This window comes from Diceros bicornis, chromosome 40 (assembly GCF_020826845.1).
Source record: "Diceros bicornis minor isolate mBicDic1 chromosome 40, mDicBic1.mat.cur, whole genome shotgun sequence".
Taxonomy (NCBI): Eukaryota; Metazoa; Chordata; class Mammalia; order Perissodactyla; family Rhinocerotidae; genus Diceros; species Diceros bicornis.
The window spans coordinates 5610219-5679854 of NC_080779.1; the positions used below are offsets into that span (position 1 = coordinate 5610219).

The 69636-nt window shown below is 41.1% G+C and overlaps 1 protein-coding gene across 1 annotated transcript; it reads right to left on the reverse strand.

Moving 5' to 3' along the window:
* Window positions 1–1594: 1594 nt before the first annotated feature.
* Window positions 1595–27526, reverse strand: LOC131399990 (sulfotransferase 1C2). Its single transcript, XM_058534653.1, has 7 exons — window positions 27376–27526; window positions 26773–26898; window positions 14968–15065; window positions 5269–5395; window positions 4664–4758; window positions 4358–4538; window positions 1595–1923 (listed from the first exon to the last, which is right to left on the reverse strand). The coding sequence occupies exons 1-7, from the start codon at window positions 27524–27526 to the stop codon at window positions 1811–1813; spliced, it is 891 nt and encodes a 296-aa protein (XP_058390636.1). The 3' UTR covers window positions 1595–1810.
* Window positions 27527–69636: the final 42110 nt, after the last annotated feature.

Here is a 69636-nt window from a genome sequence, read left to right on the forward strand (position 1 = left end):
TAAAAAAAGATATTATTCAAAATCAGTAAACTATTTCCTATATGAGCAAAACTTTGCACTTAATAAACAAAGATTTTATAGCTCACAGTTCACACTTTTAAGTTTCACTATTTTAAATTCTGAATACAAACAAAAACTCCAAGGAGTTATATAGAATGACAGAATCGATGAAACTCAAGTTCTGGTTCTTTGTCTTTACGATCTCGGTGCCATCAATTGTTTATTCTGACTCCACCACTGTTTGAACACAGGAATAGTCATATAAGAGGGGCACAAGTGTACCTGAAGTGAGCTTGAAGGATTCCGGACTGCTATGAACTTGCCCTGCTAAAGAAGCAAGCGTAACTGCACACGTGTCTGTCCGAGTTCTAGGGCAGCTGTATGCCTGGGGTTCTCTGAATTAACTTCCGTAGGAAGGTGAATAAGACATAGAACCAAACAGCAAAAAATTTACACTCTAAAATTACAACCTGTGGGGAATACAGACAACTTTTTTACATAATAAAAAGGTGCTAATTTGACGCTTTCATATATATGATTAAAACTTAGTAGTAACCAAGCAATTGTTTAGAATCTAAGCCAATAGAAGGTTCCTTTTTTTTCCCCCTGGGAGGAATATTTTATCACTGACATTGTTTAGAATTTTCAGAGGAAGGTGATAATAAAAATCAGTCAGAATTTTAGTTGGCTTAATGCACCCTCTTATTGCCTTTCCCCAGGTGAACTGCTCCTGCTGCCCTGAGCTTTGGAATGCCGCTAGTTGGGATTAAAAGTTGGGAATTTGTGATGTGAAATGTGCCTGCCTTCCTGAAGTCATTCATCATGCATTTACTTGCTCATTCAACAAGTAGTTACTGGACATATTATGTGCCAGGCACTGCACTAGGTACTGGGAGTAAACGGTTGAATAAGACATGGAACTGAACACAAAAGAATTTACCATCTAGAGGGGAAATAGACAAGTAAATTGACATATAAATATGGAGCAACAGGGCTACAGCTGGGGATAATGCAGGAAGACAGTAAAAAGGGCGCCAGCTTGGTTATGGGGGATCCCTGGAGGGCACGGACTTGAAGGAGAGACTCAGTTATCTCCAAGCCTGACAACCACACCTGCACTGACTTGTTGATGCTGCTCCCCTGTCTGCTATTTTCTGCTTTTACCAGGATACAACTTGTACTCCCAAAAGGCCACCCTTGAGTTTTCTGTTTCCTATACAACCTAGCACCATGACTCCTTGAATTAGGTTTTGGTCTTCTGGCATCTCCCTTCTGTGCCCTTCCCTTTTATCCTCCGCCACTAGGCAAGGCCCTCAGAACACGTGTCCTTGGGGCTGGCTGCACCAGAACTGCCCTCAAAGCATCCTGTCCTGTAATGGTCAGGACCTAGCACAGCTGGGGTTCCTTGAATGGCCAGGACAGACGTCAGAAATTTCATATTATTAATATAGATATAATCTAATATTTGCAAACTTATACTCAAGGTATTATTATATTACAGACTAGAAAACTAGGATGCACTTTCTAGAATAATAGAGGTTTAAAAAATCCTTGCAGTATTCGTCTTGTATTTTACTTAGTTTATTAATCCATCTTATTTCTTACTTTGGAAAGAATGATTGAGAAAATAAACATTAAACATGATCCTTTTTAAAAGTGAAGTTGGTACATACTGTTAATAATCACAGAGACAGTTGGAACCATAATCATACACATTTACAATATGCTCTCGGTGATTCTTTTGGCTGGGGCTGAAGGACTGAAGATAGCATCTGCATTCTTGTCATCCACATTTTTATCTACATTTTACTCAGAGTTCCATGCAGAAGTTTATTGAGGTTCCTTCCATCTTTTGTCTATAGATTTCATCAAATCTCTCATTCTGTGCCACAGTGAAGTGATTTTTCCAATCCCCCACAGTTCCTAGAAGAGGAAAGCCCAGACAGGAGTGTCACGCTCTGATTGAGAATTTTGGTGGCCTGAGTAAAGAATGGGGGTGACTGTCAACATGCCTGCCTTTACCCAACTTCCTCTTCAATGGATACCCATCCACCTGCAGCTCTGTGCTCTGAGAAGCAGCTGTATGGTGCTGTATGCAGGTGGATGGGCTCCTAAATTGGGTGGACAATTGATTCAAAGGAGCTGGTGACCTGGCCCCATCTGTGGTATAGTCACATGATGGACTGCTACACAGAAATGAAAAAGGATGAACTACTGACACACAGCCACATGGAGGAATCTCAAAACATTACATTGAACAAAAGACACCAGACACAAGAAAGTACATACTATATGATTTCATTTATATGAAGTCTAAGAACAGGCAAAATCAATCTATAGTGATAGAAATTAGAACAGTGGTTGTCTCTAGGGGTAGAGATTGACTGGAAAGGGGTATGAGAGGGAAGTTTCTGGGGTGATTAAAATTTTTGGTATCTTGATTGGGGTGCTGGTTATATGGGTGTATACATTTATCAAAACTTGAACTATACATTTAAGAGCTGTGCATTTTTGTATGTAAATGACATCCAAATAAAAAAGCCTTTTGGGAAAAATATGAATGAGATACCATTTTTTACCAAGTAGTATCTATTAAAATAATTTTAGAGCCAGCCCTGACGGCCTAGTGGTTAAAGTTTGGCGCTCACCGCTTTGGCAGCCCTGGTTTGCTTCCTGGTTGTGGAACCACTCCACCTGTCTGTCAGTTGCCATGCTGTGGTGGCAGCTCACATAGAAGAACTAGAACGACTTACAACTAGGATATACAACCATGTACTGGGGCTTTGGGGAGGGAAAAAAAATGAGGAAGATTGGCAACAGATATTAGCTCAGGGCAAATCTTCCTCTAAAAAAGAAAAAAAAAATTTTAAAAAGGGGAAATATTCTTTTTCCCGCCAATGCTTATTCCGGAAAATTGTGCAACAGAAATAAAAGCATCAGGACATAAGAACATATGCCCAAAGATGTTTACTGTAGCATTATTCATGAAGCCAAAAAAAATTGAAAACAACAATAAGTGTAATGTCTGTCACTAGGGGAATAGTTGAATAAATTATGATGTATCCATACTTTGGTACAACGTGAGACCACTAAAAATAGTGAGCTACATATCCGGCCCTGGAGGGATGTCTGATATTCTGGTGAGCAAAGGTATATAGTACGACCACATTTTGGGTTTTAGGGAGCTAGCTTTCGTCATAGTATATATCTTTGTTTGTTATGTGTAAGCTTGAGGGAAGGAGAGTGTACAGAAAGATGAGTATGTATGGTTCTGAAGAAGGGCTACTTGCCAAATCATTGCTATCAATTATCTGAAGAGAAAAGAAGTGGACTTGTTCGCTTTGTTTCAACAGTGTGGGATGCTGTTGTAGATTGGAAAATGCAACAATATAAATTCAATCACGTGTTAAAAAGAAGAAAAGCAGTTGCAAAGCAGTATGTACCCCATGGTTCCACTGTCGTGAAAAAGAAAAGTATGTGTTTGTAAAACAGAGAGGGAGGTGACTTCTGTACCATTGGTGGTTACTTCTGGGGAGCAGGGTTTTGGTGAAGACAACTTCTTTTATGCATAATTCTATATTGATCTAATTTTTTACAATGACATGTGTTACTTTTTAAACTAAAAAGTGATAAAGCTTTTTTTTTTTCCCTTAAAAAAATATTGGCTGGGCCAATTAGAATTCCTCTTTTGGGAATTGGAACTAAGAAATATTGAGAGAATGAGGCAGTTCTCAGCAGTAGTTGTAGTTAAAAACCATGATGTAGTGCAGGTGTGGGCCGTGATCAAGACCAAGTTATGAGCGGAAACTGAGTCAGTAGAAGCTATAAAGTAGGAAAAATGTATAATGGGGCAGAGAGACAGGAAGCTTGTCAGTGTAGAAAGGCACTTGTAGTAGATATGTGGAGAGCAGCTGAGTGCTGCCAGTGGAAGAGCCTTAGAGTCGAGAGCCGCAACCTCCTGCTGTTGAGGCCCTGACCCCTAGATCCAGGGATCCTCTGAGGTCTGGACCAATAATAGCTCCTGCTCTTAACTGTCTATGAGCCTACATTTCCCTTGCTTCTCCACGTGCATCCTCATAACAAGCCCCTTGTATTGGGGCTAGCTAGAGGGACTCTCTGCTCCTTGCAACCAAATACCCCAGAGAGCTCTCTTCTATAACAAGATTAAATCCCCAACCTTACTAGCAGCAGATACTATGAATAAATATTTATTATGACTAAATATTATGTCTAAATGTGTTGTCTTGAAATTGATAAAACCTAACATCTTCTTGCTAAGAGGCAGACAGTATGTTACTAGACAAACTGAATATTTGATTTAGACTTATGTTTATATAGTATTTGAGGCCCCACAAACCTTTTCTCATGAAAGGGGAAATGGACTGGTCCAGAATAGATTTGGGAACTGTAGAACGATTTGTCATGGGATTTTCTTTCATTTTCTCAAATGACGTCTCCTGGACAATTTTATGTAGCACTGTTTCACCCAAATTCTTTCCCATGAACTGCATCACCTTCTGAATTTCATGCTTTGGGTCCTGTGGTGAAGGTAACATTACATTGGACTAGAAGAAGGTATCAGAAGGACACACTTAAATTCTTCAGGATATCCTTCCCAGAAGCACAGCCCTGAAAGTGGTTCTTCTGAAGGGCTTTTACTCACCCTCTTTATGTCTTCGTAGAAGAGGAAGAGAATCTGGTATCTGTCTTTTATCTCCCACCATCCTTTCACATGATCATACCAGGAACCCCAAGCCACTGTAACAGAGACAGGAAACAGGATAGTCTATATAGGGATCATACAAAATCTTCCGATAGTCAGGAATTTTATTTACCTGAAGTGCGTTGGAGAGAAAGAAAAACAAATTCTGGATAAGGTATAACCTAAGAGTCCTGATCTGTTTGATTTGGAGGGTAATGTGGAATGAGACAGCGTTGGGATAATTTATCCTAAATGCTACCTAAAGTGGCTTCATATTAATTATGCAGAATCACATATGCCCTCTTGTTGGGACAGGGATACTCTTTGGAATGAGGGTGACTCTACAGGTCAGGTGATTGAGAATAAAGGCTTTCAAATCAGGTGAGAGATGTTTGCTAGGGCTGTGGGTATTCACTGTGAGAGTAACCAGACTGCTCCTCCCTGTCGCAGTCTGTGGTAAGACACACCTTAGCAGGCACACAACATTCTAGGGAGTCAAAATGTTATGTGTGATGGGTGAGCGTAGCTAGAGTGGGAATGCAAAAGTGTGAAGGATTATCCTTTACCTTTTCCATTGATGAAGGTTTCAAAATACTCTTCCCAAGTACCAGGGTCAGGAAGCATTTGATTCATCCTTTGGAAATGGTAGTAGGAAACCATACAGTCTTTGGCATTTCGAGCTACATAAAGGAACTTTGGGGTAAGAAGAGAGGTGGGTGAAAGATGGTATAAAAAGTGGACTCGCACACAATTCACTTAGGTTGGGCCATCCTGAGGGTGACTGCATACACCCAGCTCAGCTCTCCTGTGCAGGCAATTCCACTTGGCCTTGTGACCTCTCTCTCTTCTGGCTGTCCCTGCGTCTCTGCCAATTATGCTGTGTATTCCTAACTCACTCCTATGAAGTAGCCTGACTCGTTGCCCCCATGGTGTCAGAGTCCCATATTTTTCTAGAAACTATGACTTACCATCAGACTAAGAAACTTCACATGCCTGCTAATGATCCTCCTAACACCTTCCTCTTAGTTTCCTGGAGAAGCAGGACAGCTTCATGATTGAGAGTTTGGGCCATGGAGAGAGAAAATAGCTATTTTTTTTTCCTGGCCTCATCAACTCTGTTATTTTCATCTCTAATCACTTCAACTCTTCCCCTACAAAGCATCCTGTTTGGTTTCATTTTGACGACAACCCTGTATCCTTCTACCCTCCCAGTCTTTCACTGTAACCAAATTTGACCTTTTATCTCATTGTGACTTCTAGGTACTCAGCTCACATTCGAACAGCATCAATCTCAAAGTGGCCTCATTGAGAAGTCATCTTAGATCCACGAGTAGCTATTTTAATGTTGTGCTGATTTTTTACCCTAAAATGGTGCTTCTCAGTTGGGAATGATTTTGCCCACTAAGGGACAGACATTTGGTAACGTCTGGAGATATTTTTGGTTGTCACAATTGGGGGTGACAGTGCTACTGGCATCTGATAAGTAGAGGCCAGGGATGCTGCTCAACATTCTACAATGCACAGGGCAGTCCCCCACCCCATCCCCAAGAAAGAATTATCTGGCTCAAAATGTCAATAGTGCTCTATTAACCATGTCTTTTATTTTCTGTATTCTGATCCTTTGACATCTTGGGATCTTTTTGACGCTGGATGGACTGCCCCTCCTAGGGTTAGCCAATTCCTAGAGAGAGTAAACAACTCACCCTGAAGCTCACTTTTCACATGCAAACCAATCAATCCAGAGCCCACACCTCAAACACGACCCTTACTGGGCTCTCACACTCTGGGCCACTATCTACCTGCTCTAATCACTCCAGGGCCAGGACCAGATGACAATCTCGATGCCCCAGAACCCACTGAAGTCATTCAAACTACCCAATCCTAAACCTGCTTACCTGCCTCAACCATTCTTTCCCTCAAAATCCACAATAAAGGCTCTTGCCCACGTTTTACCCTTGCTCCCTCTGCCCGACCCTGGTGCTTCCCCCGTGGGGATTTAAAAAAATCCACCTGAATTCTTAAGTTTTTTAACTTCTGGTTGGCTTTCATTTCATTGCTGCTTGATAATCATTTTATTAATCTCTTCTTTGCTTCCTCTCATATATCTCATTTCCAACCACAAGACTCTCTTCTTCCTCCCCCCCCCTTTTTTTTAATTGGGGTAACATTGGTTTATAACACTGTATAAATTTCAGGTGTACATCATTATACTTCTATTTCTGCATAGATTACATTGTGTTCACCACCCAAATACTAATTACAACCCATCACCACACACATGTGCCTAATCATCCCCTGTCGCCCCTTCCCCTCTGGTAACCACCAATCCAATCTCTGTCTCTATGCGTTTGTTTGTTGTTTTTATCTTCTACTTGTGAGTGAGATCATATGGTATTTGACCTTCTCCCTCTGACTTATTTCTCTTAGCATAATACCCTCAATGTCCATCCACGTTGTCACAAATGGCTGGATTTCATCATTTCTTATGGCTGAGTAGTATTCCCTTGTGTATATATACCACATCTTCTTTATCCATTCATCCCTTGATGGGCAGTTAGGTTAATTCTAAGTCTTGGCTATTGTGAATAATGCTGCAATGAACTCAGGGGTGCTTGTATCTTTACGCATTTGTGTTTTCGTGGACTTAGATAAATACCCAGCAGTGGAATAGCTGGACCATCTGAATTTTTTGAGGAATCTCCATATTGTTTTCCATAGTGGCTGCACCAGTTTGCACTCCCACCAGCACTGTATGAGAGTTCCTTTCTCTCCACATCCTCTCCAACACTTGTTGTCTCCTGTGTTGTTAATTATAGCCATTCTGAGGGGAGTGAGGTGATATCTCATTGTAGTTTTGATTTGCATTTCCCTGATTGTTAATGATATTGAACACTTCATGTGCCTGTTGGCCATCTGTATATTTTCTTTAGAGAAATGTGTGTTCAGATCTTTTGCCTATTTTTTAATTGGGTTGTTAGTTTTTTTGTTATTGAAATGGATGAGTTCTTTATATATTTTGGATATTAATCCCTTATCAGATATATGGTTGCAAATATCTTCTCCCAATTTTTAGGTTGTCTTTTCGTTTTGTTGATGGTTTCCTTTGCTGTGCAGAAGCTTTTTAGTTTGATGTAGAGCCCCATTTGTTTACTTTTTCTATTGTTTCTCTTGCTGGGTCAGACATGGTGCTTGAAAATATGCAGCTAAGACCAATGTCAAAAAGCATACTGCCTATGTTTTCTTCTAGAAGTTGTATGGTTTCAGGTCTCACATTCAAGTCCTTAATCTGTTTTGAGTTAATTTTTGTGTGTGGTGTAAGGTAATGGTCTACTTTCATTCTTTTGCATGTGGCTGTCCAGTTTTCCCAACATCATTTGTTGAAGAGACTTTCTCCATTGTATCTTCTTGGCTCCCTTGTCGAAAATTAGCTGTCCATAGATGTGTGGGTTTATTTCTGGGCTTTTGATTCTGTTCCATTGATCTGAGTGTCTCTTTTTGTGCCAATACTATGCTGTTTTGGTAACTATAGCTTTGCAGTATATTTTGAAATCGGGGAGTGTGATACCTCTAGCTTTGTTCTTTTTTCTCAGAATTCCTTTTTCTATTTGGGGCCTTTTTTTGTTCCATATAAATTTTAGGATTCTTTGCCCTGTTTCTGTGAAAAATGTTGTTGGAACTTTGATAGGGATTGCATCGAATCTATAGATTGCTTTAGGAAGTTTGGACATTTTAACTGTGATAATACTTCCAATCCAAGAGCACAGAATATTTTTCCATTTCTTGGTGTTTTCTTCAATATCTTTCAATGATGTTTTATAGTTTTCAGTGTACAGAGCTTTCACCTCTTTGGTTAAGTTTATTCCTAGGTATTTTATTTTGTTTTTTGCAATTGTGAATGGGATTGTATTCTTAATTTCTCTTTCTGCTACTTCATTGTTTGTATACAAAAACACAACTCATTTTTGTATGTTGATTTTGTATCCTGCAACTTGACCATATCCGTTTATTATTTCTAAAAGTATTTTGGTGGATTCTTTAGGGTTTTCTATATATAAAATCATGTCATCGGCAAATATAGACAGTTTCACTTCTTCCTTTCCAGTTTGGATCCCTTTTATTTATCATTCTTGCCTGATGGCTCTGGCTAGGACTTTCCATACTATGTTAAATAGGAGTGGTGAGAGTGGGCATCCTTGTCTGGTTCCTGTTCTTAGAGGGATAGCTTTCAGTTTTTCACCATTGGGGATGATATTAGCTGTGCGTTTGTCATATATGGCCTTTATTATGTTGAGGTACTTTCCTTCCATACCCACTTATTCAGATTTTTTATCATAAATGGATACTGTACCTTGTCAAATGCTTTCTCGGCATCTATTGAGATGATCATGTGATTTTTAGTCTTCGTTTTGTTAATGTGGTGTATCACATTGATTGATTTGCAGATGTTGAACCATCCTTGCATCCCTGGAATAAATCCCACTTGATCATGGTGTATGATCTTTTTAATGTATTGTATTCAATTTGCTAGTATTTTGTTGAGGATTTTTGCATCAATGTTCATCAGTGATATTGGCCTGTAATTTTCTTTTTTTGTGTTGTCCTTGTCTGGTTTTGGTATCAGACAAGGCTTCGGAGAATGAGTTAGGAAGCTTCCCCTCCTCTTCAATTTTTTGGAAGAGTTTGAGAAGGATAGGTATTAAGTCTTCTTTGAATGTTTGGTCGAATTCACCAGGGAAGCCATCTGGTCCTGGACTTTAATTTTTTGGGGAGGTTTTTGATTATTGTTTCAATATCCTTACCAGTGATTGGTCTATTCAAATTCTCTATTTCTTCTTGATTCAGTTTTGGAAGGTTGTATGATTCTAAGAATTTATCCATTTCTTCCAGATTGTCCAATTTGTTGGCATATAGCTTTTCATAGTATTCTCTTAGAATCTTTTGTATTTCTGAGGTGTCCATTGTAATTTCTCCTCCTTCATTTCTGATTGTATTCATTTGAGCCTTTTCTCTTTTTTCTTCGTGAGTCCAGCTAAAGGTTTGTCAATTTTGTTTATTTTTCAAAGAACCAGCTCTTTGTTTCATTGATATTTCTATTAGTCGCTATTTCATTTATTTCTGCTCTGATTTTTATTTCCTCCTTCTACTGATTTTGGGCTTTGTTTCTCCTTCTTTTTTTAGTTCCTTTAGGTACACTGTTAGATTGTTTATTTGGTATTTTTGTTGTTTGTTGAGGTAGGCCTGTATTGCTGTAAACTTCCTTCTTAGAACTGCTTTTGCTGTATCCCATAAATTTCGGCATGTCATATTTTCATTTTGATTTGTCTCCAGGTACTTTTTGATTTCTCCTTTGATTTTTTCATTAACTCAATCATTGTTCAGTAGCATTTTGTTTAATCTCCACCTATTTGTGGCTTTTCTGATTTTCTTCCTATAGTTGATTTCTAGTTTCATACCATTGTAGTCAGAAAAGATGCTTGGTATTATTTCAGTCTTCTTAAATTTATAGAGACTTGTTTTGTGGCCTAATATGTGGTCAATCCTGTAGAATGTTCCATGTGCATTTGAAAAGAATGTGTATTGTTTGGTTTTTGGATGGAATGTTCTGTATATATCTATTAAGTCCATCATTTAATGTGTCACTTTAAGGCCAATGCCTCCTTATCGATCTTCTGTTTGGATCATCTATCCATTGATGTAAGTCCCCTGTTATTATTGTGTTACTGTCTATTTCTCCTTTTATGTCTATTAATAATTGCTTCATATATTTAAGTGCTTCTATGTTGGGTTCGTGGATATTTACAAGTGTTGTATCCTCTTGTTGGATTGTTCCCTTTGCCCCTCTTTGTCAATTGTTACAGTTTTTGTTTTAAAGTCTATTTTGTCTGATATGAGTATTGCTACCCCAGCTTTCTTTTCATTGCCATTTGTATGGAGTATCTTTTTCCATTCCTTCACTTTCAGTTTGTGAGTGTCTTTATGTCTGAAGTGTGTCTCTTGTATGCAGCATGTATATGGGTCTTGTTCTTTTTTATCTGATCAACCACTGTATGTCTTTTGATTGTAGCATTTAGTCCACTGACTTTTAAAGTAGCTATTGATAAGTATGTGCTTATTGCCATTCTTTTCCTTTTTTCCTGGGTGTTCTAGTGGGTCTTCTCTCTTCCTTTCTTCTTCTCTGGCTCTCCTCCCTTGTGGTTTGATGGCTTTCTTTAGTATTATGTTTGGGTTCCCTTCTCTTAATTTTTTTTGTGTATTTATTATCGGTTTCTGGTTTGTGATTACCATGACGTTCATATATAATCACTTATGTATATAGCAATCTATAACAAGTTGATGGTCTCTTAATTTTAACCTCTTGCTAAAAGCTCTACTCATTTATTCCCCTCTTCCCACATTTTATGTTTTTGATATCATATTTAACCTCTTTTATTTTTGTGTATCCCTTAACCTCTTATTATGGAAATAGATAATTTTAGTACTTTTGTCTTTTGACCTGCATACTAGCTTTATAGGTGGTTGATCCACTACATTTACTGTGTATTTGCCTTTACCAGTGATATTTTTTCTTTGATAATTTTTCATTCCTATTTGTGATGTTTTCTTTTCCACTTAAAGAAGTCCCTTTAACATTTTTTGTAAGGCCTCTTTAGTGGTAATAAACTCCTTTAGTTTTCACTTGTCTGGGAAAATCTTTATCTCTCCTTCCATTCTGAATGATAACATTTCGAGTAGAGTATTCTTGGCTGCAGGTTTTTTCCTTTCAGCGCTTTGAATATATCATGCCACTCCCTTCTAGCCTGTAAGGTTTCTGCTGAGAAGTTAGCTGATAGCCTTATGGGATTTCCTTTGTGTGTAGCTTGTTGCCTTTCTCTTGCAGCTTTTAGGATTCTCTCTTTATCTTTAATTCTTGACATTTTAATTATAATGTGTCTTAGTGTGGGCCTCTTTGGGGTCATCTTTTTTGGTGCTCTCTGTGTTTCCCGTACTTGGATGTCTGATTCCTTCCTTAGGTTAGGAAAATTTTCAGCTATTATTTCTTCAAATAGGTTCTCTGCCCCTTTGTCTCTCTCTTCTCCTTCTGGGACACCTATAACACAGATGTTAGTGAGCTGATGTTGTCCCAGAGGTCCCTTAGACTGTACTTGTTCTCTTTAATTCTTTTTTCTTTTAACTGTTCAGCTTGGGTGATTTCCTCTAGTCTTTCGTCCAGGTCACTGAACCATTCTTCTGTATCATCTACACTGCTTTTAAGTCCCTCTAGTAAATTTTTTGTTTCCATTATTGTATTCTTCATTTCTGATTGGTCGTTTTTTGTATTTCCCAATTCTTTGTTAAAGTTCTCACTGAGTTCACCATTCTTCTCCCAAGATCAGTGAGCATCCTTATGACTGTTAATTTGTACTCTATCAGGTAGATTGTTTATCCTGTTTCATTTAGTTCTTTTTCTGAGGATTTGTCCTGTTCCCTTATTTGGAACATATTCCTCTGTCTCCTCATTTTGCTTCTTTCTCTGTGCTTATGTCTATGTATTAGGTAGATCAGCTACGTGTCCCGGTCTTGGAAAGGTGGCCTTATGTAAGTGATGCCTTATGAGGCCCAGCAGTGTGCTTCCCTCTCTGTCACCAGTTCCAAATGTTCCAGGAGTGTCCCTTCTGTGGGATACATATGTCCTTTTCTTGTGGCAGGGTTGCTCTTGCTGCAGGTGCCCAGGGAGGCTAGGCTGTCCTCCTGGCTGGCTGGTTGTAATGCTTGACTGTGTGTGGCTGCTATGGTCCCTTCAGTCACTTTATTGGGTATAGGGAGCCCCAGTACTGTTGGCTTCAATGTCTAATAGCACATTCCTGCTGCAGTTTCTGTTACATGAATAGGACCTCAGCATGGCTGGTTGGTAGGCTCAGGGGCTCCCAATTGCTGTGGGCCTCCAGCCTGCAAGGCTGTTGTTGGCTCTTTCAGGAGTGCAGCTGGCTGGGGCCAGCCTCAGGTGTGGCAGCACACAATTGTTTCAGGCATTGGAAGGTGGGGCCAATCCCCTCTGTGGCTGTTTGAGGAGCACGAGTCTGTCTCAGCTGACAAGTCCCACTGCCCCCAGGGCCACACACACATTCAACACAGTCCTGCCCCGTGCGCATGCCATGATCCACTGAAGTGGACCCACTAGCCCTGCTGCCAAGGCCCCGCACACTCTGCCAACACAGGCCTGCCCCTTGCGCATGCCCTGCCCCACAGAAGCGGACCCACTCACCCTGCTCCAGAGGTCCCACATACTCCACCTATGCAGTCCCACAAGTTGCCAGAGGGCTTGTTCTTGGGTGGGGCCATTCCCTAGTGCAGGCTGCCTGCCCTGGCTGAGCTGGATTAAATTGGTGCTCTAGTGGGTGGGGCAGACTCCTGTGCTAACAGACGAGGGGAAGGACTCCAATGGTGTCTGTCAGTGTCTGTGTTAGCACACCAGTACTAGGTCACAATGGCTGCTGCCAATGTCTCAGTCCCTTGGGACGTGGTCCCAGTCTGGGGAGACCTCTCACCAAGGTGTGCCCAGAGCCTGTCAAGTGAGTCTCTTTTCACCAAGAGACCATGCACCTTTCTTTCTGGTGATTTTAGGTTGCTTTCTGAAATGGCTGAATTTGTGTGTCGGCCCTTTAAGAGCTGGCTTCTTTCCCTTGTGTCCAATAGTCTTTCCGGAGGTATTCCTTGCTGTTGTTAATAGCCAGTGAGGCCAGATATTATGACACTTGTTCTGGTTGTGCTGAGTCCAAAAGCTGCTTATTGTGACAAATCTCTCTTGCTCAGATCCCCCACTCCTCCAGGGAATGCTTCATACCTTAGGATTGCTCCTGGCTAGCCGTGAGGCACCATGGCTAGACCGTGGCTTTTTACTCTCCAGAAAGGAATTTCTGCCTCTTTCACCTCAGTCAGCACTGTCCCTTGCGGTGGGAGTTCTTTTTATCCAGTTTTCAGTTCTCTCTCAGGAGTAATTGTTCCAGGAGTAGTTGTAAATTTGTTGTGTCCATGGGAGGAGGTGTGTTCAGAGTCCTCCTACACTGCCATCTTCACAGCAATCCCCCATGGCTACACATTCTTAAGGGTGCTGAGAGCTCAGATCAAGACAGAGAGATTTCTTTGGTCTGCTATGGCATCTTCCACCCACTAATTGAAGATGAAGCCCTTGAGCAGTCCCAGCTTCAACTTCTCACTTTTCTGGTTCCTTCTGCTCTAGACATTGACCCTGCCCCAGTGCAGCCATTAAAACTCAACTTGCTGCATTATCCAGGTCATCATATCGCCCCAGGACAACTACAGACTCAATTCACCTCTCTGAGGTTCAGTTCTCTCTTCATTTTTGAACTTAGGAATTTTCCTTACTTTATCTTGATCTCAGTTATGCATTTAAAAGGAAACTTGTTATATCATATGCAGCTTTCCTAGGTGTTTTATACAAGAGAATTTCAATATATCTAGTCTGTCATAATCCTGGATATAGAAGTTCTTGTTCCGTTATCCAGCTTTACTGAAAGGATTCATGTCATTGATGTCAGTCCTCTTAACTGTGCTACTGTCTCCCAGAAATACATCTTTCTTAGCCCATCTTTCCCTTCATTCCCACCTCTGAGAAAATAGTGCCCCACTTTCTTACAAGCCTGGCTGACAGCTCAGTTTGTACCCTTGACTGCACTCACTCCACAGCCACTCTTTCATTGTTCATTCAGCAAGCATGTTTTTAATATCTTCTATGTGCCAGGAACTGATTGATTAGGCACTGGGGTGCAGAATAAATAAAGTCTCAGAATAAATAAAACTCGGAGCCTAGAGTCTACTACAGGCTGAGGCCAAGTGCCCTCCTCAAGAACACTGGTCCATCTATTTACCATTTTAAATAATCTTCAGGGTTTTTTCTCTCACTCTTCCCTCCTTGCTCTATTATATGAGTCTTCCCACTGCCAACAACCTTAAGTCACCACTCTCTCCCCTTCTTTCACAGCCAGACTTACTGAAATAGCAGTGGACACTCATTGCCTCCCCCATGTCTCTAGTTCTCTCCAAAAATTCAACATGGCTTTTGCTTTCATGTCTTGTCTGAAACCGTTCAGGTGTATATCCTGCTGAGTGTAGAACTTTACATTTGTCTCCCATTGCTGATAAACTCTCAATACTTCAGAAAGAATGGAGATGTAAAAACGATGATGGGTGTTCTGAGTTGGGACCTGGAAGGTTGCTCTCAGGAGACTTACTCTCCCTCCTGTCCCAGGAAGGTGTTGCTGACTCACCTTGCAGTTGTTTTCCCAGAAAGATGGAGGCAACAGCTGAGTGGGAAGGTGAGTCCTCAGTATCCGTGGAGAGGGCATTATGTTGGCTTTTTCCACACCTTTAAAGTAAGTCAGGAGGAAATGTCCGCGTAATACAAGTATTGCATGGGGAACATATATTCCAGGCTGTGTCCAGAATGTTCCATCACCTACCTATTTTCTCTTTGTCTCTTGATTTTCTTTTGTGATTTCCTAATGGGATTATAGCTATTACTTTCACTTTTGTAGACTCATACAGCTTGAGAGCTTGGAAGGGAACTGAGAGTTAATTTCCTCTATCACTTTAAGGATCAGGTGAGGGACATGAGAATAGACAAGTGAGGTCTTATTGAGGCAGAGCCAGACAGGACCAGAGCACAGACCTCTCTCATCTGCCATCCAGTGCCCATTCATCTGTGCCTGCAGCAGGCTGCCTATGTACCTGGCCTGCATGCCAGTCACTGGTTTCATCTTTAAAAACATATATACTTGATGGCATGTGAGTCATGATTTCTCCTCTCTCCTTAAAAACATTTGCTGGGCACTTGCTCTGTGCAATCATTGTGTTAAACTGAGCTTAGGGAAAAAGGTAACAAAGATAAAGAAGACACAGTCCTTCTTTCTAAGAAGTTTCCATTCTAGTGTAGGAATCAGAGGCTTATGCAAATAACTCCAGGGAGTGACAGAATTAGTGCTGAGAAATAAAATAGCTCCAAGGTCTGGAATGAATTGATGCTGTTAGGTGACACTGTTGAATTCCTCTGCATGAAGGATCAGGAAGGCTGGCTAAATGGAGGAGGTTATTTCTAAAAACTGGAAAAAAACTGACAATAAAGTAGCATTTTATTTTAAATGTGCATCAACCGGTTATGCTCTGAAGCAAGCTTCCACCTCTCTGGTCCTCTGAGCACCAAGCTGAGTTTACCGAGGGGCTGGGCCCTCTCTAGTTAGTGCCTGGTTTTCCAAAGATGAGGGTGGAGTAGAAAGGGACCTGTGGAGAAGATGCCTCTCCATACCCCTGCCAGTCATTCTGGGTGTACCGTTGCCATATGTGACTTTTAAAGAGCTGGATCCCAGGGAATGTTACCCGGAGTGCAAACTGCCCTCTCTCTGCTGTAAATTGTGCTTGTGGTCTATCTGAAGATTGTGGGATTGGTTATTTTTCTGGGCCTGCAGAGGAGGAAGAATCTCTGCCAGATCCCAGTAAAGAAGATGAAGACAAAGCCCTTCACCCTGGGAAAGACTAAGTCTGGAGCTGAAGTTCTCATTACTGTTAAAAACAAGACAACAGGCCCCAAATGGAGTCACTTATGCTAAGCCCCACATGACCAAACTGAGGCTTAATATTTAAGTTAATTACAGTTTGGCTGTCTCAGAAATGGAATCTCAAACTAGTCAATCAGCAATTACCTGGTCAGCACCAGTGAGGTCATCTGCCTGATAGACCTGCCATCCCCTAAAGGGCAATGACCTAGCCACAACCAATCCACTTTTTGCTAGTATAGCTTCCTTGTCTCCACTCCCTTCTGCCTATTAAAGTCTTTCATTTTGTACAGCTCCTCAGAGCTCCTTTCTATATGCTAGATGGGAAGCTGCCTGACTCATGACTTGTTGAATAAAGCCAATAAGATCTTCAAAATTTATGAGGTCGAATTTTGTTTCTTAATAATTATGGTGGCAGTGATGGGATTCAAGGGAAACTTCTGGTGGCTTTAGGAACAACAAGAAACACAGGCACGGGTACCTTCACACCCTTTGAGTTCTCTGTCTTTCTTGTTGTTTCCAAGGGCCATGGGTAAATTCCTCCTGGTTCTGAGCTCTACTCTCTTTGCATCTAGCTCCCAATCTAATTGGCCTTCTAGTCCAGGGCAGGGCAGCTTGAGCTAGCAGATGGTTCCACCTGGAACCCAAGACCCTCGGTTCAGTCTGCAATTCCCCATTTGATTGAAAACTCCAGCCCTTGGTTCAGTCTCCATATTCCACATGGGAACTTCTAGTGGTTTACTCTGCAGTTCCTCACTTGACTGGGATTCTAGTCTGCAGTCTCCTTTTGTTGGGATCTGCTGTTTCAGTCCTTTCCCCAGTCCTCACTTCCACATTGGGAATTCCTGGTGGTGTGCACGAGGCCTTGTCTTGGTCAGAAACTGTTGGTTTCTGTTAATGTGCACATGAAGTAAAGGCTATTGCTAATGGGAATCTCTGAAGCCACAGCCATAAAATTGGTAAGCACGAGTTGAGCACTTAGAAGCTATTAGAGCGCGTACCACCTAACTCTATGACTCCTGTGTTAGGATAAGTTGGTCACAGAACAGGTTAGATTGACACAGGGTCACCTGCCAACCTCAAGAAAATTTCCATGCAATGAAGTATGCCATAAAACACCACACAATCCCCAACCCAGAGGCACATCCTTTTAGGTATTAATTTGGCTCTGAGAGACCCAAGGCTTAGCTAAAGATATCAGATCCTTAAGTACCAAAGAATTGAGCACACCACCTTCCAGCACACTTGCTTATTTTATGTCTAAGAACTGTGGTCCTAGAAGCCGTACGTATCTTAAAAATGGCAAAATCTTATTAAGATAACCTAGATTACAATGGCCATTATGGGGAATGTTCCAATTAGACAAGATCGTTCACTTAAGAAGTGCACTTGAAAACAAGGGTTCCCAAATCAAAGAAACAGAATGAGATACCTATTTTAATAGGTATACAGAAGCTTCCAAAAAGCTTTAAGATTGCAAAACAGCCTCATTGAAAGATTTGTTGCAAAAGGCTAATGAAAAATTAAAGACACAAGAAGTACCTACAACAAAAGACAATAAGACTGACGTGACTCCTACTTCTCCCCTCTCTCCTTCTACTAATCCTCTATCTGAATTACTTTTCTACTCTGAAGAGACTATTAAACAGTTACCTTGTAAAAGAAGACCACTGAGGCTGCAGGCAATCCTCTTCAGGTATCTTTCACTTCTTGGTCAAAGACCAAACTAAGGGCCATAGTTAAAGGATTTCCTAAACCGCGGGAGGATCCTCATAGTTTTCTGAAGAATTTAGAGTCCTTATTGGAGCCTATGACTCCAGGCTGCCAGATCTTTCTCAGCTCATGCACATGCTGGTAGGACCTGGTGAAGCCTCAAAATGGATGCAGGAAGCTGAATGACGTAATCCTGAGGATGCTATTTGAGATCCTCAATCTTCAACATAGTTCCCTTATGGACCAGAAAAATCTCACAAAACAGTAACCAATCTTTTAAAGTTATTCCTAGAGTCTTCCTCGCCCACACTGATTGCTCTATTATTCAAGCACACAAACAACACGAAGATGACTCTGTGGCAGACTGTAAAGCTCTCTGGAAGCCCTCTTCCTGTGGTATTGCGGGCTCCACGCAATGAATGATATTACCCCACTTGCTCCAGCGGCCTTATTTGCAAATGACTTATCTCCTGAGATTAGTGGGTTAATTAAGAAGCAGAAAATAGGATGGGAGGCCAGGAGTTTGAACTTGTGACCATAGCGGAGCACTTTGAAAGGACGTTGGAACAAAACCATAAACAAAAGTCTGCCAGTTATTGGCCTACAGCTGCAACAGCTCCAAGGCCAGAGACATAAAACAACACTGGGCCTCCCCACCCCACCCTCCTAGGGGTCCATCATCAAAACACTGTCTCATTTGTAAACAACTAGGACACCAGAAAAAAGATTGTCCTCAAAGGTTTTGTGCAAATCCTTCAATATCGACTCGAGTGCCCCATACCTACCTTCAAAGGAGAGCCCGCATATGGGCCCCGCCCAGGGTTGACAGGACTCTGAGAGATTTTCTGGTAAACTGCTACCAGTTATTCCCTCAAATTGCCAAAGGGAAACTAAAATTAAAATTAATGGAAAACTTTGACAAATTCTGGTAGATACCAGAGGTACACTCTCCACTTTAAACCCCACTCAGAGTCTGCAGATGGGATCCTGGAAAAACTGGCAGAAGCCAGCTAAGGGTGATAATTATTACCAGAGTCAGCTCTCCCAGATCTCTGTCTGTAGTACTCAGTAGAGAGAGGAAAATAAAATTTCATGTTGTCCCTTCCTTTCCAAATCCAAGCCAATTGGTTATTGAACCTTTCTCTCCTAGGAATAGCTATTGCCTTCTTGCTCATTCCATTTTATGTCCTGAGAGCTTGACTTGGACATCTGCCTGCCGGAAGCATGCAGGTTTTTGGTTCTTGCACGTGCAGGCAGCACAACTGTCAGGTTGGGGGCACAAAAATATGCAGGACAGAAATGAGGGTTGCACCCCACTTGTGGCTAGGTGAAGCTGGACAGAAGTAAGGGTTGCACCCCATTTGTGGCTGGGTCCTACCATTGCCAGCTCTCAGGGAAACTGTCTAAGTCTTTCTTTCTTTATTTTAGCTAGCTTTGGGAGTGGACCTGGACCTTGGGAGGGTAGTATCCTTTGCACCCCCCTTGGGGATGCCTCTTGTATCCAAAGGGGGTTGTTCAGTACTGCCAGAAATATTTACTGTTTGTCCTGGTTGAAATTTAACAAGATATTTGAATGGAATTTTTAAGTAGCTCTGTGGTCAGAAGTTGGCCATAGTGGAAGCTGATATTCAGAACCTGATAGGAACTTTTTTAAGGCCTTCTCTAAGCTAAATGTACCCAGAGGGAAAGAAAAACATTCCAAAGACAAAGCTCTAAACGTAGAACATAGGAATCCTTTTGATTTCTACCTTAGTTGAAGATCTTCTCCCTGACATAAAGAAGCAAATTGAGGCTAATGTAGTTGGATGGGCAGTTCAGCTCCTTGATATCATTTAGGCTGCAACCCAATTCTTTGAGGAATTAAAAGCAACTGTCCTTGTCTTACAAATCTTTGCAAAATCAGAAATTCAGCTCTAGAAACAATTCAAAGCCCACCTATCCTTTTTACCAATCCCAGAACCTCACCTATTCATCTCAAAAGTCTTGTAGGTATTGTGAAAATTCCGGCTTTAGGAAACAAGAGTCCTTCCTGGAGAAAATTGTATTCTTTCCCTGTGCCTTTGAGATGTAAATGTCCTACCTGGTCTTCTCCAGGAACTCTCATTTAGGCCTTCGAAATGCAAATATCAGGGAGGTATTTCCCATCAGGAGGCTAAAAAAGAGGAAAACTATTTTGGAAACTAGGTGAATAAAAAAAAAATCTTAAGTGTCTTCTCCACAAATATTAGCAAAAGCTTTAGCCATATAAGCAGGTAACTTTAACTTATTCCACCTGCTGGAAACACAATTTGGATCCAACTTCTTTTCTAACTAGTGAGTTTTGTATTATTGTACCTGGTTCATGGCTAAAATTTTAGATGGACGCTATAAGGTCTCTGTGTCTGCATGTTTATGTGTCTATACATGTATATTGTAGAATTTTCTACCTCTGGATGGTATTGCCAAAATTAATTTGTAAAAGAGCTCTATTGGGTTGGTTTGAAGACAAATGCTTATATGGATTGGGTATCCAAAACTCTCAGAAATGTAGAAACTAACCCAAATATTTTTTCCAAGTTCATATGATCTAGGATTAATCTTTAGTAAATAAAAGCTAGTTTAAGTTTGTTGGTTTAACTAAAATAGTTGTGTCATTAGAGTTATCAGCATTAAATATAATACTTTTAGTCTACCTAGTCTTACTGAAGGTCAAATAAGTTCATGTTACCTCTTGAAATATTTGTTAGCAAGAAAAATAGCTTGGGATGATGGCTGACTTTGTCTAATGTCTCATGAAGTTTTCATGTGTAGTCTAAACATAATTGTTAAGAACAAGTGATTTAAATAGATGTAAGTGAGATAAGAGTTTGTAGGTGGACTTTTCAGCAATAGTTATGTTTTATGGTATGTCTACTTAAAAAATGGTTTCCAAAATCTTTTTGGCTACTTGAAACTTTAGAATTTTGGTAAGTTAAATGATGGATAGTCTGGTTAGGAATGACTATGAATGAGGCTATGATAGGAACTTCTCCTTAACTCTTGAAGATATTGCAGAATCCACTACTAAAGCAATAGCTGCCTAACAAAATTCCTTGACTCTCTGGCTGAAATTGTTCTTGATAACAGGATAGCCCTCGATCATCTTTTAGCAGAGCAAGGAGGTGTGCGTGCAACGGCCAACGCCACTTGCTCCACCTGGATTAACACTTCTGGGGAAGTCAAAACTCAGCTACATAAAATCACTGAACAAGCCTCTTGGCTTAAGAAAGTGACTCCTTCCGTGGGATCTTTCTTTGACTTATATGATTTCGATTGGTTTGGGTCTTTGGGAGTATGGCTCCAAAGTACACTTCAGATGTTGTGAATCATCCTGCTTATAATAATCATAGTAGTCTCCCTGGTGCACTGTATTCTCTCAAAGCTTTAAGTGCATATTCACAGCTGCTAATCACCAAGCAAATGATCTCCCTAAAACTAGAATGTCAGAGAAGGGATGAAGAGGACGACCAACTTAAAGAAGGTGAACCCAAAGTCGTAACCTGTGAATACCATAGGGATTCAGCAGAAAACATTATGACCTGTGAATACCACACAGAGGATCAGCAGAAACTGTGAGAACTTCAGAGCAGTAGCTGGGAGAAGCGCTAATGCCTTAAATTTTGATCACATCTCTCACTTAGGCTGAAAGTCTGATCAAAAGGGAGGAATTGTTAAAAGACAAGACAACAGGCTCAAAATGGAGGCACTTATGCTAATCAGAAATTACCTGGTCAGTGCTAAGAGGTCATCTGCCTGCTAGACCTGCCATCCCCTAAAGGAAAGTGACCTTACTGCAACCAATCCACTTTTTCCTAGTATAGCTTCCTTGTCTCCACTCCCTTCTGCCTATTAAAGTCTTTCATTTTGTACAGCTCCTCAGAGTCTCTTTCTATCTGCTAGATGATACGCTGCCCGATACATGAATTGTTGAATAAAGCCAATAGGATCTTTAAAACTTACTTAGCTGAATTTTGTTTTTTAACATTACCAAAACCTTGAAATATAAGTGTCCCCAGTGCCTTCAAATTGTTGCTGCTTTTGAGCAGCTCAGATCATGTGGCTTTTCTGCTTGGAAGCCACGGATCATCTCTAATACTTGCAGCAGCTTTTCACACTGCTCCTCAAGCTGTGTGTGTGCATGTGGGGGGCGGGGGTGGTTGTATGTGTGGGAAGGTGGTAGTGAGGCAATACGCTTCATTCTGTTCATCTTTGATTTTATATGTTGGGAATCTCCAATAATTTTTTAGAATTGTGGTAAAATACACATAACATAAAATTTGCCATCTTAACCCTTTTTACGTGTACAGTTCAGTAGTGTTAAGTACTTTCACATTGTTTTACAACCAATCTCCAGATTCTTTTTATCTTTTCAAAACTGAACTCTGTCTTGTTAAACACTAACTTCCCATTCCTACCTACCCCCATCCCCAGCAACCACCACTCTACTTTCTGTTTCTATGAATTTGACAACTCTAGATACCTCATTTAAGGGAATCATACAGTCTTTGTCTTTCTGTGACTGACTTATTTCACTCAGCATAATGTCCTCAAGGTTCTTCCATGTTGTAGCATGTGTCAGAATTTCCTTCCTTTTTAAGACTGGATGATATTCCACTGTTTGTATAAAGCACCTTTTACTTATCCGTTCATTCATTCATGAATATTTGTGTTGCTTTCACCTTTTGGCTGTTGTGAATAATGCTGCTATGAACATGGGTGTACAAACATCTCATTGAGTCCCTGTTTTTAATTCTTTGGGGTATACTCAGAGGTGGAATTGCTGGATCATATGGCCCCAAGAATTTTTTTTAATGAAAAAGCATCCTGCCACTGAAAAGAAAAATTGGAAACCCATTGACCTATAAAGTCCATATTCCTTAGCAAGACCTGTAAAACTGTCCTGCCTCTAATCCCTTTCCTGAGCTTCCACTTCATCTCCCACTCACACTTTGTCCTTCAGAACTATGTACACTCATCCTGATGCTCCAGGCCCCTTGTCCTTCCTCTTTTCTACATCTCTATGCACCTGGTTTGTCCCACTCACTCTTTAAGAGTCTATCCAGACACTTCGACTGTGGCGATATGGTGGCCTGGACATTATGAAGATCTTTCCTGTTATAAAACACCTGCAAATTCTGATTAAAACACCACAAACATCAATATATAACTGGGCTTACAAGAAAATAAGGGGACTCTTGGGGTCCAAAATGAAGAGGTAGCTGCAAGATAGAGAGGTGAGAAGAGGAAAGAAGAAGAGAGAAGAGAAAAGAAAGGCTGTTATGACAGCTGCCTTGAGCATGTTTGCTCACCTGGGAAGCCCAGTTGTCAGGTTCAATGACCCCTATGTAGGAAGGAGGCTGGTAGGCTTAGGCTTTCCTCCTCCTGAATGCAGCCCTCCTGGAAGGCTTGGCCCAGCTACAACTTCAAACTTCTCTGCCAAAGAACCCTTACAGTAAAGAGAGGTTCTGTGGATTTGGAGCTTTACATAAAGCATTCCATCAGTGTATTCTTTTACAAATTCAGGTAAATTATACATTTTCTCCTTCTCTCTCTCTCTGTCTCCCATCAGTGCTCCAGAAAAGCTAGTTGGATTGTCTCATTCCTCTGGCACACTGCCACAATTGCTCAGCCTCTGGGTTGAGAGGCACAGGGTGAGAATGTCCATGCTCAGGCTGCAAAGTCCATTCCCAAACCCATGCTGCAGAAGAAGGGGGCAATTGGAGTCACTTTTGGCTTTCATCACCTGCACAAGGAGCTTGTGGTCTGGCAGGAGAATTGGAAAGATACTCAACAACAATAATAGCAGCCTATCATTTCAGGTATCACCTTTTCCAGAAATTGGTCTTTGGTCACATTCGTCTCACCCTGCCAACAGCATCCCATGCTAACCTCTACCCAACATAGTCACTTCTTGTCATTATGTGGTCTGCATTTGTCTCTTCCGTGGGACCATGCATTTATTGAGGGCAAGTGGAGGTGTGCTGTCTTATGTGCAGCACAGGGCCTATAGTATAAAGGTTAAACTAAGGGAGTCATTCTTAGGTTTTACCCATATATGGTTCATACACACTCACACACACACACATGGGTCTTTTCAAATTCTTCCCAGTCCTATTCTCATTAGGTCCCAGATGCAATGCCTTTGTCATTGAACAGCTCTATAGCTAGGAATTGATGGGAAGGTGGAAGGTGGCCTGGGAGGGAGACTGACCATGCAGGGCACAAGCTCCTATAGCATCCAGCAGTGTCTGCTCACTCCAGAACTCTCTGAGGGTGGTTGGTATACTTGACCAACACCCATAAATCTATTTCAGCAACCACTTTCCTCTCCTAATGGTACTCCTTACCTCTGCTGACGGGGATTATCTACTCTGAAATAAAACCACCGCACAGCTGAGTCTCTACCTAACATCTCTCCATGACTGGAAAGACCATAAAGCCAATAACTGTTTGTTACCTCTTTGGACACAGGGCACCTTGCTTCATGAAGAACTGTCCTCGTTTCTATATGACATGACATTCTTGGCTATTGATTGGCATCCTTTCTTGAAGTTCTACAGCTGCTGGCATTGACTTGAGAGAAGCTCTATCCTGCTTCTTATGCTGACTTAGTGATTGGACACTCTGCTTCCCACTGCCAAGAATACCTAATTAGAAATCATGCTTAGGCTTTTTTTCTTCTCCTTAATCTCCTAAATGGTCAGAGGTAAGACAATAGTGGCAGAAGGAGAATGTAGAAGTGAGATAAAAAACTGGGCTTGGATGACCCAGGGAACACATGGGATTGTGGGGCAAGGGATTCAGCCTGAGGAGGTGGTCAGGAATACCTGACCACTTAAATGGCATCTACTCTGTGCCAGGTACTGTTGTAAGATTTTTACAGATGTTAACTCATTTAATCCTCACAATAACTCTTTGAGGTAGGCACTAATTATACTGACATTTTGCAGCTGAGGAAACCGTAATACAGAAAGGGTAAGTAACTTGCTAAAGGTCATGGAGTGAGTGGTGGCATCAGGATTTAAACCCTGGTCATCCTTAACCATTGTACCATTCTGCTGCTCCAAGGATCAGAAGACCAGACACAAACAAAAATGGAAGGCCCTGATGACACATGGAGTATAACCACAGTTGGGCAAGCAGAGGGTAGCCTGTGTGTGAGGTCAGAGCCCCACAGATAGTTCAGAGCAAGGGCCAGACCAGGCACTGGATTGCAAAGCTAGCGGTCAACCAAATAGACAGGAACTGAGGGCCAGAGGAGCCAGAGGGACTGGGCAGATAGGACTATAGGAAAATCAAGATGCCCCAAGGATATTCTAACACACTCTTGTGCAGGTTATAGGTGTCTTATGTGCATCAAATCAGGAACTTTTCTATCTCAAGGTATTTGCAGAGATGTAACAGATCTCTGTAAACAATTATTCCCAGTTCAGTCTTCAATACTAAAGTTGCATTGACTATGTTTTTATAGCTCTAGCTACCTGTGTTTTCAATTTTCTGTTACACTGATCTATGCAATGCTGAAACTTAGGGAAGAAGGCCTTCCTCCTATCCTTGTTTGGCAAAATACTTCCAGTAGCTCCCAGGTACCTGGAATGGCTTCCTTTGTCTTCTGGTTGTCTTTCTGAGCTTCATTTTTGTGTGTGTGTGAAGAGAAAAATTTCTAGGTTGAGTATTATCCAAAAAAAAAGACTTCTCTACTGAACTGAAGTAGTTGGCTCCGAATGCATTGTTTGGTCAATTATCAGGCACTCCCCTGGCTACACCTGGCTTTTATAGGAGTGGTGTAAGGAGAGAAGAAGGTGTGAATTGTGCATAAACAGTTTTCTGCCTTCTCTGTGTGTTCTACAGTAGCAATGGCCAGAAGGGAAGAATCCTTCTTACTTGGTGACTCACTTTTGGCAAGTACTTTTAGATAATATGTACAAAGAAGAGGAGAGGAAGAAAAGAAGATGAAACATATGGTGTTAGAAATGAGAGAGAGAGAGAGAGAAAGGAAGAGAGTGAGAGAGAGAAAAAAGAAAGATGAGAAAGGAGAGAGAAAAAGAAAAGAGATGAAGAAACAGAAGAGAGAGTAGAAGACAGAGGCAGGACAGAGAGAGGCAGAAAAAGACAGGAGAGCAACCAAGATGTTCTTTAGTAGGTGGATGGATAAATAAACTGTGTACATCCAGACAATAGAATAGAGTTCAGTGCCAAAAAGATGTGAGCTATCAAACCATGAAAAGACATGGAGGAACTTTAAATACATATGACTAAAGTGAAAGAAGCCAATCTGAAAAGACTACCTACTATTTGATTCCAACTATACGACATTACGGAAAAGGCACAACTATGGAGACAGTAAAAAGATCAGTGGTTGCTAGGGAGTGAGGGCAAGGGGAAAGATGAATAGGCAGAGCACAGAGAGTTTTTAGGGCAGTGAAAATACTCTATATGATACTGTAATGATGGATACATGTCATTATACATTTGTCCAAACCCATAGAATGTATAACACCAAGAGTGAACCCTAATGTAAACTACAGACTTTGGGTGATGATGATCTGTCAAGAGTAGGCTCATCAATTGTAACAAGTGTACCACTCTGGGAAGGGAGGATATTGATAATGGGGGATGCTATGCATGTGTGGGGGCAGGGAAATCTCTGTACCTCCCTCTCAATTTTGTTGTAAACCTAACTCTTCTCTAAAAAAATAAGGTCTAAAGAAAGAAAGAAAGAAAGAAAGAAAGAAAGAAAGAAAAAGAAAGAAAGAAAGAAAGGAGACAGGGCAGTGAGGGAGGAGCCCTTACCAGAGGTTTGGGATGGCCGAGCCCACTCAATGAAAGGATGGCGATGTTGAATGATGGCTCGCTGACATTTCTCCACATCCCCATTCTGTTCAATCATGTCCACAATTTCCTGAATCCACGTTGTCCCTGAGGCCCGGATGGAAAGGGTGAGAAGCAGACACTGGTTAGACAATCTGCCCTAAGTGTCCTGGGTAAATGAAGGGGACATGGAGACTGACTGGTGTTTGGTTCAACCTCCCCTCAGGTCAGAATCCTATTAGCCATGACAGATGGACGTCTGTGTGGGAGAGAGCCACTGAATCTCTGTGGAGAGAGGAGCAGCACAGGCAAAGCCTCATGATGCTCTCACCCTAGAGCGGTCCACAGCAGAGCACAGCATGCTGATCCTCTAAAGCCATGAAGATTGACCCCCAGTTAACTCAGGATACTGGGTTTAAACTTAGGATACTGCACATCCTGAGAGCAAGTACTGTCAGAACAATACGAAGGAGAAGATTTCCTTGATAAGAGCAACATCCTATCAAGGGGAATTCTAACTGATGTGAGCAGCCCCTGCTGACTCAGCAGGCTGAGGTCTTGCTGTCCCCCTTCCCCTACAATCACCTGATTTAGGGTAGGTACAGATGAGGAGATCATCTGGCTTGGCCTCAAAGTTCTGGATCTCGCTCCAGTTGTCCACAGTTGCAGCCTGTAGGAGGAGCCCCTCCACCTCTCTCAGTTGTAGCTGTCTCCCCAACTCCATGGTCAGGGCCATACTGTCTTGGGATGGGAGAGAGAATCACTATGGGCAGAGAATAGAGGAGATTTTATTTTACTTGTGATAAAATACACATAACATAACCACATAATGGTTACCATTTTAACCATTTTTAAGTACACAGTTCAGTGGCCATAAGTATATTCTCATTGTTTTTCTACCACCAGGACCACCATCCATCTCCAGAATTTTTTATCATCACAAATTGAAACTGTACGCATTAAATACTAACTCCCCATTTCCCTCTTCCCTCATCCCCTGGCAACCATTCTACTTTCTGTCTCTGTAAATTTGACTACTCTAGGTCTGTCACATAGATGGAATCATACATTTGTCCTTTTGTGACTGGCTTATTTTACTTAGCATAATATCTTCAAGGTTCATCCATGTTGTAGCATGTAGCAGAATTTCATTCCTTTTTGAGGCTGAATAATATTCCACTTAGCATGTACATAACACATTTTACTTATCCATTCATCCATGCATGGAGATTTGGGTTGCTTCCAACTTTTGGCTTTTGTGAATAATGCTGCTATGGACATGGGTGTACAAATATCTCTTTGAGACTTTGCTATCAATTCTTTTGGGTATATACCCAGAATTGGAATTGCTGGATCATATGGTAATTCTATGGTTAATTTTTTGAGGAATTGGTATACCGTTTTCCACAGCAGCTGCACCTTTTTGCATTCCCACCAGCAAGGCAGAAATGTTCCACTTCCTCCACATCTTCACCAGTGCTTGTTATTTTCTGTTCTTTTTTATTTTTAATTTTTATAATAGTGATCCTAATGGGTGTGAGGTGATAGTTCAGTGGTTTTGCTTTTTATTTCCCTAACGATTAGTGATGCTGAGCATCTTTTCATGTGCTCATTTGTCATTCATAGATCTCCTTTGGAGAAATATCTATTTAAAGCCTTTGCCCATTTTCAAATCAGGTTTTTTTTTGTTGTTCTTTTGAGAGAAACTTTTTAAATGCACAAATTGCGGAAGCCAGAAGAAGTGGGTCACTATTACTCCAGACTAATTGGCTACTGGGATTCTAGACAACATTTACTGCTACTGCTGATAATGATAATGAGAAGAGTTGAAAGCTAACATTTATTGAATACTTCAGTTTGCATGTGCTGGATCGAGTGTCCTATATACGTTAACTCATTTTGACTCTTGCATAAAACGAGTGTTAGAACTTTAGAGCTGAAAAAGTCCTTATAGAAAATGTAACAGTAAGTGATTGTTGGAAACTGAATAAAGGAAACTGGCCCAGCCTTCGTCTGGAATGGGAGAGAGGACTGGTGTCCACCTAGTGAAGCCCCTTTTCATGGTAGCTTCTACTCTCAGAGCGAGTTGAGTCCTTTAGGATGGAGACTATATTTTCAGAAAATGAAAGACTATTTATGAAAAAATTTCAAGTATAAGAAGCAGCTGTGTTTATAATGTGTCAAAGAAGGTAGATTTTGGACAATACTCTTGAAATTATGGTGTAATCAACTTCAGGAAGAGGAGGGAAGAAAACTAACATTGTTAACAGGACTTCTATGTTAGATCTTTTACAAACTTTTCTTTTCTTTTTTAATTCATAACACAATTTCATTAGGAAGGAATAATTAACACTTAAAAAATGTATGTATATCTACATATCGCAGAAAATTTAGAACAAGCCCAAATGTACAAGGAAAAAAATCCATCACATAGGAGTTGTTATTATTTTGATGTATTTCTATCTTTTTCAAATATATATTGTGGTAGGCAGAATAACAGCCCCCAAAGATGTCTTAATCACCAATATGCTACGTTACATGGCAAAGGGACTTTGCAGATGAAATTAAGGTTAAGGACTTGAAGCCAATGAGATTGTCCTGGATTATCTGGGTGGGCCTAATGTAACCACAAGGACACTGAAAAGCGGGTGAGGCAGGTGAAAGAACCAGTTGGAGTGATGCAGCAGAAGAAGAGGCCAGAGAGAATCAAAGCATGAGAAGGACTCATCCCACCACTGCTGGCTTGAAGATGAAGTGGCACATGAGCTAAGGCATGGCCCCTAGAAGCTGAGAACAAACCTAAGCTGACAGCCAACAAAGAAACAGGACCTTAGTCCTACAGCCACATGGAACTGAATTCTGCCAACAAACAGAATGAGCTTGGAAGTGGCTTTTCTCCAGAACCAGAAAGGAACACAGCCCTGCCAACATTTTGGTTTTACTCAGAGACACCTGTTTCAGACTTCTGACTTACAGAGTGTGAGATAATACATTTATGTTGTTTTAACCTGCTAAATTTGTGGTAATCTGTTACAGCAGGAATAGAAAACTATATATATAGTACAAAACACTCATGGATACTATCATGGACTGAATTGTGTCTCTCTAAAGATCATATGTTGAAGTCCTAACCTCTAGGACCTCAGAATGTGATGGTATTTGGAGACAGGGTCTTTAAAGAGGTGAATAAGTTAAAATGAGGCCATTAGAGTGGGTCCTAATCCAATCTGATTGGTGTCCTTATAAGAAGAGGAGATTAGGACACATAAAAAACACCAGGGATGTGTATGCACAGAGGAAAGACTACGTGAGGACACAGCAAGAAGGTGGCAGTCTGCAAACCAAGGAGAGAAGCCTCAGGAGAAACCAAACCCGACAACACCTTGATCATGGACTTCCAGACTCCAGAATTGTGAGAAAATAAATTTCTGTTGTTTAAACCATTTAGTCTGTGGTCTTTTGTTATGGAAGCCCTGGCAGACTAATATAGATGCTTTTGACTAAATTTCAGAAACTAACTGTTTATTTTGAAAACTGGTAAATAAAAGGAAAGAATAAATCATTTGTCTTGACTTTCCTATATTAATTGTACCACTGCATAACCAAATAGTAGACAAAGAGGTTTCTCTTTATAGAATTATTCCAACAATAAATAAATCATAGAATTGTAATGTCTTTTGCAGTCCTTAATAACAAAAGAATCTAGGCATTTAACATTTCTAACATCATGAAAAGAAAGACAACCAGACACTGTGTCCCTCTTGATGAGGAACACATTACCTGTGAAGTGGTCCTGCCCAAAACATTGAACCTGAATCTGATTAAACCTCTAAATTCAAGTACTAAGTTACAGAAAATGCAGGGAATAGTGGAACATATTAAACTAGACCATGGTGAGGCAATCAACAAAATCTAGATCTTATGAAAGTCTACAGAACAAGAACACACTTTCTTCAAATAAATTGCACAGGAATTAAAAAAAAAAAGATGGAGAGGAACCTATAGATTTAAAAAAATGTGGCAGTGAGGACTGAGAGAAGTAAGTAGATTTAAGAGACCTTTGGGAGGTCAAATCATAGCACTTACTGATTGGTAGAAAGAAACAACAAACTCCAAATGGAGTCACTTGAGCTAAGTCCCACTAATACTTAATACCTAACTGAAGTGCAATTTCAGCATCTCTCAAGAGTGGAAATTATACCAATCAGTCTGGAATTTTCTGGTCAGCACTAGTCAGGTGATCTGCCTGGTAAGACTCTCTGCCTTCCCCTAAGAGAAGGTGACCTCGGCTGAAATAACACACTCTTTGCACTTCCTGTCTCACCCTCTTTCTTCCTATAAAAACTCCATTTTGTACACCTCCTTGCAGCTCCTCTCTACTTACTGGATGGGATGCTGCCCGATTCATGACTGTTTAATAAAGCCAATCAGATATTCAAATTTGCTCGGTTGAATTTTGTTTTTTAACTTGAACAATCTTATGTGAAGTGGTGGAACAGTGAGGGAAAGTCAAAGATCATGTCTGGATTTCTGGCTTGGGTAACTGCGTAGAAGGAGATGTCATTTACTGAGAATGGGAGCACTGGAGGGTGAGCAGTTCCTGCATGGGGTGGGTGTGAGGGGATGGCAAGTTCAATTTGAGGGGTCTTGAGTTTGAGGTACGTATGGGACATCCAGATGGAGAGGACCCATAGGCAGGTGTAGCGTGGGCTTAGAGCTCTGGGCTGGAGATAATGATTCATTGACCACGTGGGCCAACTTTGTGTTGAGCGCTGTGCTTTCAGCACAGAGGTGGTAATTGATGATCTGGGCCTGGCTGTAAGACTGTGTGTGTTCAGAGTATATGCAAGAACACATGGAGTCCTGATGGGTAGCCACATTCAAGGCCAATAGAGAGAGGCGAGCCACCAGAACCTGTTGCTTCTAAGGACCAGGGGGGTTAAATAATTTAGCTGGCTCATGGAATATGATTTCCACTGTACTGCTCTGTGTTGGAGGCCTGCATGGGGGAAAAATTAAACCCGGCTGAAGGGAAGACATGCTTGGGAATGATAGTCAAGGCAACAGGACAGTGAGGTGGGAACAGAGGGTCTGCCAGTTCTCACAGGAGGAATTCCAATCCTTATCACCTCCCCCTTTCCCCCTAGGTCCCACATTGCTGAGCCACATCAGTGCGTGGTTCTCAACCTTGGAGAGTGGGGCACTGTGATAGTGTGATTTATAATAAGAAATATTTATTTTGGTCTTTGTCCATGATTCCCGGCTCACAGCTCCCAAAAACCTTGTAATTTCCTAAGTGATTACAGTAATGGGAGCATCTTTTGTTATAACATTTGTTTTTTGCCTTGGGTTCCTGAAATAGCTTCAGAGTGATAAAGGTGAAATGGGTGCCTTTTGTTATTTATAACTAACCACTTTCAATCATATCTGAGTTTTTGTTAACACGGTGATGTTTGGAAAGCCCCTCAATAATCATAGGATGGGGACTGGTTGCCAAGGGAACCAATCATGTAATTAGAGGGTAGAACTTTCAGTTCCCCCACCATCTCCCCCCCTCCCCCCGCTCCTGCTTCCCCACTTCTGGGGAGGGAAGAGGGGATGGAAATTGAGCCAATCACAATGGCCAATGATTTAATCCAGCATGGAGCCTCCAGAAAAATCTCAAAGGTATGGGGTTTGGAGAGCTTCTGGGTTGGTGAAGATGTAACCATGGGCCCTCTAGAATCAGTTCAACTGATCAAGGAGTAATTAAGAGTGGTTTTTCAGGAACTGAAAAATGACACTTGTCCATTTCAGGCTTGTTGAGACCACCAACCCATCAACTGGGCCTGTGCAAATGCCTGATGAGTGACCCTTTTGACATCAAGAGGCTGAAAACTCCACCCTCAGATCATACTAATGCCACCATTTTGTGAACATGCATCCTATGAAGAGCCATGAAGCTTGACTATGCTTGCACAGATCATCAATTACCACACTTCTCCTTACCTCCAATCATCTATCTCCACACTTCAGACCACTCTGCCATTCATCCCATAAATTTTGTCCCACAGCCTGGATCGGGGAGACAGATCTGAGAGCACATGCCCCCTGTCTTCTTGCAGATCAATCTCTCAATAAGCTGTTTTCTTTTCTCAAAACATGATGCTGTAGTAATTGGCCCTTTATGTGCATTGGGCAAGAGAACCCCAACTTTGTGCAGTAACACTTTTGGTGACCACAAAGGGACTAGGTCCTGTGGCTGCCCATCCAAGACTCTGGAGCCCCCAGGGGAGTGTGGGGTCTTTTCGGTGACCCTAAGCAGCTGCCTAGACAATTTAGTCAAGAGGCTCAACTGATTGCGTTCCTCTTTCCCGCCATGGTGCCCCAGGCCCCTCAGCACTCTTTTTCCTTTTGAGAGAAGAAACAGCTCCTGGATCAGACGTCTTTTGGGTGAGAGACCTCGCTAAAATGTGCCTGTGCCTAAATTGTCAAATAATCTTGTAAGAATTGTGGGTTAGAGTTCCCACTGAGGAGATTTTTGTCAGGTTAAACTCCCAAGGCTAGAATTGTGGGTTAGAGTCCCACTCAAAAGGATACAATATAAAAGGGTTACAGCCATGTGGAAACTTAAAGGATTGGGTTAGAGTCCTGAATGCTGTGTTAGAATCCCAGAATGCCCTGGGTTAGAGTCCCAGAATACTGGATATCTGTGTCTGTTCATGTTTGTCTATGTCTGTTTTATTTGTTAGAATTGGCTGTTTGGGGACTGGGTTTCTTAGTGACTGTAACAAATTCTCTTTAGAAATTACCTTGTTTGTTGAGACCACCTTGGAAAAAGCCCCCTGAAATGGGAATAACTGTAAATGGCTGCCAAGGTAACCCGGGATAATTTAAAATTACAGTGGCCATTTTGGGCTCTTTTTGAGCCTCCAAACCGAAGAAGAAGGAAAATCTTTAATCTTTAAAGAGCCAAGTGCTCCACCTTCCAGCACAGTTGCACAAAACCTAAAGGTTCCAGAGGCTGTAAATATTTACAAAGAACTGCAAAACTTAAAAAGCTTGTTTTGTGTCCTAAGGGTTTGGCTTGATAGTTGTCAAGTAGTGAGGGGGGTCCCCAAAAGTATGGTTGGACAAAAATATGGTTGAACCCCATTTTGTGGTTAGAGATGGTCAGACAGAAATGTGGTTGCACTCCCTTTTGCAACTAAGTGTCCTACCAAACTGCCATCAGCCTCAGGGGAATTACATTGGCCGCTAGAAGTAATGTTCCAATTAGATAAGATCATTGAAGAAGTGCAGTTAAAAGCAAAAACTTCAAAATTCCAACATAGCCTTATTGAAGGTTGTGTTGCAAAACCTAATAGAAAATTAGGTTATAAAAGGTGCCCAAAAGAAAAGCATATTAGATCGCAGCTTTACAGACATAACCTACTCCTAGAGTTAATGAGACTCTGAGAGATTTTCTGGGAAAGTGTTGTTCAATACAGCCAGGTATAGTTACTGCTTGCCCTGGCTGAAACCTAACAGGATATTTGAAAGGATTTAGCAACTTAAAATCAGAAATTTGGCCAAAGTGGAAGCTGATATAAGTAATACCTGATAGAAATTTTTTTAGGCCTTCTTCCCTAAGTTAAAATAAAACTAAGCACCAAGAGGGAAAGAAGCAAATTAGAGATGATGTAATTGGAGTGGTAGACCAACCTATAATGTCATTTAAGTTACAACCCCAATTTCTGAGGAATTAAGAGCAACTGTCCTTAAAAAAGTCTTTGCAAAACTGAAAATGCAGTCTAGATTCAGATTCCACCCATTTCCTTTACCTCAAAAAAACTTGTAACCTCTCCGGGAACTATTACCCAGCCCATCATCAGTTCCTAAGACTGAAGAAAAGAAAAATGAAAAAAGGAAAGACAAATGGCCATAAGAGCACCCTTGCCCCAAATCTAGCATCTTGAGTGTCTTCTCTACAACTATTAGTAGAAAGAGCTTAAAACAAAATTTGGATTCAGTTATTCTTTCATAACTAGTAACGTAACTTATATTACTGTACCTGATTAATGACATTAATTTTAAAGCAATAGCTGTAGAGTATTTTTGTATGTGTCTCTATAAGTATGTTATATGTGTGTGATATCTTACCTCCTGACAGTATAATTTCTAAAAGATCCCTATTCAATTGGCTTAAAGTAGGCACTTAAATTATTTCTAAATGTAATGAAAACTAACCCAAATGTTTTTCAAGTTAACCTGATATAAAATAATCTTTGGTAAATGGAAGCTTATTTGAGTTTGTTCGTTTGATTAAAATAAACATGTCTTCAGAGTCGTCAGCAACGATCATTGTAACTGGGTTTATTAGTCAAATAAGCTCATGTTATCTCTGCTACAAAATTTGTCAGCAGAAATAATAGCTTAGAATGATAGCTCATTTTGTCTAATATCTCATGAAGTTTTTGTAGGGAATCTAAACATAATTATTGGAAACAAGTAAACTAAATACATGTAAGTGAGATACAAATTTTTGGGTAAACTTTTTAACAATAATCATGTGTTATGGCATGTGTGTTTAAAACAACTTCCAAAATCTCTTGGTAACTTGAAACTTTAAGGTTTTGCTATGTTAAATTAAATGATGGAAAATTCATTGAATCTAGATCATTTCCAAATAACATAAAATATTACACATCATTGCTAAATATAGATTTACCTACTTTTGGCTTCTTATTACAGAGAAACTAATTGATGTTTGGGTCTATTAGTAAACATGTCTTGTATTTTATCAAAAAATTGTTCTATGAAGTAGCATGTTTCTAGAGGTTATGGAAAGTATTTGTAAACTTGCCAAGCCACAGAATGCTAATGTGAAAGACAGTTCATAATTGCTTACTTCTTAGTTTTCACTAAAAATTCAGGTTTCTAGGGGTTAAAATTCTAATTAAAATATGTGATTAAAGCTAATAAAATTAATAAAGGAAACATGTTTGTATTCAAGGAAAGTAAGATATATGTTTTTAGTAAAGAAAGTATAAAGAATAGAGATATTTTTGTTAGTTTGTTTTGTTAAGAAAGATAAATTTGTCCTAAAATACTAGAAAGGAAAGAAGGCATAGGACAAATTCTGAATGTGAAAAGAAAGTTACAGAAGGTTTGTGGAAGAAGAACCCTGAGGAAAAATTTTGTGCATGGTCAAGTTGGCTAAGTTTAAAATGAATTTAATTAAGCAAATGAATTTTAATATCAAAAGTAAGCTGATGTAAGGTGGTACAAAATTAGAATTTGGATTCCTCTCTCTTAAAGGGATAATTTTCTTAAACTTTTAGTCTGCTCTTGATAAAGACATTATAAAAGATTTTCCTTTATCTTTGAGTAAGTCTATCTAAAAGATAGAAGTTCTGAGTTTTGTCAAAATAATTTCCTACGTTCCAAAAGGCTGAGGTCTCTCTATTAAGGTTTTTAAGAACTATTTAACTCTCTGTGTTTGCCTTTAACATGTGGGGGGGATCAAAATTGAGCACCTCAAAATGTGTCTCTTTGGCTTGATTATTTTTAAGAACAAAAGACTCTGAAAGACACTTTGACCTTCCCCCTAACTGCCTAAAAGAATTTAAGATAGAAGGCCTGTTCCAGGAAGGAGCTAATACCATAAGATCACATTGTGTATAGCCAGCCCAGCAAACATTTGTTTAGCATACATTTACATTTCCATCCCGATGTAAATTTCCTTCTTCCCCTTTGAAGTCCCAAACCACTACCCTCAATATCCTCCTTTGTCTTTAGCTAAAGATGCTAATTAAGATGGTGGCTTTGGCCATTCTGGTGAGGTACTCAGTGTTCCTGAGTTTCTCCCATGTATACATGTTATAAAGCTTTGTTTGATTTTCTCCTGTTATTCCATCTCATGTCAATTTAATTCTTAGGCCAGCCAGAAGGAACTAGAGGGTAGAGGAATTGTCTTCCTCACCTAGAGTTTGGTGACTTGGACAGGATAAAACTTCACTGGCTGGATGCTGCTCACTCCTGGACTACTGTACCTGAGAGATCCTGGACCCCTGACAAGATCCAGCAGGAGTCCTTGCCACAGATTAAGAGTTCTTACCATGTCAGTCTCCTGGATCTTTGCCTGCAGGGTCCAATGGAATTGAGAGTGGTGAGTTTTTTTCTTTTCTAAATTTAGATTAGCAGGATAAAATATTGGTTTAGTAGCTTCTTGGACTCAGCAACTCTAGGAAATTTGTTTTTAGTGCTCATTGGTTAAGATCCTTCTCCCAGAGATGGTCACTCTTTTTCCTTATCTGTGTCTTTTTTTGTCATTTGTCATAAATAGGGAAAACTGTAGGGCAAGAACACAGGCATCTATAAGCCTGTTGTCTGGGAATATGTGCATGAGGTGAAAGCTGTTGCTAAGGGCATCTTGGAAGCCAGTGGGTGTGGTCAAGAAGTTAAGAGCCATTAGGGTGATTGCCACCTCAAGAAGACTCCCATGACAGGATAAGTTGGGTCACAGAATGGGGTAGATGACACAGGTCCCCCACCAACTGCAAGAAACTGTCCATGCAATGACTAGTTACTCTGTAAAGCACACACAATCCCCAAACCCATGGCACCTCCACCCTCATAGGTATTAATCTGGCTCCAAGAGACCCAAGGCTTGGCTAAAGCTGTTAACGTGCATATTAGATGAGGTTTTTTCTGTCTTGAGAGCTTGGCTTTGTGACCCTTCTGGTCTCCACCATGTGGAGACATACATCTAGGTGGCCAGTCAAATAGACCGGGGTTCCAAAACACACTCTTTGTCTGGCTGTGTCAGTTCTCAGGGGATTTTGTCATAGAGTCCTAGTTGCTTTTGCAAGGGGACTTGGTCATCTCAACCTTCATTGCTTGTTGTGCAATGATGGCCTTTGCTTTCTTAAACTATTTTTGGGAGTGAAATTTCTGGATTTGGGGACACCTCTTGCATCCATGGTTAAGCTCATTGGGTTGAGTCGCTAGTAAGATTCTACTCATCAATGTGGCCAGACGATGGGTTATTTAAACTGGAAAAAAATTTTTTTGAGAACTCTTGTCATAATTCTTTTATTGGTATCTATGAAAAGGCCAAATTAAAAAAAGAATAAAAGAATAATGACTAGCCTTAAGACCCTGACTCAGGCTGCAATTAAATTGAGAAAATGTAAAAGTATAAGTATTGATAAGATTATAAAGGTTGGAATGTTTGAACTAATTTTATATAAAGAGGTTATATCAACTTTGCCTGAGTGTGTTTTGAAAATGGACCTTATGCATGACTAGGAATGCTTTCCCTATTTAATATTATAAGACTGAAACCTATTGATAAAGTCCTAATGGAAGCTATGATTATAGGTATAAGAGTTGATGGAATTCAGATGAAAGTTTGCAGGAAAACTGATATATTTACAAACTTATGTGAAGTGATTGTGTCTCTTTTTGCCTGATTGTATTAAAGATTGTACCGTGGGGATAATCATAATGTATCAGGGGAAAGGGAGCATTTCCCCTGCCAGATTGTAAGAGAGCATATAAATCTGCCCTTTAGACAATGTTAATTAAACATACTAAAGAGAATTCAATAGGGTTGCCTGAGCCTCCACATGGTATGAGATAAAAACTAGAGGCTAATATAAGGTGCTAATAAAAAGATAATAAAAGCTCCCCCACCCCAAGGTAAATAGGGTTAAATTGTACACTTAGAAAGAGGGCCTTTGGTAAATGTTTTGTGCAGATATTTAAAGGTGTTATACATTGTCTTAAAGTTTTAAAACAATAGCTGTAGAGTATTTGTGTATGTGTGTTCATATGTATGTTACATATAGCATGATATTTTACCTCCAGAGGGTATGGCCTAAATTAAGAGCTCTGTTTAATTGGCTTAAAGTAAGCACTTATATAAATTATTTCTAAATGTAATAGAAACTAACCAAATGTCTTTCAAGTTAACATGATATAAAATAACCTTTGGTAAATTAAAGCTTATTTAAGTTTGGTTTGATTAAAATAGACTTGTCCTCAGAGTTATCAGACATGCAGCCTGGGTTTACTAGTCAAAGAAGCTCATGTTACCCCTGTTAACAAATCTGTCAGCAAAATAATAGCTTTAAATAATAGCTGATTTTGTCTATCTCATGAAATTTTCATGGGTAATCTAAACATGATTGATGAGAACAAATGATTTAGATGTAGGTAAGATAAGAGTTTATAGATAAACTTTTAGCAATAATTTTAGTTTATGACATGTGTACTTAAAATAACTTCTAAAATCTCTTTGGTAACTGAAACTGAAGTTTTTCTAGGTTAATTTAAATAATAAAATTTCATTGAGTATCTAGATCATTTCCAAATAAGATAAAATACTGAAACATTAATTGCTAAACATGTCTAAGTTTACCTACTTTTGTCTTATTATAGAGAAACTAAAAAGTGTTTGGGTCTATTAGAAAACATGTCTTATGTCTTATTGAAAGATTGCACTATAAAGTAACATGTTTCTAGAAAGTGTAAAAAGTATTTATAAACTTGCCAAGCCATAGAATGCTAATGTAAAAGACAGTTTGTAATTGCTTGCTTCTCAGTTTTCACTAAAAATTAAGGTTTCTAAGGGTTAAGAATTCTAATATCTGATTAAAGCTACTAAAAATTAAAAAGGAAACATTTTTGTATTCAAGAAAAGTAAGATGTATGTTTTCAGTAAAGAAAGTATAAAGAATGGAAATATTTTTGGTTAAGAAAGATAAATTTCTAAAGTACTAGGAGGGAAGAAAAAAAAGAAGGCATGGGACAGATTCTGAATGTAAAAAAAGAAAGGTATAGAAGATTTGTGGGAGAGGAACCTTGAGAAAAGAGTTTTGCATGGTTAAGTTGGCTAAGATTGAAACAAATTTAATTAAGTGAATTAGTTTTAATATCAAAATTAAGCAGGTACAAAATTAAAATTTGGTTCTCTCTCTCTTAAAAGGATAATTTTCTTGAACTTTTAGTCTTCTCTTGATAAAAATTATTATGAGAGGTGTTTTCTTTGAGTAGTCTGCCAGAAGGGTAGGGATTTTATGTTTTATCGAAATTAATTTCCTGTATTGTTTTTATCAGGTCTCTAAGGTTTTTCTTACAGCTATTTAATTCTCCACAGTCACCTGAATATCTTTAATTGTCACTATGGTTAAATAGATAACTAAGCATTGTTTCACAGGGACCTATGATATTATGTTATAATATTATAGATATAATAAATGTTTTAAAAATTACATAACATTCCTAAAATTTTGATCTGTCCTGTCGTCAGTCATAATGCTAGGTATTATTTTTAAGTGTTGTACGTCACAGAAATAACCAAGTTTCTTTGTCACTTGCCATTTATAAGTCTTTTGTCATTTACAGACAGTTATTGTTTTACTCTCATGCTTTTGCAAATATATTTCATCTTTAGAGAGATTTATGGAAAGGACTCTGATGCTTGTTCTGGAATACAGGTTTCTGATAAACTTTCAGATAAAATATTGCTGATTTTTTTAATGTCTTATTTTTCCAGATCTAAGGAAATCTTTTTCTTTTCTCTTAAACTAACTATGAGTTACAGCAATTTGGTAAAATTATACCTTTGTAAGCAGAATTGAAATATTTATTTTTTTCTCCCTACCTGATCACTCCAGAATTTGGAAACTCTTGATGAGTGAGTATTCTTACTTTCATGGCAATATACTTATTGTCATAAATTCAACAAGAATCTGATCTCCTTATAGCAGGACACTATTGGAAACATTGGTTCTATTACCAAGGGTTTGACTGAATGTAAGATTTGAGAAAAACATGCATAGACTCAGATATGACCAAACAGCTTTAAGGAACAAGGGGAGACTTTATGGAACAAATAAAGGTGCTTGGAATTATTGGCCTGGTATCTTGCTTACAAAGTTCCCAGCAACCTTGCCAGGTGAGTAAAGAAGGTCACTTCCCTGGCAGGTGCAAGAACCTCAGGATATTTTGGGGGACCTCGAGTAGAGAGGAATTTACCCAAATCTATATGTATTGCAAGTGGAGTCTGATGACAAATCCTTATCTTGGCTTTCCTGGCATTGAGAGGCCTTTAAAGTTTAATCTGAAATTCCTTATAAAAAATTCCAGTAAAGCAGATTTAGAAGAGCCTATATGACCAATTGCTATTCTTGCTGTACTTATGTAAATAATTGGGCCAAGTTTATTGGAACTAGACTTATTTTGCCGACCAGTTGTCTTAATTTGGCTATCTTTGGTAAAAATGAGGATAATTTTAGAGAGAAAAATTATGTTTCAATAGTAACTGTAGCACACATTTGTAGATATTAGATTCTAGTTCTGTTAATTATCTTTGATGTTTTTGTTTTCTACCTGTAAACTGGACCAGATCCTGAATTCTTCTAGTCCTCTCAAATATCTGGCTACAAATCTCCAAACTAACATTTTCAATTTATTTCCATTTGGAATCATTGAGTACTGAAGTGACCCTTTTTTCTGAAGCCCTGCAAACTGAAGCTGGACAGCTTCGTATAAACTTAAGAAAGATTCATACCTTTCACTGTGTAAACCACTCAGAAAGATACCTGAACACCAGACAACATCATCAGAGACATTTCAAACTGCAAAGATGCTTTGACCCTGAGACCTAGAAATCTTTCTGACTGGCTGCCCCTTGGGCTCAGAAACTGATTTATAATTTGCTCCAACCATTAACCTTCTTCTTTTTGTTTCTCTAGAAATGCTTCTTATTAAATACCTGGTTACTTGCTTACACAATATAGGCCTAACTTTGGGAACCCACCTGCATCACTGTCTTACTAAGAGACTAGTTCCATGAGATGGAACAGCCTAAGCCCCTTACCAGCAGGAAGCGGCTAGAGTGGTTGTCACCCCGTTTCCCTCAAGATTGAGGAATTAACAACAAAAAGGGGGGTTTGTAACTGTGGGCCCTCTAGGACCAGTTCAACTGACCCTGTCTTATCAAAAGAGTTATAGGGGTGGTTTTTCTGGAACTGAAAAATGACCCCTTTGTCTGGTTCAGGCCAGTTGAAACCACTGACCAATTAACTGAGCCTGCACAAATGCCTGATAAGTGACCCATTTGACATCAAGGGACTGACAGCTCCACCCTCAGATCATGCTAATACAACTATTTGGTGAACATGCATCCTATGAAGAGCCATGAAGTTTGACTATGCTTGTGCAGATCATCAGTTACTTCACTTCTCTTTTCCTCCAATCCTCTATATCTACAATTCAGATTGCCCTGCCTTTCACCCGATAAATTTTGCCCCAAGCCCTAAATCAGGGAGACAAATCTGAGAGCATATGCCAACTATCTCCTTGCACATCAATCTGACAATAAAGCTGTATTCTTTTATCAAGATGTGATGCTGTAATAATTGGCTCTTTATGTGCATTGGGGAAGAGAACCCTAACTTTTGTCACAAACATGTAGAGGTGCTGGGAGGCTAGCACACCTGGAAAGGACATGGAAGCTTTGTGACCCTTATCAGATACCTTGCCCTATGCATCACTTCCATCTGGCTATTCCTGAGTTCTATCCTTTATAATACATCAGTAATATAGTAAGTAAAATGTTTTCCTGAGTCCTGTGAGCTAGTCCAACAAGTTAATTGAAACTGATGAGGGGGCCTTGGGAACCTCTAATCTATGGGATGTCTGTCAGAAGCACAGGTAACAACCTGGACTTGCAATTGGCATCCGAGGGTGTGGGTGCAGTCTTGTAGGACTGAGCCCTTAACCTGTGGGATCTGATGCTATCTCAGGGTAGATAGTGTCAGAATTGAGTTAAATTGTAGGAAACCCAGCTGGTGTCTGGAGAATCTGCGAATTGCTGGGTGTAGGAATCCTCCCCCTAGCCCACATCTGGTCACAGAAGTATTGTATGAGTGGTGAGTGAGTGGTATAAAGGAGAAACACAGGAAGAGGTTTTTCTTTTATAGGCACAAAACTCACCACTTGAGCAACCAGCTGGAAGCTTTTTCATCCTTTCAGGTCAGGCTATATATGCCTCCTTTGTGAAACTGTCCCTGACTCCATGGACAGAAATAGTCATTTCTTCCCAAGGGATCCTATAGTATTTTGTGCGTGACATTTATAGTTTACTCTTCTGTCCAACAATTACTTGTACATGTCCAGCCCCCCAGAAGCATGGGGATCTGGTCCAGTCCTCTCTGCAGGCCCAGCACGAGTCGTAGGCAATGTCCGGGGTGAAAGGAGGGCCCTTTTTGGGAGAAGAACTAATCATGGGTAGAGAAGTAGAGTTGGCTAGAGAAGGGGAGAGGGAACAGAGGGTACTTGGGGAAGATATCAGGGTGGGAAAGAGATGGTATTATGGGAGAGGGAGCTTTTGGAGATTTTTGCCTCAGGGTCCTGAATTTCTAGGTCTAACATTGTTAGGCTGGTGTCTGTTCATTACAGATGTCTTTTATTTTATTTTTAGGTTCCTTAAAATATTTTCTGGCTTGACTTAATCTTATCTATACAGCAACACCTACATTACTATAGTAAAGACTGAAATAATGAGTTAAGTAAAGGATTTCTTTTAAGCCGTATTCTTACCTTCACGTTCCAGCTGAACATTAGCAGCCCAAAGGCCTGACCAAGGGTCAGTGAGCACAGAACGCACATTCCAAGGAAGGAGGGCAGCGTTCCCTGGATGGCAATTGCAGAGGCTCAAATTACCACCATGTCAGAAGCGCACGGGCCTTCAGCAGGGAAAGGCCCTTTGGGAGGCTTTTGGCATCAGTGTGGTAAGTGGAAGCCATTGCTGCAAGAATTGATACTAAACAGAAACAAACCGTGTGACCTGGCCTGAGAAAGAGGAACTGTAGATGATCACTCAAATGTGGCCTTGATCATTCTGCAAATCTTAGCTCCCTTGAGTTTATGCAAACCCAGAGGGCTGTTTGGAGGAGTACACTGTTCCTTCCTCTGGGTTCACTGCCCAGGCTCTGTGCGCATCTGTAACTGAGCTCTGCAGCAGAGCTTGGCTCTCATGTTGCTGTGCCTCTTTTGTATGGAGAGGATCTAAAACAGCTGGGCCTATGGGAAGATGGGAAGTGGCTCCAGAACCAGATGCATCCAGCTCCAAATAGGCTCCTGCTCCTTTGGTGTTCTCCTTTCTTTTCTTGGCTCCTGGCTTGACTCACTTTCTACATCTATGACATATGGGTGACAGTTCCTGTCTCCAATTGAGGTTTTAAGACTAAAACCAGCAATGTTAATGAAAACACCTTGCCTAACATATAGGAATTCCTTAAAAATGCTTGTTCCTCTTGCCTTTCTCCCCAAACTGTATTCATCCAAACCTAAATGCAGAGAGGACAAAACAAAAGTCTAGGGCCCAGGTGTGTATTTATTTATACCTTGCCTTGGCCTACAGAAGGTTTACTTCCCTGGAGGCAAATTATGTTTCCTGGTGTCCTTGGCTACCTGGGAAATCGAACTGATCACTCTGTTAAATAATCTCTGAACTGCTACAGTTCTGCCCATGCCCCACCTTGCTCATAACCCACTGCTTTTCTTTCTGGAATTTAAGCATATCCATGCACCCCAGCTGCCCTTCCTGTCAAAGCTTCCCTTAGCTTCTTTAACTCTGTTCCCCCTGATGCTTCTTCACCCACAGCTCTTCCTCCTGTTTTCAAGAGATTTTTTTTCTTTAAATCTCAACCCATTTTTCTTCTTTCTGCTCTCTTCACTCTGACAGTTTCACTTGTTCCAGTCCTGTCAACTCTCAGCAACATTGGTTGACTCACAAGTTTTGAGCACTGACTCACAATCTTTCTCTAGAAAGTCCCTCCTTTCCAGTGCCTGCTAAGGAGTCTGTCAATATCAGAGAGTCCTGCACTGCACGCAGCATCTCTCCCCAACTCCACTGCCTGTGAGCTCCGTGCTTCCTGTCTGTCTCGGTATCACCATCGTCCACACCTGAAGCACCACCTTGGACTAAGGAGGTGGAAGGCCCCCCCCCTTAACAGTGTCATTTATTAATTTAACATTGTGAAATGTGAAATAAATCTGAGTCACTCATGTCTAGGGGCTTTAAAATGGAGCTGGGAAGCCATGAAGGAAATGGGTCTTGTGCAAGGTCCTCATGGGGCAGAACGTGAACTTTTGTAACACAAATCTCCCTTCTTTGCCTATAAAAGCCCCTGACTTTTACTCCCTAGCAGGGACACTATTTGGGTTTCTACTTGAATCTGTATTTGAATTTTACTTGAATTGCTCCCCAAATTGCAATCCTTTGATCCCAAAATAAATGCCTCTCTGCCTCTCGTTTTGGCTCTTTATTTTGAATGCAACTGTAAACGATGAATAAACCTGTACTCCTTTCGATCTCAGAATTTGCAGTTAGTAACTACTGCTCATATCTTCTTCCTCCACATTCACACAGATGAACTGCAACATTGCAGAACCTTCTAGCAGATCTTCTTACCTCTGGCCTCTTCCCTTCTGGTCTCTCATACACTTAGCATATAAATTAAGTTTGATCAGTTCAGATCAAGTTACCCCCTGTTTGTTTATGGGCCAAAGTCTGGATGCTTTAGGCTGGAATTCAAGGCCATCTTTAATATGACACAGTCCCCACCATGGACCTCAAATACCAGCTGAACTGAAAAACTTACCGTCCTCTATGTGCATCCCATAATTCCCTGCTTCCCTGCTACACTCTTTTTCTCCTGCCAGTGCTCCTAATCCATTTCTATAGAGTCAAATCTTTAACTTTGAAGCCGTCTTTTCCTTGCAGCTTTTTTTAAAGTTCCAGCTGAAAAACCTTCCACTGTAAACTGCCATATGCTTTTAAAAATAATAGTTTTATTGAAATCTAATTCACATATCATACAATTCACTCATTTAAAGTGTACAGTTCAATGGTTTTTAGTATATTCACAGAATTGTGCAACCATCACCACAATCAATTTTAGAACATTTTCATCCGTCAAAATTGACTATAATGGAGGACTTTTTTTTTTTTTTTTGTGAGGAAGATCAGCCCTGAGCTAACAGCCATCCCAATCCTCCTCTTTTTGCTGAGGAAGACTGGCCCTGGGCTAACATCTATGCCTATCTTCCTCCACTTTATATGTGACACAGCCACAGCATGGCCTGACAAGCGGTGCATTGGTGCGCGCCTGGGATCTGAATCCCAGGCTGCCAACAGCGGAGAGTGCGCACCTAACCACTATGCCACCGGGCCGGCCCCTATAATGGAGGCATTTTAAATGGAGTCAGAGCTGCCTTTCCAGAGGAACTGCCTTGCTGTCTTGAACCTTGGACTGGACCAAACCTTTGGACTGGGCCAAAAGGGCAATTGTTTTACAAGCAATTATCTGAGACTCAGCAAGAGAACAGACATCCTGATCACAAAGACTGAGCATTGTGGACTTTCTGAAGCTAGACTCAACAGTCAATCAATGTTTAACCAAGACGAGCTCTCTGCCTCCAACAGAAGTTAAAATTCTTTGTAATACAATCTTCCTTCTTTGCATTCAAAAGTTCCTGATTTTTCCTCCCTAGCAGAACATGTTTTGGGTTTTTACCTGAATCTGTGTCTCCTTTGTATCCAAATAAGGTCATCTTCACAGGTTCTGGAGTTAGGACTTCAAGATCTTTTGTGGGGGATGCAATTCAACCCATAACACACTAATATCAATTTTTAAAACTCTGAAAAAATAGCCAGAAATCTCTTTCAAAATTTCTGTAACGCTTTCAACTCTGTTTACCATTTCCTCCAACTAAATTGGCTCTTTGTCCTAAGGCACTGACATTCAAGATAAATGTAATTATCTCTTGTTTTATTTAATAACTAGTTTTGCGGTAGTATTGTGTTTTTCCTTTGATTATTTTATAATGCCTGGTGTTTATGAATTAACTGTAGTTTTTGTCCTAGTCTTGGGAACCTGCATTCATTTCAATGTTGTCTCTTGGGAAAATGTCTTTCAAGTTTCAAAAGTCTAAAGGAAACTCTGGAGCACAGTTGATTTTTAACTGAGGACTTTCTGTGCAGGTTTCTGAATCCTTGCTGTCCTGGACATGTGATGATAACCATATCCTTGTAAGGCAGAGAAAAGCAGCCACATGACCAATAATTTGCCAGGTCTTTGGATGATGCCATGTTCATACATTGGAAAACTTAATTATGTAAGGATGTCAATTCTTTTCAAATTGAGTTAGAGATTTAGTGTAATCTGGATCAAAATCTTAGCAGAATTTTTTTTACCTGGGGTAGAATTGACAAGTTGATTCTAAAATTTATATGGAAATGCAAAGGGCCAAGAAAATCTTTAAGAAGAAGAAGGCTGGAAAACTTAAACTACCTTATATAAAGATTTATTATAAAAGTACATTAATTAAGACAGTGTGGCATTTGTGCAAGGATAGACAAATAGTCCAATGAAACAGAATAGAAAGTCTAGAAACAGATCCACACAGAGACAGCCATTGGATTTATGATGATGGTGGCACTGCAGTGAAGAGGCGGAAAGCATGACTTTTCCAATAGGTAGTGCTGGATCAATTGGATATCCAGTTGGAAAAAAACTGAATTTTCATCTCCTCATATGCCAAACATAAAAATCAGTTCTACGTGGATTGTAGATCTACAATGGATGTAAACACCATTAAGAAAGTAAAAAGGCACACCACAAATATTTTGATATTTGTCAAAAACCTCATATCCAGGTTATATAAAGAACTCCTACAAATCCATGAGAAAAACACTAACAACCCAGTAGAAACATGGGTGAAAGACTTGAACTGGTACTTCACAAATGACAATATGGCCAATAAATACAGGAAAAGATGTTAACATCAGTAATTACCAGAGAAATAGATTAAATCAATAGATTAATAAATCAATTTACATAAATTAACTTAAAATTCAAATCATAATCATTACTCACAATAGCCAAGGCTTGGAAGCAACCCAAGTACCCATCACAGATGAATGGATAAAGAAGACGTGGTATACATTATATATATATTATGGAATACTACTTAGTCACGAAAAAGATGAAATCTTGCCATTTGTGACAACATGGATGGACCTTGAGGGTATTATGCTAAGTGAAACAAGTCAGATGGAGAAAGACAATTACCTTTTGACTTCACTAATATGTGCAAGATAAACAAACAAACACATAGATACAGAGAACAGATTGGTAGTTACCAAAGGGGAAGAGTATGGGGGGAGGGCAAAAGGGGCAAAGGGGCACATGTGTATGGTGACGGATGGCAACTAGACGTTTGGTGGGCAACATGATGCAGTCTATATAGAAGTTGAAATATAATGATGTACTCCAATGTGACCTCAATAAAAGAAAAATACTACAACCCAACCACCAGAATGTCTAAAATAAAAAGTCAGGATATACCAAATTTTGATGATGATGAGAGGCTGGGATCCAATTATAGCTGCTTTTTCTTTTCTTTCTGCTTTGCCATATTTTCCAAATTTTCTACTGATTTTATGTTCTTTTGTAATCAAAGTATAATGACATTTTTCTCCAAAGCAGATTGTTTTCTTTTTTTTTTTTCGTGAGGAGGATCGGCCCTGAGCTAACATTGGCCAATCCTCCTCTTTTTGCTGAGGAAGACTGGCCCTGGGCTAACATCCATGCCCATCTTCCTCCACTTTATATGGGACACTGCCACAGCATGGCTTGACAAGTGGGACGTCGGTGCGCGCCCGGGATCCAAACCGGCGAACCCCAGGCTGCCGCAGCGGAGCACGTGCACTTAACTGCTTGTGCCACCGGGCTGGCCCCTGGATTCTTGTTTTCTTAGTGCTTCTCACCTCTGCATCCAAAACCAAAGGATGGGCAGAACGGAGCAATATATCCAAATAGATCTGGTGGGTTTCCACTTGTTCTCAGAGTGCATGGGGTAATTCCGTGGAACCAGGTTGTGGAGGGTAATTTAAGGGGCGGAACTGCTGACTTCTGAAGGAAGAACCTCGGGAACAGATTCTGGGTTGGTAGAGTGTGGATGACTTTGACCTCGGCGGCTCAGCGTCCCTCTGAGCTCTTAATCATTTGATGTGGCCAATGACAGGGTCTTGGCCTTTGCTGCTGTTTCTTTGACCTCAGTTCTTCCAGGCCTTTCTACTCTCATATACTTCTCTCCAGAAATTGTTACAGTCCTTGGCCGTCCAAGTCCACAACAGAGTCACAGAGTCCATATTTTTGCTCTAGGTACATCTATGTGATGTGGACATCAGCCAATCAGAGTGGGTTTTTTTTCATATATCTATTACAGTTATTGCTCTTTGAGGTTCTTTGAACTAAGGTGAGCAAACCACCTTAGTTCATTGTTTAGTAGCTTCCCTTCTTTAAATTAAAATTCCTCTTTTTATGACATTAATGATAAGAAAATATAAGGCTTATTACATGACTGGCACAGTTCTAATAATTTCACATTTTTACTATTTTATTGAGACCTCTAGCAACCTTGTGGGGTGGCTGCTATGTTTGTCTCATGGCACGAGGACACTGAGGCACTTGAGGGACAAAGGCCCTGCTCTACATTACAGCAGCAGAGCCAGGACTTGAACCCTGCAGGCTGCATCCCTAGTCCAGGCTTTTAAACACCACACTACTCTGTGTTTTAAGTCCATGTTTTAGACCTTTGTTTCCTCGTGAATGTAGAGTAGCAGGTCTGGCACCAGCATGAGAAGTACCCCAAGTTGGGGCACTTCCTTTGAGGTCAGACCTCCAGAATTGATTTCTGGAAGTGACGAGTCTCAGCTACTTTCTCACGGCACAGCCTACTCCTGGAGCCCTTGCTCAAATGTCCGAGGGAACTCTGGGCCATGTCTCTAAAACTCTTATTCACCTTACCCCCTAGGAAAATTATTTGATCATCCCTGTGGTCTTATATATTAAGTGTAAAGGGTAATTTGGTGGTTCAGAGTGTGGAGCAGTATCATTTTTTAAAAACCTTCTCTCACAAAAGAACTGAATGGACATTTTCCCAAAGAAGACGTACAAACAGCCAACAGGCCCATGAAAAGATGCTCAACATCATGAATCATCAGGAAAATGCAGATCAAAACTACAATGAGATATCACCTCACAACTGTCAGAATGACTTATCAAAAAGACAAGAGATAACAATTGTCGCCAAGGGTGTGGAGAAAAGGGAAACTTCTGCGCTGTTGGTGGGAATGTAAACTGGTGCAGCCACTATGGGAAACAGTGTGGAGTTTCCTCAAAAAAAGTAAAAATAGAACTACCACAGGATCCAGCAATTCTGCTTTTGGGTGTATATCCAAAGGAAATGATAAAAGGATATCAAAGAGATATCTGCACTCCCATGTTTATTGCAGCATTATTCGCAACAGCCAAGATATGGAAACAATCTAAGTGTCCATCAAGAGTTGAACGGATAAAGAAGATATATACATTATATATACATATGATGGAATACTACTCAGCCACGAGAAAGAAGGAAATCCTGCCATTTGTGACAACATGGATGGACCTCGAAGGCATTATGCTAAGCGAGATAAGTCAGACAGAGAAAGACAAACACTATATGATCCCACTTATATATGGAATCTAAGAAAGCTGAACTCATAGAAACAGAGGGTGGAATGGTAGTTACCAGGGGCAAGGGAGTGGAGGAAATGGGAGATGTTGGTCAAAGGGTAAAATCTTCAGTTATAAGATGAATAAGTTCTCAGGATCTACTGCATAGCATTGTGATTATGGTTAACAACAATGTATTATATATTTGAAAATTGTTAAGAGAGTAAATTTTACATGTTCTCACCACAAAAAAGTAGTGGTCATTATGTGGCGTGATGGCGATGGTAGCTGTGGTGGTAATCACTTTGCGCTATATAAGTGTATCAAATTAACACTCTGCACACCTTAAACTTACACAATGTGACATGTCAATTAAGGTAGAAAAAAATCAACAAAATTTAAAAAGTGAAAGTAAAAAACCATTTTTCTTATTATTCAAAGTCACTTGAAATTTATTCTTGTCTTTTAAGGGGCTAACAATCCCCCTCCCTTTCAACATTAATAACATATTTTATTTTCAATGTTTTAATTCATTTCCTTTAAAGGACTAACTAAAGGCAGAGCTACAAATACATTCTCTCTCTATTTTTGTGATTACTTACAGTTGGTGTGTAAAGGCAAGGGGTGTATCACCAGGTGCGGAAGTTTGGGACCAGGTCCTGGTTTCGCTGAGAGAGACTTTACCCAGGGCTCACGGCCAGCCTGTCTGAGCACACTGACCCAGGTAAACCGGCAGCCTGGAGGTCCAATCTCATTGGCCCCACCACTGAGTATGCAGCCACAGTCTTGGCAGAGCTGCAGCCTGTATGTTGCTACAGCTTTCTTATCCAAGAACTCATTTTCTGGTAGCACCCTATCAGGGGTCTGACTAACGAATTTACTTTTGATAGCATTGACCACACCTAGGTACAGAATCAGGGTTGGGTTTCTATCCTCTGGGAACAAGTGCACACAGGGTGAGTTCATTCCCAAGTGTGGGAGGAAATGATGAGATGAGTACTCTTCCATGAAAATCAGGCCACAGTAGAGGACAGAGCACTCTCTCGAGTTCCTATGGGATTTAGGGGGGTCTGTTGGGGATGCCTACTAGTTTAAATATTTGCTTCTAGCATCATGACAGAGTTTTGGAAAGCTGGAAAGTGCCGGAGGGGGTGGGTGGTGGCTGGAGTTTCTGTAAAAAGATGGAGAGGGGCCCACTGGACTCTCTCCTCAGACATAAAAGAAAGAGAAGAAAGAGACATTGGGATATCCATAGTAGACTAGCGGCTACTCTCATTTATTCATACATTCGTTCAAGATTTATTGATCACCAGGCACTCTGTTAGGCACTGAGGAAACAAAGAAATAAGAACTATGTGTGGTTTCTGGACTCTTGGCTCCTGTGCATTTTGGTGCTCCTCTATTTATTTTCTTATAGTGATAATATTATCCTATATATATAAATATAATATATATAAAAGTCTTAAAACAAAAGGGCCCTCATATGATTCAAGAGCAAAAATTAATCCAGTTAAAAAATGGGCAGAGGATCTGAATAGACATTTTTCAGAGGAAGACATACAGATGGCCAAGAGGTACATGAAAAGATGCTCAACATCACTAATCATTGGGGAAACACAAATTAAAACCACAATGAGATACCACCTCACACCTGTCGAAATGGCTATTATCAAAAAGGCAAGAAATAACAAGTGTTGGCAAGGATGTGGAGAAAAGGGAACCCTCATGTACAGTTGGTGAGAATGTAAATTGGTGCAGCCACTATGGAAAACAGTATGGAGGTTTCTCACTGTTCCTCTACTGTTAAAGTGAGGGTATGGATTGGGAGGAAATGGGACTCTGAAACTTGGAATGGTGATGTGTGGGAAGATCCTGATGGAGCTGCAGACATTGAGCCCCTAAATTCTGATGAATCTTCTTTGCCAGTAGAATCAGGTTCTCTACCTCTGGGGAAATGCCTTCCCCACCTCTACTCTTGTTAGCAGAAGTGGCCTCTCCACCTCCATTTGCGGGCATTAACCCTGCATTGCCTGAGGAAACCGTAATGGCCTCCCCTGAAGCAGTTACCTTATCAGACAATGCTGATTCTCCTCAGGACCCACCCCACCACCCCTCTTTGCTTATAGAGCTATAACTAGAGTCAAGTCCCAGCAGACCCCTAAAAGTGAGGTACAGAGTGTGACCCACGAGAAGGTGCACTACACTTCAAAAGAACTACTTGAGTTTTCTAATTCATAAAAACAGAAAACCGGGAAATATGTGTGGGAATGGTTATAAGGGTGTGGGATAATGGTGGAAGGAACATAAAGTTTGATTAAGCCAAATTTACTCATAAGGGCCCACTAAGCAGAGATTCTGCATTTAATGTTGCAACTTTGGGGGTTAGCAAGAGCTGTAAGAGGTTGGTTGGTTGGTTGCCTGAAACATGGACCAAAAAGTAGCCCACTGTGAGTGAATTGGAAATACTGGACATGCACTGGTTTAATGTAGAGGAAGGAATTCAAAAACTTAGGGAAATTGGAATATTGGAGTGGATTTGTCATTTAAGTTCTACTCACCTACACTGGGAAGCTCCAGAAGGCATACCTTTCACCATAACTGTGAGGAATAAATTTGCGAGGGAAGCCCCAGCATCACTGAAGAGCTCCGTGATTGCACTTCTCTGTTGGCCAGACCTCAGAGTGGAAACTGTAGTCACCAAATTGGGAAACCGAATGCAATGGGAATAATTGGATTACGGGATGGCAGAGGGCAGTAGACATCCAACCACCTAAGACAAGGTGAGTGTGGTTACCATAATGGACAGTAGAGTCAAAGCAGCACTCAGAATCCTCTGATTTGTACATACCTATGCTGTTGGCTAGTTGATGATGGTGTTCCTAAAAGGGAAATTGATAGGAGGACTACTAAATTCTTATTTGATCTGTATAAGCATAAAAGTTCTAGGTCAAGTGAACAAAAGTCTACCCTGACTCATAAAAAGAGAGAGTTATGGCCCCTCGATCAATTCTGAGACTTGACCTAGTTCACAGACCCAGAACCTCATGGATGAAGGAGAGGCCAGGTCACCTTGAGGAACACTTTGGTACACTATCAAAAATTTGTACTGTTAATCTTTTTCCCAGCCTTCCCCAAAGGGACCTACAGCCGTTTACCCAGGAACTGTGCACTGGGGAAAAGGAAATAATCAGATCTTTTGAGGACTTCTGGACACTGGCTGTGAACTGACACTAAATCCAGGAGAGCCAAAATATCACTGTCGTCCACCAGTCAGAGTAGGGGCTTATGGAAGTTAGGTGATCAATGGAATTTTACCTCAAGTCTGTCTCATAGTGGGTCCAGTGGGTCCTCAAACCCATCTTGTGGTTATTTCTCTGGTTCTGAATGCATAATAGGAATAGACATATGCAACAGCAGAAGCCATCCCTACATTGGCTCCCTGACTCGTGGAGTGAGGTCTATTGTGGTGAGAAAAGCCAAGTGGAAGCTGCTAGAGCTGCCTCTACCCAGGAAAATAGTAAACCAAAAGCAATACTACATTTCTGGAGAGATGGCAGAGATTTGTGCCATCATTAAAGACTTGAAAGATACGAGAGTGGAGATTCCCACGACATCCCCTTTGACTCCCCTGTTTGATCTGTGCAGAAGACAGATGGGTCTTGGAGAATGACAGTGGTTTGTCATAAACTTAACCAGGTGGTGACTCCAACTGTAGCTGGTGTACTGGACGTGGTTTCATTCCTTGAACAAATTAACGTATCCTCTGGTACCTGGCATGCAGCTATTGATCCAGCAAATGTTCTTTTCTCCACAGTTATTAATAAGACCCACCAGAAGCTGTTTGCTTTCAGCTGGCAAGGCCATCAATACACCTTCCTCAGGGGTTGTTGTACCTCAGGGGTGTATGAACTCTCCAGACCCACATCGTAATTTAGTTTGCAGGGATCTTGATCACCTTTCCTTTACGAAAGACATCACACTGATTAATTACGTTGGTGACATTATCTGATTGGACCATTATGCTGTTTGGAGCTATTGAGCAAGAAGTAGCAACTACTCTAGACTTGTTGGTAAGACATTTGCATTCAGAGGGTGGGAAATAAATCCAACAAAAATTCAGGAGCTTTCCACTCAGTGACATTTCTCGAGTCCAGTGGTGCGAGACATGTCAAGATATCCCTTCTAAGGTGAAGGGTAAGTTGTTGCAGCTGGCCCCTCCCACAACCAAAAGAGAGACGCAATGCCTAGTGGGCCTCTTTGGATTTTGGAGGCAACATAGTCCTCACTTGGGTGTGCTAACGTAGCCCATTTACTTAGTGACTTGAAAAGGCTACTGGTTTTGAGTGGGGCCCAGAACAAGAGAAGGCTCTGCAACAGATCCAGGCGCTATGCAAACTGTTCTGCCACTTGGGCCATCTGATCCAGCAGACCCCATGGTGCTTGAAGTGTCAGTGGTAGTTGGGGATGCTGTTTCGAGTCTTTGGTAGGTCTCTACAGGTGAATTGCAGTACAGGCCCTTAGGATTTTAAAGCAAAGCCCTGCCAGCCTCTCAAATAATTACTCTTCTTTTGAGAAATAGCTTTTTGCTTGTTACAGGGCCTTAGTAGAGACTAAATGCTTAACCATGGGCCACCAAGTTACCATGTGATCTGAGCTGCCCATAATGAACAGGGTATTATCTGACCCACAAAGCCATAAAGTTGGACATGTACAGCAGCACTCATATCAAATGGAAGTGGTATATGTATATATGATGAGGCTCAAGCAGGCTCTGAAGGCACAAGTAAATTACATGAAGAAGTGGCTCAAATGCCCATGGTCCCCACTCCTGCTACACTGCCTTCTGTCTCCCAGCCTATACCTAGGGCTTCAGGGAGAGTTACCTATGATCAACAGAGGAAGAAAAGACACGGGCCTGGTTTACAGATGGTTCTGCATGATATGCAGGCACCACCTCCAAGTGGACAGCTGCAACACTATAGCCTTTCTAGGACATCCCTGGAGGACAATGGTGAAGGGACATCCTCCCAGTGGGCAGAACTCGAGCAGTGCACTTGGTTGTTCACTTCGCCTTGATGGAGGAATGGCCAGATGTGTAATTATATCCTGATTCATGGGCTGTGGTCAATGGTTTGGCTGGATCGTCAGGGATTTGGAAGGAACACTGGAAAATTGGTGACAAGGAAATCTGGGGAAGAGATATGTGGATAGACCTTTTTGAATTGGCAGAAAACATGAGACATTTATGTTCCATGAGAATGCTCACCAAAGGGTGACCTCAGCAGAGGAGAATTTTAATAATCAAATGGGCAAGATGACCTGAGTGTGGACACCAGTCAGCCTCTTTTTCCAGCCACCCCTGTCATTGCCCAGTGGGCTCATGAACAAAGTGGCCAGAGTAGCAGAGTTGGGGGTTAGGCTCAGCAACACATACTTCCACTCACCAAGTCCAACCTGGCTATGGCCACTGCTGAGTGCACAATCTACCAGCAGCAGAGACCAACACTGAGTCCCAGAGATGGCACAATTCCCCAGGGTGATCAGCCAGTTCCAGGTTGATTACATTGGACTGCTTCCACCACGGAAGGGGCAGAGCTTTGTTCCCACTAGAATAGACACTTACTCTGGATACGATTTGCCTTTCCTCCATGCAATGCTTCTGCAAACCTACCATCCATGGACTTACAGAATGTCTTACCCATGGTCATGGTATTCTCCACAGCATTGCTTCTGATCAAGGAATTCATTTCACAGCAAATTAAGTGAGGCAGTGGCTCCATGCCCATGGAATCAATTTACTGATCTTAGCATTCCCACCATCCTTTTGACAACTCAGTTAGAGTCAGCTGGGTGGTGATACCTTGCAGGGCTGGAGCAAAATTCATCAGGAGGTTGTATATGCTCTGGATCAGCATCCAATATATGGTGCTGTTTCTCCTCTAGCCAGGATCACAGGTCCAGGAATCAAGGGGTACTAATGGGAGTGGCACCACTCACTATCACACCTAATGACCCACTAGCAAAATTTTTGCTTCCTATTCCTCTAACCTCATGCTCTTCTGTCTAGAGGCCTTAGTTCCAAAGGAAGGAATGATTCTGCCAGGAGATTAAAAAAGGATTCCATTGAACTGGAGGTTAAGACTGCTGCCCAGCCACTTTGGATTCCTTATGCCTCTGAATCAACAGGCAAAGAAGGGAGTTACTGTTCTGGGTGAGTGATCAATCCTGACTGCCAAGGGGAAATTGGATGGCTACTCCACAGTGGAAGTAAGTAAAAGTGTCTGGAATACAGGAGATCCTGTATTCAGGATTCAGATGCCTATTAAGGAATCTCTTAGTATTAACATGCCCTGTGATTAAAGTCAATGGAAAAATCTAACAACCCAATTCAGGCAGGACTGCTAATGGCCCAGTCTCTTCAGGAATGAAGGTTTGAGTGTCCCACCCCCAGGTGAAAAACCATGACCAGCTGAGGTGCTTGCCGAAGGCAAAGGGAGTATAAAACGGGTAGTGGAAGAAGGTGGTTATGAATACCAGCTATGACTACCTGACCAGCAAGAGAAAGGAGGACTGTACTGTCATGAGAATTTCCTCCTTATTTTGTTGTGAATACGTTTGTGTTTATATACACATATGATATCTTTACTTTCTTCCCTTTCATATCCCCTTATTATGTAACATAAGATGTGTTGACTTTACTTCATATTATTTAAGCATTAACTTTACATCATAACATGATAGTATTTAAGTTATGGAATATCAAGGAGAAAATTGCCCAAGAAAATAGTACTCTAATGAACAGCAATTGGAAATTAGGAGCAGTAAAAAGTTTATGACTAGGGGAGAGTGGGGAAGAGGAGGGGAATGAGTTAGGTTTTAAACATTTCTAGGACTGAGGTGCCATAGGAAACAAAGTTGGGACTATCTACCCAGCAGTTGAAAATATAACAATCCTGGAGAAGGTTTGGACTGGAGATTTAGATGTGGGAATAAATCACATAAAGTTGGCATTTGGAGTTTTTGAAGGGAGAAGAGTGTATACTTATATCTGAATTTCAAATTCATAGACTCTAGGTTGGAAGGGGTCTGAGACTGTTCTTTTATTTCTTTCTTCTACCCAGTTGGAAGCCTGTAGTCTTTTAATCTCTTTCTTACAATGAACCCTTAGTCTCTTAATAAGAAGTATATTTAAACTGAAATGCCCTGGATTCATGGACAGAGGTGTAAGCATGCTCTCACAAGTTTGCATGAGAAGCATGAATCAGATTCCTGAGAAACAGAAGGCTTCCAGTTCTGTTGATGTCGACACACATTTATGACATTCCAGAAACAAAGCTGAAATCTATAGCCTCTTATCACAAACCTTGAGAAGCTTACTATAGGAAGCTTTGTATTTAGATTGTTTTATGATTTCAAAGTATTGTTTTTTTCCAGCTTTAGATCTACATTGACGTAACTGCACACCAGCCAGAATGCCCAAAGACTGTTTGTAAAGGCAAATCTTTGGAAGACAGGAACATCCTGCTGGGGGTTGACGTGCCAGGCAAATATCATTGTGAAATCTCAAGGTGTTTAGGCATTAGATATAGCTACATGATCAAGTACACTTAAAAACAGTTAAAAATTTTTTTCTCTATCTCTATCTGTCTATCTACATCTATCCATCTATCCATCTCTCTATCTCTCTATCTCTCTAACTATATCTCTGTCTCTCTATTTCTCTCTCTATCATCTTTCTATCATCTATCATCTATTTTTCTATATAAAAGGATAAGCGCTTTCTCTCAGAAATTAAGTAAAGATCTGTTTAATCTATCCAGAAAGTAAAGCAATATTTTGTCTCTTTAGTTTAAGTGAAGCTTGCCTGTTTAGGAATTTTGCCATCCTTATACCTCAGGGCTCAGGTATTTCCCTCAATTCTTCCTGATTGCTCACTCTGCCTGTCCCTCTCAGCCCCTCCCCATCCCTGTGTTCCTTCAGCTTCATGTTTTAGTCCTGATACACACCCCCAGGCCATCTTCTCTGGCTGACTTGTCTCAGTCCCCATTTCAGACTTAGCTCTTGACTCCGTGTTCTCCTGGTTACAGTAGGACTTGTGCCCTGAGTGAGGGATGTGCTCTCCCAGGCCCCTACTGGCTGGGACCCCCTACCCGTTGCCCCATGGAAGGCAATTAGAATCTTGTGCTTCAGGTTCCAGGTAGTTCCTACCTGAGTGGCTACACATCATGTGTCAGGGAGCAGGGTAAGGTGAAATAAGAAGGGAGACTTCCACCTGCAGCTGAATGTCCTCCCAGCTTGGGTGGCGAAGGACAGGGCAGAGCTTGTAACGCTGAGCTGGCAAATCCATCCCACACGAGCCACACTGCTGTTCCTCACCCTTACCAGTCCTCATCCCCACCATGTATTCACCCGGCTACCCAGCTTTCGGTTTCAAAATGAAGCTTTCCAATCATACAGAGCTCAGGATCTCGGTGGCTCTCCCACAGTGGTGAGCTTTTCACATGGGACTCAGAAGTGAGCTCTGTCTCACTAAAGCTTCCTGGAAATGGAGCAGTGCTGCTGGTGCTCTGCCCAGATTCCCTTGGATTTGCACCACCAGTCCTCCGCCTCATCCCCCAGCCATGTGTTTCCCTTTTATAGGCCTAGGCCTGCTTCCTTCAGAGAAGGAAGTACGTATGCCCTTGGGTGCTGGGACAGCTTTGCCCAGAAGCTCTAAGAGCACAAGAGTCTGGGAGCCGACACCTCCTTGGGGCAGCCCCCAGGGAGGGACTGATTGCAGGAACAGGAAAGCCCAGCTCTCTGACTCGAGGAACGACACTCCCTGGAGCGCCCCTGAGAATCGGGCTGAGGCCAAGACTGTACTAAATCCACACCCTCCTTGGCTTTTTCCTCCCCCACCCTGTTTCCCTGCTCCCTGATGATTCCCTCCTGGGAGCACTTTTTAAGTAAGTCACTTGCACGGGAATCCTCATCTCAGGGTCTGCGTCTGGGCATCAACCGCAAGCAGGATTCCACAGGTTTCCTGAGCTCTGAGAATGCTGCCTTTGGAGGCAGCCTGTGGCTGATTGCAGTCTCCTGCTGGATTAGAAGCAGGGTGGTGACATGACATTCCGATAGCTTCCATCTCCCTGGCACCCGAGTGGGGGGAGGTGCTGGGAGATGTTTTGTGCTAGTTTCCTGGGCTCGAGAGCATGTGATTTGCTGGGGACAACATCTGAACTTCTATTTAGGTGTCACAGCCAACTCTGTACACAGATCCTTGTGTGGGAAGCTAGCCTGGCCTGCCTCTCACCACACCCCTACTGTTCCCTACTCCTACTTGCTGATACTGGTCGTGGTGGAGGATATTCTCCAACATCTTGGAACTTAGAGAGGCAACCAGTGGCCTCTTGGTTAAGGCCATGATGGACTGTGGAGTTTTAAGCATAGACTAGCCAGACATCTAGCCAGTCAGTCTAGCTTTTCCTGCTAAACTTTGGACCTAAGCCTGACCCCTGTCAGTGGATCCCACCAATGACTACTCCTGGGAGACTGGTTACCCACAAGACCGTGACAAGCCAGAGGTTCACTGGGATGACCTAATACACAGAGAGCTGTCCATTAGCCACTTGCAACCCTTCCTGTTCCTTGTCTTCTTCTGGCTGGGGACCCTGTTCCTGCTACTGCCTGACTGCACTTGGTGTTTACTTTAGAGTTCCTGCCAGCATGGTCAACATGCACCATGCGTCCCTTCTACACCCACCTCCTTGTTCCTAGAACCTGCAACATGTGTGCTGCTTCTCAAGAGGTGCTTCCAGATGGGAGTGGAGGAGCAGCCCCCACCTCAGGGGCTCAACAGCTCTGGAGACCTGGGCCCTCCCTGAGCCTAGACAGCTGGATGTACTTCCCCCAGAAGCCTCAGGGGCAGGCCCTTCACAGTGCACACACTCTCATTCGTGGGGGTGCTCCTCATTGTCCTGGAAGAAGCAAGTGAAGCTCTGACCTTATCTGGATTTCTGGGGCTTCAGTGTGATCTGGACCCCTGAATTCAGGGTCCAAATGTGGGAGCTTGAGTCTTCACAAATATGGATCTTCAGGATGCCTACATACTCATTCACCCAGCTAAAGCAGACCCAGAAACTCAACTTGAGCCAGCTGAGGAGGGCTGCCTTGTGCAGGTAGCGTAGAAGGAAGATTGGACACATTTTTTATTTGTCTGAATGGGAAGCATGCTCTGACTGAATTCTCCTCACTTTCTCTCTCTAGTTAAGGTGCAGGTGAGTCCATTCAGTGACAGTCACCAAAGGCAGATGGAGGTTTACAGAAAGTGCTAAAAGCCCTGAGTTCTGCTTTGTAGCCTTTGGGGAAGCTTGGTGTAGACACCCTTCCATAGGTTTGTAGGAACTGGCTCCAACAAAAGGCAATGCCAGGACCTGGCTGAGTGGTTGTGTCCCTAAGAAGACATGGTGGCCCAGGGTTCCTGCAGAGATCTGCCAGGGAGGAGAAGACAGGGCCCCATGGCGAGAGCACCCCCTGGCTGGGATGGGAGCTTTCCCAGAGGGCTACCAAGAGTCTCATAAGAGGCAAGGCCCTCTTTCTTTCTTTGATGACAGTGAAGATAGTTCATCACAATTGTGATGGTTCTCATGAAGAGAGTTCAGAATTAGTCAAGTGGAAGCCAAGGTGAGCATTTGAAGTCACTGACATCCAGAGACTGATGATGGAGTAGAGCCAGCTGGGATTGAGGGGGTAGGAGGGGAGAGACGTGTGAACACTGCTCAGGAGCTACTCAGGGTGCCAGGGGAGGGCATAGCCACCCACATCACATCTAGTCTCCTGAGTGCTCCCTGAAGGGGACAGGCACCAGCTGGCACTACCTCCCTGTCTGTGGTGCTCAGAGACTGAGAGGGGATGGTGACCTCAAGGATGAAAAGGACTCTGCTGGAAACCTGGCCACATTGCCAACAAAAATTCAATCCTCAAGTGGTGGCCTATAAACTGGAGAAAGCAGAGGATCCCCTGATTATCTCAGACCTGTGAGAGGTTCCCCCACTCCTGCTGCCCCAACCCAAAGCTGAGTCAAGTGATGAAAAGAGCTCTCTAAGGAGCATTGCCTCCTCTTCCCGAGGAGGGATTCTGAAGCACCAAGTGAGAGGAAAGACATTATAATGTGCCAGGAGAACCCAGAAGATGGAGAGGGTGCTGAAGGTGCTGCTGATAGGGGCGGGGTCCGAGGGGAAGAAAGGACTCGGGGGCTGTGGCTTCTGTGGTCTTGGTGCTCACTCTGTTCTAGACACAGCTGGGCTTAGGGTGCTTGTCAATATTCATTTGGAAAACCACAGTCCGTTTAAAATGGGCTTGATTTTTCTTCCCTTTTTTTCTCCCTTTGTCCCCCCTCCCTGGAGCAGCGGTGGAATACCAATGGTCTGACCACAGGCCATGGTGTCTGCATCAGGGCTAGGGTGATGGAGATGTCGGGGGAAGAGGAGGAATCTCCCTCTGCCCTTTTCCTTAAGGTTCTTATGGCTGGCCAAATAATTAACAAGACAGGTTAGCAGGAGAAAATAATACCAAGTTTAATAACATGTATACATGGGAGAAAGCAGGGACACTGTGTTTCTCAACACAATAGCAGAAATTCTCGTCTTAAATACCATGTTCAGCCAATGACAAAGGAGGATTTTGGGGGTGAGAGGGAGTCAGTTACAGGAGATTACCACTAAAGCACAGTAAACAAGAGTAAGGTTTATTATGCAGATTTAAGGCCTCAGCTTCCACATTGATAAGCCTCTAGAAATGAGGCCATCTCCCCTCTTCCCAAAACAGAGAGGGAGATACCTTTACAAATGGAGATTTCCCTTATAAATGTAAATGATTGTCTGACAACTCCTCTCAGGGCCATCCAGAGAATGTGGCCAGAGAGAAGATGGGCTTGTTGGTGCCTTTCCTATTGTAACATTTATCCTACATTATCTTTACAGCCATCATGATAGATCTGTTCCAGGAAGGAGCCACCATGTCAAATTCTTTAGGTAGTTAGTGGGGGAGGTCAAATGTCCCTCGAGAAAACAACCAAGGTAAAGAGAGAGATTTCAGGGTGGCCAAATCTTGATCTCCCACAGTCCCGCCTTTGAAACTAAAAGTTTCACAGTCCTTTTGAAACTTAAAGTTTCATAGTCCAGAAGCTGAGTTGGTAGATTGTTTCATCTCACTGAACACATTTCTTAGTCCTGATAATAGATCAGTTCAATTAAGTTCCTTTTGGAAGGTGGTGATGCAGGTGGGCTCTCAAGGTTACGGCTATATTATGGAAGCAAGCAGTCAAGTATTTAATAGAAGCATTTCTGTGTAAATGAAAGAAAAACAAGGTTAATGGTTGGAGCAAGTTGTAAAGCAGTTTCTGAGTTTAGAGGACAGCCAGTTAAGGTTTTAGATGTCAGCGTCAAAGCATCTTTTGCAGTTTAAAATGTCTCTGATGGTGTCGTCATGTCATCTCTTAAGTTTATATCAAGTCCGTCAGCTTCAGTTTGTAAGGCTTCAGGAAAAAGGGCAGGTTCAGTTTTCAGTGATTTCAAATGAAAATGATGGAAAAAAAATGAAAAACATTAGTTTGGAGATCTGTAGCCAGATATTTTAGGAGACTAGAAGAAATCAGGATCCAGTCCAGTAAATAGATATAAAACAAAAACCTCAAAAGACAATTAACAGAACTAGGATCTAATATCTGCAAATGTATACTATAGTTTTTACTGAAATATAATTTTTCTCTCTAAAATCACCCTCATTTTTATTGATAGCCAAATTAAAACTAACTAGTTTGCAAAATAGGTCTAGTTCCAATAGAGTTGGCACAATTATTTACATAAGTACAGCAAGAATAGCAATTAATCATATAAGCTCTTTTAAATCTGCTTTGCTGGAACTTTTTATAAGGAATCTCAGATTGAACTTCAAAGGCCTCTCCAGGCCAGGAAAGCCAAGCCAAGGATTTTGTCATCAGACTTTGTCTGCAATACCTACAGATTTGGGTGAATTCCTCTCTTCCGAGGTCCCCCCCAAAATATTTTGAGGTTCCTTGTACCTGCCAGATAAGTGATATTCTTTACTTATCCTGGTAAGTGCTGCTTGGAACATAAGGTACCAGGCCAATATTTCCACGTGGCTTTATTCCATAAAGTCCAATCTTCATTCTTCAAAAGCTGTATGGTTATATCGCAAATATGATGTTCCAGTCACAGCCTTGGTAATATAACCAGTGTTTCCAATTGTGTCCTGTTATAAGGAGAACAGATTCTTATTGAACTTATGCAAATAACTATATTGCCATGAAAACAACAGTACTCACTTACTTACTAAGAGTTTCCAAATTAGAGGGATCAGGTAGAGATAAAAAGATAAATATTTCAATTTTACTTGCAAAAGTATCATTTACCAAATTGCTATAAGTCATAGCTGGCTCAGCAGAAAAAAGAAAAAGTTTTCCTTAAATCTGAAAAAACAAAACATTAAAAATTCAGCAATACTTCAAATGAAAAATCACAAAAATTATAATCATCCTTATCAGTTCATTTAGTCCTGTGTAATCCATTCTTGATCCCAATCTTTTTGTTAGCAGCTTCATGAAGTTATCAGTCTCTCCATCAGATTTCTGTAATTTTTTTACCAAGTTCAGTTTTATGATCAGAAAGTTTGTCAGAAACCTGTACACCAGTGTAAATGTCAGAGTCCTTTCCATGAATTTTTCTGAAGTTGAAACATTTTGCAAAAGCATTAGAGCAAAGAAATAAGTCTGTAAACAACAAGACCTCAAAATGGCAATTGACAGAGAAATTTGGTTAATTTTTTGACATACAACACTTTAAAATAATAATAACCAGAATTATGACTGATAACAGGACAGACCAGATTTTCAGTAATGTTATACAATTTTAAAACACCTATATCAATAACATTCACCCACATAATACCACCTAAGAAGGTTTATCTTCACTTGTCTGACAACGCTTTCCATGTAATTTAACATACTGAATAAGCCTAAGAAGTTTAGTATCTTTCTTCTTAAGAGAGCAAACTTCTTTGAGAAGTTCCAGGGCCCTTTGAAAATTCTCAAAGAAAAAAAGTAAAAAAAAGACTTTATTTAAGATATGAATTTTGGGGAGCTTGTCAAAAATATAAAAAGTCAAAGCAAACAGAGCATTAACAGTCCAAAAAGCCTTAATAGAGCGACCTCAGTCTTTTGAAAGCAGGAAATTATTTTAACAGTTTTTTTTTTTCTGTCTTTTAGGTAGACTTACTCAAAGGTAAAGAAAAATCTTTTATAACCTCTTTATCAAGTTTAAGCAAATTATCCTTTTAAGAGAAATAAGACCAAAGTATAATTTTGTATGAGCTTACTTCTGCTATTAAAACTCATTTACTTAATTAAATTCATTTCAATCTTAGCCAACTTGACCATGCAAAAACTCCTTTTCCAGAATTCCTCTTCCACAAACCTATAACTTCCTTTTTACATTCAGAATTTGTCCCATGTCTTTCTTTTCCCTCCTAGTACTTGAGGACAAATTTATCTTTCTTAATCAACCAAACAAAATATTTCCATTCTTTGTTCCTTCTTTATACATCTTACTTTCCTTGTGCACAGACATATTTTTCTTAATTTTTAGTAGCTTCAATCACATATACTAATTAGAAATTTTAACCCTTAGAAACCTTAATTTGTAAGTAAAAACTAAGTAAACAATTATAAACTTTCTTTTACATTAGTATCTTGTGGCTTGGAAAATTTATAAACACTTCACAATTTCTAGAAATGTATTACTTTATAGTACAATCTTTTAATAAAACACATGTTTACCAATAGACCCAAAACACCTTTTAGTTTTCCTGTAATGAAAAGCCAAAAGTAGACAAATGTACATTTAGCAATCAATGTCTAATATCTTATGCTATTTGGAAATGATCTAGATACTCAATTGAATTTTTATCATAAAATTTAGCAAAACTCTAAAGTTTTAAGTTACCAAAAAGAGTTTGGAAGCTGTAACCACCATAATACATAATTATTGTTTAAAGTTCACCCAACATTCATCTTTTCCACAACTATTTAGTTACTTATTCCCAATAATTATTTAGATTGCCTACAAGACTTCATAAGACATTAGATAAAATTAGCCATCATTTAAATTACTGTTTTTGTTAACCAGTTCTGTAACAGAAATAACATCAGTTTTTTTTCTACAAAATTTTATGTAAATTTCATCATCTCTTATACCTTTAAACATAGTTATCATTAAGATTTTTATCAATAGGTCTTGGTCTTCTAATTTTGGACAAGGGAAGCCTTCCTAGTCAGACATTTTAAAACATACTCAGGCAAAGTTGATGTAACCTCTTTATATAAAATTAGCTCAAACATTCCAACCTTTATAATCTTATCAACACTTACACTTTTACATGTTCTCGATTCAATTGTAACCTGAGTTAAGGTCTTATTCCCTTCCTTTTTTCTGGCCTTTTCTTAGGTACCAAATAAACAATTATGTGAGAGCTCTCAAAACATTTTTTTTTCCCCCCAATTTAGAAGTTTTCCCAATTCAAAGGATCCGTCGTCTGGCCATTGACGAGTAGGATCTCCATTTGTATATTTATTCCAATAGTGACTCAAATCAATAAGCGTTTTTAAGGAAAGACCCGGAGGTAACTTTCCACACTTAGAATAAATCTTTACCATGGACGCAAGAGGCATCCCTGGTGAGGGCGCAGATGATGTAGCCCCCATGATCCACAGAATTCACTCCCAAAGATAGTCAGAGAAAGTAAAGACCTTCGTTGCACAGGCAGTAAGGATGGTGTCTCCGGTCTCCCACAATAGTGTGGGATGCCTCCAGTCACAGACCCGCTAATCTGTGACACCGGGCAGGCAATACTGGAATGGGATTTTTCCAGCACTAACAAGCAACAAGGGTTAAGATGACAAAAACCCTTATGGACTGGGCCCTTTATGACAAACTCCCCTGAGAGCTTGGCACAGCCGGACAAAGAGACAGTTCGGAACCCCAGTCTACTTGACTGGCCACCAAGGTGCACCCCGGTAAATGCACCTTCCGTATGGTGGAGACCAAGGAGAATATTCTCACTGGTCACAAAGCCAAGTTCTCAGGACACAGAACAAGACAGAGACTACTCTGGGAGGAAAAGGCATCAAGATCAAAACCAAGAGTACTCTACCAAATTTAAACCAAGAGTCACTAAAAGAACAAGAAACTAGTTTCCCAAATATTTTCTCCTGCCAATCTAAATTTAGAAAGAGAAAAAAATTCTCACCACTTCCTTCCATCGGACTCCGCAGATAGAGATTCAGGGAGGCTGACGTGGTAAGAAGTCTTACCTTTTGCCGGCTTTCGTCAGGCGTTCCCGTATCTCATCATCTACAGTAGTCCAGGGAGAAGGCAGGTCTTCCAGCCAGAGAAGGCAACTTGCCAGCCAGTGTGGCTCCTGGCGACTACGCCAAAACTGTCGGGGGAAGAGGAGGAATCTCCCTCTGCCCTTTTCCTTAAGGTTCTTATGGCTGGCCAAATAATTAACAAGACAGGTTAGCAGGAGAAAATAATACCAAGTTTAATAACATGTGTACATGGGAGAAAGCAGGGACACTGCGTTTCTCAACACAATAGCAGAAATTCTCATCTTAAATACCATGTTCAGCCAATGACAAAGGAGGATTTTGGGGGTGAGGGGGAGTCAGTTACAGTAGATTACCACTAAAGCACAGTAAACAAGAGTAAGGTTTATTATGCAGTTTTAAGGCCTCAGCTTCCACATTGATAAGCCTCTAGAAATGAGGCCATCCCCCCCTCTTCCCAAAACAGAGAGGGAGATACCTTTACAAATGGAGATTTCCCTTATAAATGTAAATGATTGTCTGGCAACTCCTCTCAGGGCCATCCAGAGAATGTGGCCAGAGAGACAGAACTTCCGATAAGATGGGCTTGTTGGTGCCTTTCCTATTGTAACATTTATCCTATGTCAGGGGAAGAGGGAGAATCTCCCTCTGCCTTTTTCCTTAAGGTTCTTATGGCTGGCCAAATAATCAACAAGACAGGTTAGCAGGAGAAAATAATACCAAGTTTAATAACATGTATACATGGGAGAAACTCAGAAATGAGCAACTCGTCCCTCTGTCTAAGCTGCTTGCTTAAGTATTGCAGCTAAAGGCGAGGAGCGTGTTGGGGGTGGGTAGTGGCCTGGGACTTCAGAGGGCAGGAGGACAATTCTTTTCAGGGTCATCTATAGATAATGTGGTCAGGGAGAGATAGAGTTTTTTGATAAAAGGGGCTTGGTGCCCCTCCCATTGTAACATCTATTTTACATTATCATTACAGCCATCATGATAGAAGATCTGTTCCAGGAAGGACCCACCATGTCAAATTCTTTAGGCAGTTAGTGGGGGAGGTCAAATGTCCCTCAGAGAAAACAATCAAGGTAAAGAGATATATTTCAGGGTGGCCAAATCTTGATCTCCTACACCTACATTATCTTTACAGCCATCATGATAGATCTGTTCCAGGAAGGAGCCACCATGTCAAATTCTTTAGGCCGTTAGTGGGGGAGGTCAAATGTCCCTAGAGAAAACAACCAAGGTAAACAGATAGAGTTCAGGGTGGCCAAATCTTGATCTCCCACAGGGGTCAGGGGCTCTGCCTGCAGGACAGGCCTGGCTGGGGGCTTCTCCTGAACCAGGGCTCAGCAATCATCTTCTATAAGAGAGTGAATATTTGAGGCTTTGTGGGTCACATCTTCTTTGTTGCTGTTGTTTTTGTAATGATGAGTAAATGAAAAGCAACAGGATACTGGAGGATATGGGGAAGCCATTTGGTTTAAAACTAATTCAGCCTGACCTTGTTTTTCCAAAAGGGCCTGATGTGGCCTGTTGAGCACACATTGTACATCTGCTTTAAACATTTACTATGTCCCCAAAACAAGAACAATGCCCTTAAAGATAGAGATGGAACCCCCCCTCCCCCCTCTGCCCCCGTATTGGCATTTCTTTAAGGATGAAGAACTTAACTTTCTTTAAGGTCTTCCTGGGAACTAAGGATTAATTACCAACCTGCTGTGCTCACTTTGTGACCTGCTGCCCACTGACCTGCTGTGCTGGCTACGCATGTAGTAAAAGAGATACTCCTGTCACATGTGATGTATGCTCTTTGTTCCAAGACGGTATATAACCACTCTGTGCACCCCACTCCTTTGGTGCCCTTCCTTCCTTGGAGAAGGAAGGCCCTGGGCTATAGTCCTTAAACCTGGCTCATAATAAACTCACCCCAATTTTGATTTATAGATTGATTGTGGATTATTTGCATGGACAGTAACAACCTTTTAAAAATATAAAAACGTTCTTAGCTCCCGGCCATACCAAATGAATATGGATTTGGCCCAGGGGCTATAGTTTTCCAACTCCTGTGATCCTAGACCAACAACCCACAGGGAATGAGAAGGGGAGGGCATGGACAATGAAGAAGGGAGGTGTGGGTTTTCCACTTCAAAGTAAACCCCTTAGGGGAAGAAAGCAGATTGTCAGATCCCTTTACTACAAGCTCTAGTTCCTTCAAGGTCCCCCCACGCCCCCCAAAAAGAGTCGATACCTAGAAAGTTTTTAGAGATTTTATTCTCATGTCTAGTCTTTCTCTCCCCTTCATTTGTTGTGGGCATTCTCCATATTTGAATTCAGAATACTCAAGTTTATATGGACTAAATTTGCCTCAGATAGATGTTTTAAAGTGCTCTTTACAGCAAAACCCACACTAGTTTATTCGGGGTGAGATGGGTAAGGGGCAGAAGACACATGGACTTTGATGCCAAGTAGGAATCAGGTCCTCTCTCTGCCAGCAGGCAGTGGGCCGGGGCAGGATGAGATGTGGCCCTGTATGGTACCTGAGAGTAAAAGATGCCTGGGATCCCAGGAGAACGGGGCGGGAGGTCTGGAGAGCGGGCGGGGCGCAGAGGCAGCTGCACTCAACTTTGTGGAGGGGCAGTTTCTGCCCAGGGCTCCCTCCAGCTAATAGACATTTCCACGATAAAGGCACTCTGAGCCAGGGGCCCCTTCGGGAAGAAATGCCTTTCTAAGCATATTTCCACCAAGGCTTTGTTGTTTTTCTTTTTCTAAACATGCCCCTTAGAAAAGTTAGGAGATCTGTTAAATAATCAGGAAGGCTCCCTGGACACTCAAGCTGTGGCGGCACTGCTCTCCGCGCGCAGAGGAACTGAAGAAGCTGCAAGCTGCAGCCTGATGAGGCGGCGTTGGCCACGTGCGTGGTTCCAGGAGCGT

What these genes read in the sequence shown, in the direction of transcription:
- LOC131399990 (XM_058534653.1), bottom strand. Translation starts at nt 27,526, where the DNA reads ATGGCCCTGACCATGGAGTTGGGGAGACAGCTACAACTGAGAGAGGTG. An exon ending in AACCTTCATCAATGGAAAAG is followed by an intron (nt 4,759 to 5,268) that starts GTAAAGGATAAT and finishes TCTCTGTTACAG; the next exon opens with TGGCTTGGGGTTCCTGGTAT. An exon ending in TCTACGAAGACATAAAGAGG is followed by an intron (nt 4,539 to 4,663) that starts GTGAGTAAAAGC and finishes CCTTCACCACAG; the next exon opens with GACCCAAAGCATGAAATTCA.